Genomic DNA, 60,332 nt, shown 5'->3' on the forward strand with positions numbered 1-60,332 from the left:
AAAACTTTGTCGGTAAGATTTATCCTGAAAACAATGAAGTGATAAACAAACAGCGAACGTCTCCAAACAGAAAGCATAATCTGAAAGTCATTTATTTTCTTTTAATCAAAAGGGAATATAAGTCAAATTTTAAACAGGGTTTTGGTAAGTCAGCAACATGCTATAAAGCAAAATATAATGCAAAAAAAAATATTGACGAGAACATTATAGGTAATATTGTTCCTTTCCTATCGGTACCATGCCCGCAACTCAGCTCCAAATGGGTACCCCAGTCGCCGACCCAGCTAGAAATGGCTACCTGGAGAAATCTGGGGGGGAAATACAGGAAAGGTTGGATCAATCGGTACTTGCGCTACGCGGACCATTTGTCTGTACGTGGAATAGTTTTTTCTTTTAACTTGCCTGACATACTTTTCAGAAAGTTTTGGATAATATTTTGCAATAAGGGCTGCTCTTTCTCTTACGAAGGCATGTAAAGAAGGTGACTTTATGCTCACCTCCATGATTATGATCAACCACACTTCGGTCACAAGACTGTGCATCAGACACTGCTGAAGTTGCCTCTAGGATCTACCATCATATTCCCTTTTCTGAATGCCTTCATGCCCAAATAAATGAGGCAGCACGTTGCAAAAACCTGTCTTTGAATGGAACGGCAAGATTTCTTATGAAAAGCATCTTAGGGAAATAGAAATTTCATGGGAGAGAGTAAGAGTGAAATTCAGAATAGATTGAGGGGGAGGAGGAAGTGCGCGCCTCTATTGGGCTAGGGCGTCTTGGTGCTGTGATGAGTTATCAGCACTAGCAGTAGTTATTTTTTTTTTTGCATATCAAATGGAAATCCGGACGCGTCAATTTCGAGTCATTAACTCGTGAGTGTACAGCTATTTCTTTCTTTATTCTAAGAGAATTAATATATTGGATATCATATTTTGTTTCATGAAAGTTTCAATACCGTCCGAAGAAAAGATTCGATTCGATATTCAGAAGCCGATTAATGATTTTTTCGCTGGTAAAGATTTCCAGATTTAAAACCAAAATATCCGAACTATATTCCTATTATTTGTTCATAAACAAGATTTTAAGGTTTAACCGTTTTTACAGCTTACTAGCAGCAAAGCCCACCGGAAGAAATGCATACAGAAGAAAATACGTAGTGGATACAATTTTTTGAGAATCAGAAATCTTTTTGATCCCACCTTCAGAGACGCGAAAGTCAAGGTGGCCCGTCCCCCCCCCCTCGAACAGTACTTTCCCAGAAATTTTCAGCTCGATTCCCCAATAATGAGACAAAACAGCATAGGCTTACCAAAATTATAACTTTGGAAACATCCATTTACAAAAAAAAGTCCCTTCCCCCTCCTCTCGAACACTTTAACCATATACATTGAAAAAGCAGTTGAATATCGACACTTTTCTCTACAATTGCAAGTTTTTTCCCGGGATGAATGTATTCTCAATATTTTGTTTTTTACTGACAAAAAAAACCCCATAACGTTGAAATTAGCAGCAAGATGTTCTTAGTTTCAAAGCTATCCGAGCTTGTCGATAGCTCTAATTTTCACATTTCATAATGTGAAATTTTCACATTTTCACAAATAATTTTCACATTATTTATTTATTATTATTTATTATTTATATATATTATTTATTTATATATTATTTACATATTTATAAATTTACATGATTAATTAATAAGTAATAATATATTACTTAATAGATAATTAATAGTTAATTAATTAATTAATAATTAATTAATAATAATTAATTAATAATTTACATAATTAATTACATAATTAATTAATTAATATTGTAATTAATTAATAAATAATTTACATTATTTATATATTTATTATTTATTACAATAAATTTCATAATACGCAATTTTCAGTACATGCAAGCTTCTCTGTGGTCCATTAAAAAATTCAACTTCGAACGGTCTATTAGAAACGCTTAATTTTTGACCCAATAACAGTTCAATTTTGTTCAAGCGATACTTGCCAAGTCTGAAGATTATAATAAAAATTATAAAAAAATCATGTCTAAAATTATAAGTGTTCTTATACTTTAAATTAAAAAATAAATATTTTATATATTTATATAAAAATGTAAATCGCTGAAAATATAAGCGAAAAAATAAAAAAACATAAGCGAAAATCTGTTTTCAGATTTTCATGTCCGTAAATTAGTTTTCCCTGTCGAAAGTTATCTTTTTGATAAACAAAAAAAAAGATAATAAAAAAAGGATAAAATATGTTGAAAAAAAATAGCAACATAGTTATTTCATTGAACATGGTTAAATCAAACATTTCAAGCTCTTTCAACTTTCTTGTGATATTCCTATTGTGGTCCATCTATCCTTACTCACCAGTTGATACAGACATTATCACTTTAACGGATTCAGTTATTTTCGTCTGAAAATGTAGATACTACATGTTCTGGAACTGAAAAATAACACTGAAGAGCCCAATTAAAATTCGCTAAAACCATCGAACAGATTTTCGGCCTCTTGAATTTACGATGTAAATTTTGGTGTTTGCTTCTTGGGACTAATTCCGAACGATTTTTTCTTGAATTTTGAGCCTCAAGAGTATTTGTAAGGGCAAGAATTACCAGGAAAGTCTAAACTTTGAAATGAAAATGAAATAAAAAAAATAATTAAAACTGCTTATACCCTGCCTAAAAAGTTAAATTTACTTTCCATTGCCATCTTTTTTTTTTTTTTTTTTAAATAGACCAAAGCTTTGCAATTTCGTCAAATAGCTTACATAAGAACAAATATTCAGCTCTTTTTTCTGTCACTCCTCTGTTAGAGGCAAGAGACTGGCATTGGTAAGTAAGGCCCTGACCAAAGTGACACCCACAGGATTTTGCTTTTTTTGGGGGGGGGGAGAACAAGGAGCAACAACTAAAAAAAAATCACTCGAAAAATATCTTATGTTTTTTCAATGTTACAAAATTTGACTCTTTCTTGTATTCCTAACTTCACAGGCGGATGCTCGTTGCCCCCCTGCCCTTCCAAGGAGTGGTCTTCAAAGGCAGTGATCTAAGAAATTCAGCCCAAAAATAGTCACAAAATCTTAAGCAAATATATGTTGTATATCAGCAAAAATGTTTTATATAGGTTTCCAAAGGACTAAAATTTCTTCTTCTTTTTAGAACAATGAAAGCTGAATACTACTGCCCTAAGCTTTGGTTCTGTCTTCTTGCACTGGTTTACTTGGTCATCTTTATATTTAGCTTAATTACCAATATATTTTTCCTCGCCAAATTCAGCTGCATCAGATACAACTCAACAATAGTTAACCGTATTATGCACGCACAAGTGATCATCAGTTTAATAAGCACAATCATAATTCTCCCATCGATGATAGCCTGGCTAATCCTAGACCAAGATCACTACTCTGTGTATTATGGTGTAACAATCGAATGGGCTCCAAGGATTTACAACGGAGTCACTATATTCCTTTCATTCGCAATGGCGGTATACCGCTTCATGTATATCTGCCATTACCGATGGTTGCAAGGGTGTAACGAAGAGCTTGTTGGATATTTCACAAGTTGTTTTCTTCTAATTATTTCGACCCTTGTAACTGCTCACCTTTACATACCCCAACCGAAGTCAACGATATATAGACTTGTTCGCCGGGTTAAACTTATAGAATATACCGGATTGTCACAAATTATTATTTTATTATATGGTTTTACATACATGTCAGCCATAGTTTTACTTAATGCTATTGCATTATATAAAGTAAAGAAAACTCCTAAAGCAAAGCGCCTTAGCTATAATATCATAAGTCAATGTTCCTTTGACCCAAGACACCCGATACCACGTCTTGTTGCCGCAAAAGAAAATGTCGTCTCTTCAATCATTATATTTATGTATATTCTTTGTAGCAGATTCCTGCTAAGAGCTCTTAGTTTGCAATTTTTAAACGTTTATGGACTTATTTTACTAAGTACAATGCAACTTGTGTTGGGTATAATGTTATTTGCACCTTGTTTTGTCTATATACTATATAATGTGAGACTATGGGAGGATTATTCGAAATATTTGAAAACCATACTTGAGTATCCTTTTCAAAACTGTCCCATTTCGAGAAGGTCTAGAGCTACTAGAAATTTAGCTCAAATTATATAAATAAAAATTATTCAATAGACTACTATGAACTTTTCCCATTATTAAATAAAAAAAAACAAGTTTTTTTTAAATGTAAGTAAGGAGCGGCATTAAAACTTAAAACGAATAGAAATTACTCCGTATATGAAAGGGTTTTCCCCTCCGCAGCGCCTCGCTCTTTACGTTAGAGTGTGACTCTTTGTCACAACTCTACTTTTAAAACAATAAAAAAAACTTTAGCGTAAAGAGCGAGGCGTTGTGGGGGAGACAACCCCTTCATATACAGAGTAATTTCTGTTCGTTTTAAGTTTTAATGTCGCTCCTTACCTGCAGTCAAAAAAACTTGTTTTTTATTTAATTTCTGAACGTTTTTGAATTAATGCATGTTTTGATTTTGGCTTACCGTACATGAATAATTAAAATGAAATTTACATATTGATTTTTTTTTTTTTTTTTTGCTAAACGGCTTCTCATAGTTTTGATCGGATGATTTTGATAAAAAAGGGATGGGGGAGGAGGCCTAGTTGCCCTGCAATTTTTTATTACTTAAAAATGCAACTAGACTTTATTTTTTGTACGAACGTTTTTGTTAGTAATAAACATACGTACCTTACGAATTAACTTACGTAATGAACTTCTATATTTGTGTATTTTTATTACGTATATGAGGGGAGTTTGCCCCGTCGTCAATACCTCGCTCTTTACACTAAAGGTTGAATTTTATCCCAAATCTTTAAGAATGAACCCTGAATCACAAAGGCCGTAGAATAAATGGTTGAAATTACTGAAAATACTTTAGCGCAAAGAGTAAGGTATAGTGGAGGAGACGAACCCCTTCATATATATATAATATTTTATGTTCGTTTAAAATTTTAATGCTACTCCTTACTTCAAGGTGAACAAAAAATTTATTTATTTTCTCATTGTTTTCTTAAATAATGCTAGAAAATCCTGCCCCCCCCCTTCATTGAAACTCTTTTCCCTCATGATAAATTCCTCCATGGAAAGATCCTCCCCCGACCCACTCCCACCCCATCACGAAAGTCCTCCTGAAAACGTCTGTGCACTTCATAATAACCATTACTATATGTAGACAATTATCAAAGTTTGTAAATTGCAGCCCCTCCCCCAGGGACTGTGGGGGATTAAGTCGTCCCCAAAGATATAGTTATTAAGTCTTGGACTAAGCAGAACAGAATGGCTGTCACAAAATTTTGATCCGGTGATTTTTTTTTTGGGGGGGGATGTGTGGGAGGGGGCCTAGGTGTCCTCCAATTTTTTTGATCACTTAAAAAGGGCACTAGAACTTTCAATTTCAGTTAGAATTAACCCTCTCGCACATTCTAGGACCACTGGCTCGATACAATCACCCCTGGGAAAAAAAATAATAAAAATAAACGCGCATCCGTGATCTGTCTTCTGGCAAAAAATAAAAAATTCCACATTTTTCGAGATAGGAGCTTGAAACTTTTACAGAAGGGTTCTCTGATACGTTAAATCTAATGGTGGGATTTTCGTAAGGATTCTGTGGCTTTTATGAGGTGTTTTCCCATATTTTCTAAAATAAGGCAAATTTTCTCAGGCTCGTAACTTTTGATTAAACTTATATATTTAATATCAGCATTAGAATGTGATTCTTTTGATGTAACAATTGGTATTAAAATTCCGTTTTTTAGAGTTTCTGTTCCTATTGAGCCGGGTCGCTCTTTACTACAGCGCGTTACCGCGAACTGTTTGAAAGGTCTTAGAATAAATTGTCGTAGTTGAAAAGAATAAGTTCCACGAGCCACAGGTATCTCTTGAGCAATAGCGTGCATGAACTAAACATTCAGCAAAAAGAACGAGCTCTTTGAACTTTAAGGAGATAGTGAATTTTCCCCTTTTAAGCAGGAGCTTCAAAGGGAAGCTTGACTCCTTAGCTTTCCAACATAATTTCAGTTATGCTTCCGACATAATTGAAAATCTGACAGAGGCCTATTTTTATACTGCCAAACATAGACAAAATTTAGTTTAACGCTATGGTCTGAAACAGCTTTCAAAATGCTTACAAAACCATTCATTTTCACCCATGCTTTTCTCTTCATCTGATCAAATCATTTCAACGAAAAGATTAATAGATATGGCAAAAATTCCTTTTGGCGCCTAAATACCTTGATTACAACCACGGGTATTCATAGGAATTCTATCTGATTGGTTCTCCTGTGTAAAATTTTAAGCCGATAAAACGAACGAAAAGATTTTTAATCACTGAATTTTTTATAAGTAGTTCCTGTTTTTTCTGTTGTAACGTTAGAACAGATGTTTCTTTCTAGAAACATGAAGCTATTAACCACGAAGCTTTTGAGATGAGAAAGGGTAAAAAAAAAAAAAATCCCTCAATATTAATTAGCCTGGCCATTATCGGGCTAAAATTGCGTCCTACGTGAGCTCGAACATGCTGCTTACATAACATGTTGCTGGACCCCTGGTCCTAGTTATCAGATAAATGTCCTCTTTTTCTCCTGAATATAAATTGTGTTCACTCGACTTGAAAGGCACTGATATTCTTTTGAATCTAATGGTAAAAATAACTCAACTTTGCATTAATCATTCTACGAGACCAGAGCGTGATTCTTAAGGCTAGTGAATTGATAATAAGTGTAATATTGGCCCATTCAATCCCTTGACTCTGGTTGGTCGGCCTCCCACTAGCCCGTGAAAGCGGTGACTGCACTTGTTTTGCTTATATATATATATAAGCTTATATATTTGCTTATATATATATCTTGTTTGCTTATATATATATATATATATATATATATATATATATATATATATATATATATATATATATATATATATATATATATATATATATATATATATATATATATATATATATATATATATATATATATTTCCCAGCAGTTTAAGTTGATAATGAGTTAACGATAAGTATTAGTTAGTGTTGACTTAAGTTTTTTTTTTTGGTCTGGCAAATCTGGCGAATAAAAGTGAGTTATATTTTCCCACTTTTGGTTAACCCCTAAGCCGTTTAGGATGGCGAAGGTGAGTTCTTAGCATATGTCGAGCTGTGGCAACTATTTCTACCAATTCTGGTTGAAATCCTCACCATCCCCTTTAATACACATTACTCAATTTTACACAAACATTAGATAATACAAACTCTAATAAATCAGGCAGTATAAGCAACAATAACATCTTGGCCTTGCATTTTTTGTCAAATTATCCACCAAGCAGCCTTTTTACAAACATTAGTTTAAAAAAAAATTCAGAACACAGAAAAGAATTTTTTAAACAAAATTTTAGCTTTACAAAAATTTACTTTATCAGATTAAAAATTACCTTTCTTATGTGAAATATGATTTAAAATTCAAAATGAGAACTAACTATTGATGACCTTCAAAATTTACTGAATATCTACCACTGAAATTACCCACGAATATAACCAAGAGACCCACCCGCTTCGGCACACGCCTCCACAAAGACCCCCAACCCGCCAGACTTGTCTGCTCAAATAGTGGATATTCTCTTAAATACTCTTATATCATTTTTCTAAACAGTATACCTATAAACTGATCACTGACTCCTCTAACATCATCGGCGATGTCATGATTTCTGTTTGAAGAACAAAAAGTGACGATAAAAAGTCTTGTTAACCGACAAAATTACATTAGTATGTTTTGAGAGGCAAAATCACAACATCAAGTTTGACAGAGAGAACGGGAACAGAGCTAAGCAGTTGAAGCGTGCTGAATAAAAGGCCACCCATAGAGCCCATCATACTTCCATAAAAGACAGATGCAAACAGTGTCAGCACGATTTTAAGAAAGGTGACTCTCACTGTGTACAAGAGAGTTCACGAGCTAGCAAGCAAGAAAAGTCTCAGTTTTTACACACTGCTAGATAAAACGGCACCTTGATACAAAGTATAGAAGGTATCTGTTTGAGATGGATAGAGCATTTCAAAGGAAACTTAATCCTGATATCCTTCCAACCCCTGTCATCCTTGACTTTTTTTCCGGTTACTGTCTCAGACCCCATCATCCGGGCGCTGAAGGCAGATGAGACCCCTGGACCAGACGGAATACAAGCAGAACAAGTGAAGGTCCAGTGTGAACCACTTGTAGAACGTTTCCACAAGATCACATCCGCAGCCTGGTAAGAAGAACATTTCTCGACTTCTTGGTGTGAGACACAATTACTACACTACATAGGAAGAGGTCAAAGGCAAAACGTGATAAATATCGTCCTATTAGCATAATAAGTCAAACTGCCAAAATTCTCGACCGTATTATACTTCAACGGATCAAAGCCGTGACTCCCTCCAGTCATCCAAGAATACCAAGCCGCTTTCCACCCTAGGAGGCCGACTGTTGACCAAATTTTCGCTGTACGCCAGATTTTAGAGAAACATCTTGAATACGGTCATGACTTACACCAGCTATTCATCGACTGTAAAAGCATTTGACCTAACTTGGAAAAAGGTCTTTAGCATATCCTCCTCCCTTACGAAATTCTGCCGAAGTTGGCAGACCTTATCAAAGATACGCATTCTAAATTTAGGAGCCGTGTCATGACTAGTGAAGGTCTCACTGACAGCCACCAAACGTCCGCAGGAGTCCTTCAAGGATGTATCCTGTCCCCAGAACTGTTTAACTTCTTCTTCGCAGCAGTTTTATCCCTGATGGAAAGAACTTGCAGCGCACATACAAGGGGTTTCCTGACAAACCTGCCAGCTTATGCCGACAACGTCGACGAAATGGCTGAAACACTTGAGGACCTACAAGCCATGGCTAAAGAAGTCCTCGAAGCGACCAGCTCTTTTGGAATTTTCATAAATGCATCCAAAACCAAGGCTGTGCTACATAGGACACAATTAAGACAGACCTGAACCTTAACTGAGAGTGTATTCAGTAAGTTGAAGAGTTCCCTTACCTTGGTGATCAACTAGCCAGCGACAACAACCACTCAAAAGATATAAAAAGGCGACTCGCTCTTGCGAGTTGCAGTTTCAAAGCCCTTATGCCCATTTGACAAGCAAGGATTTGTCTCTACGGCTTAAGACAGGATGTTGAAGATAGATGACGAGTGTCAAATCGCAGCATTTGAAACTAAATTTCTCCACCCCATAGCTAGGATTACATCCTTTATCGAATGTCAAACGTCAAACTCTTTGAACGCCTTAAAATCAAATCAACAATTCTCACCAAGATCCAACTCCAGCAGCTTCGGTGACTCAGTCACGGTGGCTCACCTTTAGCCGGGTCTCAGGCCAACTAGATGATACGTGATTGTTACAATTTAGACCGCCGACTGGTAGCCAAAAGATTCTATTCCTCCAATTAAACCTTGAAGCTTAAACAAAACTTGGCAAAGTTCGAGAATACCTGCACCAAATTATTCTTATCTAGTAGATAAGCATTTATTAAGAGAATTTTACCAAGTCTTACAGCTTCAATTCTCAGATGAATGGCAAGAAACAGCGGATTGACCTGGAAGGGCCAATCTAATATAACACACGAGGTCATTAAACTCATTGTGATTCCTATTCCTTCTAAAATAACTCATGCTATAGGTAGGAAGCAAGTGTTCCTGCAGGAAGAGGCCTTTGTCTTTAATTCTGTGAATATTAGACAATTAAATCGAAATCTTGCGATAGTTCATTTGAGAGGGCACCCTGGAAAGGTCTTCACAAGAACCTAGAGAAAATAAAAACCGAAAACTCAATGGCACATAAGCCACGTCCTCAATTTGTGCATTTTACCTGCCCCGTAAAAGGGGTTTAATGTTAATGAACAAGAGACGAAAGTAAATCACAGAAAATTTAAAGCCAAATTAAATCAGATCTAATTATATTAGCATGCAAAGAGTTAGAATCTTGCAGTTGATTAGAATTTGAAGTAGCGACATTAAAAGAATTCACATTCTGAGTTGAAACAACACTAAAACTAAACAACAAAATGCGACTAATTAGTCAAACTCCAGCATAGATTGAACTAAAATTAGTTAAATTCACAGCTGGCCTAATCGCAACAGGTTGATCTACTTTAAACAAGCGCGTCCTTGGCACTTCCCAAAATAAAACATTCGATTGACAAAAAAAAAACAAACACTTTTTCTGACAAAAGAAACGCCAAACCAAGGTTGTATCCAGGATTTTTTTCGGGGAGTGGGAGTGCCATAGAATGACGCAAAACCGAACCGGCACAAAACTTAACGAGGCAAACTTAAACAAATAAATCCCCCCCTCCCCCCACAAAACTTAACTCAAGCAAAAATTAACCCAGCAAACAGAGGCTGAGAGGCAGAGGAGTTTTTCAGTACCATAATTCAAAAAAAAAATCTAACAACACACATAAGATGGGCTTCACACAGCATTGGTACAAGATGTGTAACTTAGCATTTGACTCTGGTTGATTTCAAGTACATGATAGACGGGAAAATTATTTTTTTTAATATTGAGCCAAGGACCTCTTATAGAGATTTGAGCTTTAATTGAAAGGCTCAATAAATGCTCTTGACATTTCCGGAAGATCCATTCCCCCCACAAAGAAAACCTGAGACTTTGGGCTCTAAACCATGCAAAACCAAGTCTAAGATGATTATTACAAGAGAGCCGACCAAACCTCGAAAACATACAATACTATGTGAATTTATCCAGGTTCCAGAAAAGGGTTGGATCGCTCCAAATCTCCCCTGAGTGCAAGTTTGATTCAAAATAGGCAGGAATCAAACAGATTGCTATGCGTCTTTCGTCGTTTGCGAGATTAGGAGGGAGGCGGAAGATACCTTAAACAAGGCATCACAAAAATAATCTCATAGTTTAATGGTTGATTTTCTTCTGATAAATAATAACAATTAATTTGAACTCTCTATACATACAAAATGCAATTAGAGGAGTATGGAAAAGAAATATACAAAATAAAAACACTTATCATTACAAACACTAAAAATACACTAACAATGACTCACAAAAAATTAATACACCCCAACGGCAAATCTACGACTGACTCAGATCTCTGTCTGAATCTGACATCTAAAACATCCATCTTATCACATATCTCAAAAACTCCCTAACGTTTGGAGGTATGACTGTTACGAGACCAAATAGGAACACGAAGAAAATACTTTCAAAATTTGAAAAAGACAAACCGAATTTGTTGACGTTCTGAGGAGGTAAAAAAACTTCCATAATGGCACCAGAAAAAATAAATGGGGAGCAAAAAACGAGTTATAAAGCCGACCAAGCACTTTTTTGTCAAATTGGCCTTTAACTCTAGACAAACATCCATAGGACTTTCTCAACTTCTCTCTCAGCATACTTACTGTTAGTGACCTTGTTGCTCGAATCGAGGTCCTGAATGCAAGTCCAAGGTACTTGAGAGACGCACTGGCAAAAATTGACATCAGGGCCAACCTGAATTTTTGGATCGGGCGGGTGATGACCACCAAAAACGAGAAATTCAGTTTTAGCAGAGGCGACTGACAGCCCGATGTCCGACAATCCGGCATAAAGGCTGTTCACAGCAGCCTGCAGTGATTGCAAATTATCAAACAGCAGAAGAATGCCATCTGCATACGAAAGATGACTTCCTTCAATAGATGGCTCGATAAGAAAATGCAGTATTCTGCGGGTTGCACAGCGGATGGCATTGTTAAATATTACAGGACTTTAACACTGAGCCCTGTCTTGCACCACGACGCACAGAAATTCGGCTGCTATAATTATTTTTGACGCAGACACGTATAGAAGAATTTTGGTACCATTGCCAGAGGGAGGCACAAATGAATGGGTTTACTCCATTCCTCAAAAGTGCTAAAACAGCTTGGGAGCGTAGGATCGAATCAAATGCTTTAAAAATATCTACTGCACAAACATATAAAGGTTTCTTCATTCTTTCATACCTCTCCAAAATAGACACGAAAACTGCAAGTGCATTCCCAACACCAAGACCCGCACGAAAACCAAAACTGATGATCTCCATGGTCACACCTATTCGAGATTTTTAAAAGAAGAATTTTTTCAAATAGTTTGCAATAACTGAACAATTTGTAACTGGACGATAAGAGTCACCAAAAAAAAGATTGGTTTTTCGTAAGTTAAACTTTTCGTGGATTGATCATTTTTCATTTCCGATTATCTATGGCTAAATTTGTTTTGGTTGAGTTTTATTTAATTCTCGATCGTTTTGAGGGGTGGAATTTTAATGCGTCAAGTTTTGCGAGAATAGAGTTTGACTAGACTGATTGAGAATAGGTTGCATTTTAACACAGATTTTTGTACGGGTTGAGACTTTGACCGTCGAGTCCTTAAATTTTAGCTTTTCTGTCTGTAGAGCTAACATTTTTTTTCGTTCATTCGCAGGATAAATAGTGTCTAAGATAAAACCTAGAGGTTCATAAAAGAAGTTACCTCAGCCAGCTCTTCAAAACAACTTCCTACAGTAAGAACTTGATCCTGTTCAGTTACTTCTAACGTATCTTCTAAGGAGCCTAACAAGGTCACAGTTAACTCGTAGATGTCTTCTATGTTACTAAAAATGAGGTCCAATTCCTATAAAAAGAAGAAATAAATAACTGATTTCAAGTACCCATTTTAGAGTAAACCATACCCGTTTTAAAGTAGACCATACCCGTATTAGAGTAAGTACCCATTCAATTTTTTTTTTCGATCAAACTGCCTTTCATTTACAAATCAAACGGAATGAAAAAATAGAAAATGGATATAATATTTCAAGTAAGACACTCAGAAAACAAAAAATATACTAGTAATAATGAAGTCAGGATATTCACCCTTACGTCCGGGAGCCTTTATGAAAAAAAAACTAAATTAGACAAAACATATGAAGAAAAGAAAACTCAAAAACAGAAATGATAAAAGAAAACTCACCTCCTAGTAAAGTTCAATTTGATAATATTCACAATGCAACAGTTAGATTTGTTTCCACTGCAGGGTGAACAATATATTATCGGCCATTATTAAGATGTGAGTTTTTATCATTTGCGTTTGTTTTTTTTTTTTTTTTTTTCACATGTTTTGCCAAATTTCGTCTGTTTATTTTTTTTTTTTCGCTGATAAAAGCTTCTGGACGTAAACCCGGAATATTCGAACTTTTATTATTATTAGTAAAAAAAAAACATTTTTTTTCACTGGATTTTTAAATATTATACCCATTTTTCAACATATTTTTATTTCATTTAAATAGTACCAATTCAAGTACCTATTTTACAGTAAATACCCATTTAAGAACTCGTTTAAGAGAAAACAGAAATTAATATTTGTCTAGTCTAATTCTTAACTTTTTCAGTGGACAAAACTACTGCATCATTGTTAGATTTTTATTCTGGTTTCATTTAAAAGTTTAAAAGTCATTTTTAATCATTAGACCCCTTTCGCAAGAAAGATGTAATAATATACACCTCTCCTCCCCCACTAAAGGTCTCAGTTGACTATTATCCTCGATAGATAATTAAGTTGAACTGAAGATCTGCTACCATTTAACAACAAAAGGCAGAACTACAGGCTTATCTATGGAAGATATTAATACATTTTTAACCAGAGAAGCAGAGGGAAGATGCAGAGGTGTTGGCCACTTTCAACCTAATTTTTAAAAATATGTATTTTACGGTATTTTAATATAGAAAATCCCCCCCCCCCAAATTTTGAAAAATACAGTTCTTTTTATCTATCCAAAAAGAAGAAAACCATCCTTACCATCCCCCTGCACTTTCGTCAATTGGTGCTCCTGAACAAGAGATGGCTAAGAGGAGGTTAAAGTATCCTTTACCCTCCATAGCAAGCGATATAATACTCCAAACCTCCAACCCTTAAAACTTACCAATCTTGACATCCATGGATGAATTATTGGACCATACATTCCTTGAAAAGAAGCCCAAAAGATAATCAAAATTTGAGTGAAGTTTGAGATAATTTAAAGAACAGTATACATCTAAATTACAATTTTTAATTGATTTACAGACTATTATCATTATTTTTCCAATAAAAAAGGTCTTCGTTTATTTTCTAGTTTGTCCCAGAGGAGGTAAAAATAGGGAATTGTTCGTGCATATTATTTTTTCTTATTTTGCTCCACTTTTTGTATTCTAATATCTATTTTCCCATTTCTAAACTTCGGCAGGTTTCCTTGATATAACGCTTATTAACTGTAGGCCCGTTCCCAGGACCAGCACCATTTTATGGCTCTTTGGAATGTTTTCCAAAACTTACCGATCTTGACATCCATTGATGAATTATTGGACCTTAAATTCCTTGAAAAGAAGCCCAAAAGATAATCAAAATATGAGTGAAGTTTGAGATAATTTAAAGAACAGTATACATCTAAATTACAGTTTTTAATTGATTTACAGATTATCATCGTTTAGATTTATTCTCTAATATCTATTTTCCCTTTTCTAAACTTCGGTAGGGTTTCCTTGATATAATGCTTACTAACTGTGGGCCCGTTCCCAGGACCACAACCACTTTATGGCTCTTTGGAATTTTTTTAGTACGTGTAATGACTGAATCTATTTTGATGTATTAGTTGCTACGTTTTGCATTTTCGTTTCTGAAGGAAATACTTCCAAACCATATTCCTATCTCCCTTAAGCTACGTCTCCGTATGCATCCACCCACTTTACTCACCACGTTGTCCACTCACCTAAGAGAAGAATAAGCCACTAATCCTAATACATCTTCACAAAAACGGTACAAAATATGCGCTACAGCAAGACATTTTTAAAGACAAGGCACTCAAAATTTTATTTAGTGAAAACTCTGTCCAACTTTTGAAACATCTAGGGGGGGGGGACACGTCAGGAGAAGATTGGAAGACCTCTGGAAAACATTAAATATTTATAATCTAAATGAAAAAAGAGCTAGATGGTTTTGGGAAAAATTTCATCAGAAGCTGGTTGTTTTTTTCCGAAAAAGATTTAAATGCATACAAAGTTTTATAGAAGCAATTTACAAAAAATAATTTCAGTAAGACTTACCTTTGTCTCAATATATTTAAAATTAGTAGCATTTTACGGTCACGCTTGCAATCTTCCAAGAAGAAATAAATGCTTATTAAAATAAATAACAGCAATTTATCGGAAAAGATTTCGGTAAGAATAACTTTTTGCTCAACATATCTAAATTTAATAATATTTTATGCTCACACTTACAGTTTTGAATTTAGGCAAGACTTTGATTGCAAATCAGTTGCACCAGATAAAAATTGTGGAACAGCCTTTTTTTTCAAAACTTTTGAAATATCTAGACAGAATGTCTCCCGGGTTGACTCTTGGGAATTGACTTATATGACAGCATTTATTTTTATTTGCTAACTGCTGCGTTTTGTATCTTCCTTTTTTAATGAGATACTTCCCATCCCCCTCAAGCTACGTCCCAGCATACATACATGTATACTCTACTCACCTTAGAGGAAGGGTTGACTAAACTAGCTATTTGCTCACGAAAAACTTTTATAATCATATGCAAGTCTCTGAGGTACTGTTTCTCTTCATGAATTAAATTTTTCACAACTTCATCGTAAGTTAAAGAAGATCCCGTCACAGGTTCATCTTCAAGCAGAACACTGCTGACATCTTCATCTTGGTGAAATAAGTCCATCAGAGCCTTATCAGCCCACATGGCTACTTCCACATCTTCCACCGTGATCTTTATATGCCTGATGTTTTTGACATAGCTTCCAGACAGCTGAAATAAAGATTCAATGCTGTTAAAAATTAAACCAATGTTTTCACAAAAGAGCAAAAGACATATGAATGCCATCTTCCTCTAGTAATTGTATAGGCAAGGGTGCACACAGAAGGCTCTATATAATAGTTTACAAGAATTCCTTGTGCTTCAAGGGTGTTTTTATTCAGCACTAATTCTTGTAGCGCATCCATTGAAAAGACAACTGTCTTTCGAACAGACACCAGATTAAATTCCAGGTAATAACTTGAGATATAAGGAAATCTCTATTTTAAGACACCTTGGCATACAAAATAATCAATATTTCTTGAGTCCTTGCCATAGGTAGGCATTTATGAATACTGAAGTTTTGATTCCGTAACATAGCAGCGTTACTTGAAACCGGAGGTTCTGGAAAGTCTCAAGTTCCTAACTGTTAAATTCAGAATTTAACATCGAGGACAATTAATGTATTTCGTTATTTATCATACAGCCACAGGGGGTGTAATAACTAGGAGCAGACTAGGATTCGTCTAAATACAGGAAGGGGACCTATTTCAGAAATCAACATAAATGAATGGGAAGGAAATTACAAAGGCAGGTCTCCCTCTGTCCCATCTCAATAGTTATATCTATTATACCACCTGGAAAGTTAATTTTTCTCTTCTTACTGTGTCTAAATAGTGTTAATAGATATTTCATTAGTTTGAATATTTCACCCAAATGTAATGATAACTATTTTAAATGTACATAGTTAATAGCAGAGGCCTAATTGCAATTGCAAATTGTTAACTCAAGTCTAACCTTGGAAAAAAGGCTACTACCAAATCTTGGACAAAGGATCTTAAAATTGAAGTACCTCAATCATGGACAGATTCAATAGCTAACATGTATTGATAAAAAGTGATAATTTTTAAATATGCTTGGCTATAAGATTGTAGTCAGCCAATCCCAACTATCTGCATCAGGTAAAAGATTAAGAACCTGCTGTCCTTGTTTAGGGAAGATACATTTTAGTCAAAACATTTGTCCAAAATCACACACTGTCCAAGTACTGGGGGTTTTTTACCCTAAATCTTTCTTCATATAGTAGATATGATCTAGCTGTTCCAGCCACCGTCACATATTACCTCTCTTACCACTCGTAGTCTTGATACTGAACTCTGCAATAGGTTCTACCTTCTCCCTGATTGCCATCATAGATGACTTTTAGAAAGTTGCCAACTGCAACCCGAATCAAACCTAAGTTCTCATTACTTTTTACTATCTTACCCAAGAGAACTATCTGAGCTGTCATCAACAGTCACTAGCTGAACCTTTTCAGTTTCATTTTCATCCTTAGTGCTGTCTTCTCACAAAATCTCTTCACAGCCAGAGTTCTTTGTTTTTCTTACTATTGTTGCATAAATTTCCTGTTTTCCACCTCTTCTTTGCCTTCCTTCTAGCAAAGGCAGCTTCAGTCTTGGCTTTCACTGGTGTATCTTGAAGTATTTTGTTTTCTTGGTGGTGCTGGGATGTGGTTGTACTTGTTCATGTGTGACTATCCTACTTCACAATGGCTCCAAAATCCCAGGGCTTGCTGAAAGCACTTGGTGAGAAGATGACAGTGCAGGTAGAGATGGGGTTGGAGTTAGAACCTCTGATGAGCTTGGCAATTTGCCAACAGCTTCATGGTCTAAAATAGCATTTGGTTGGTCTGTATTTAAGAGCACATACCTTCACTATGAAAAAAATCTGTATTGAAGGGGTAATGCCCTCCAAATCCCTTCTGGATGTTTGATGGCATGAAAACTAAGGGAAAAGATTTTCCTTCCAGCCCAGCTGGTCTGTAAATGGTGGTAATACTTCTCAAAGGTAACGGTTGCTCGATGAAAAGAAATACTACTAATTTTGATAATTAGTTCTGTTAGGAATACATAACTGTTATATATTTCAAATATTATGCAAGGGCTCTGAAATGCAACAACCATTTCGTTTCTACCAGATTTCTACTTCTCTTGATGAATAAAGAAGAACACCAGCGTCCAGCCAGCGACTCGCGAAGTGTCTAACGCCTGAATTAGGCCCAAATGTGGGCCAAATTAAAGCTGGGTTTTGACAATGACTGATGAAAACATAAATGTTTGCAGTCAACAATGAACGCGCCGGTGGCACACCTCTGGCATCTCAACTGCGGCAGCGCGAAAAAAATTCCGTTGCACGCCACCCCTGGTGCTTTTCCCCCGCCGCCGCCGGCATTCCCTTATCGGTGCGGCGCTGGGGTATATTAACAATTATAGAAAATTGTATTTTGATGGTTTAAATAGTCTTTTTGATATTTTACAGACAAAAATAAATGTAAGCTGTTTGTTAGTAATTTTAAAATAGTAAATTTTAAAACAGTAAAACAAAACAGTATGTGAAAATATTTATCTCCCCTCCTCAATCACAAGAATTCACTTCCGTTATCTCAAACGAGATTCCTGATGTATTCTTAATAGAGGTAGAGGTGATCGCAGATACAACCCTTGGATGGAGAAATTAGAGAATAATTTCCTGTGGTAGAGGTAAAGGGGATCAAACTTCAAAAAGTTTTTTTTTTATATATGTTTAACTTTTCCGGGAGGGAAATCTTTCGAACTAATTTCCGATAAAGGTTTAAGAGCTCCTCCTTGAAAAGAAGCACACAGTCTTGGAACTGACTTCAAGTTGACAATTCTTAAAAGATAAGACAGTACAAAAGTTAACAATACCATTCTAATAAACGAAAATTTTCAGTAATTTAGACCAGCTTGCGACTCACAGAGGAAAAGCAATACCAACTTAACTCCAGTTGGTCATCTGTCTGTATATGTTTGTCTTTTGTAGTGCTACTTAACGGCTGCCATGTCATACCCACTACCCGATGTGTATACCAAATGGCTTTCAATTTCAACAGAATAACTGAAGTTCCACACCTCACAAAAAAACATTTTTCGTTTTTATGGCTGTCCAGATTTCAGAGCTTCGAAAAAGAGATCAAGGATTTATAATTGTTCATGTAATCTAATTAATCACATTCCTTTCGTTTATGATAGGAATGTGAAATGACTTAAGTGATTCATGCTCAAATTGGCGTAACGTTCACAGACTCTCGAAATAGTATTAGGGCTTTATATTCGGGTGAAGCTTAATGAAATGAAAATATACGGGGTGTTTTATTATAACAGCAAAGAACTAGAAACGTTATTTTCTAGATATAACAGGGGGATGGGGGCCACTTGGAAGGTTTAAATAATTGAGAAACGTCAAATTTATCACTCTTTTTTTCTGACAATTCCAGGCAGAAAACCAATTGAAGCTAGTCTTAGATAATTTGAAAAAGTTTACAAAATTTTTCACAAATATATTAAACTATATCATATGGATACTCACATTTAATATGTCCGCACCAATACATTCTAAGACACCCATAATGTACAGGGAAACTTGGTAGTCTACCTTATTCATCAATATTTCCTGGAATTAAACCCAAGTTAATCTTCTAGAACAACTAAACTACTAAAGACAGAAAAAAAAGAAGAGAGATAATGTCTTTTTTTTCTCGCTCTATCACAAAAGATAGAGCGAGAGAGAAAGATAAGAGAGAGGAAAAAGAAGAGAGAATAGAGGGAAAGTAAGCGGGAGGGAGAGAGAGGATAGTTAGAGGGGCAGGGGGAAAGGAAAAGCGGTAAAAAGGGATTTGGCATCAAGACATTACATGTGAAATCACAAACGCATTATAAAGGCGGGTCAACACAGCACGATTACAGAGCATAATATGCTGTTAGTCTTGGCAAGCATCATATTAAAGTTAACCTACCATAGAAAATGTTTTAAACTCCTCAATTAAGAAAATCAAAAACGGTTTTCTCAGAATCAATTCTACTGGAAGCTTTGTTTTAATTGACAGTTGATTACTTTGTTAAGCTTTCTGACGGGTATTACTCCCTAGAAGTCTCCTGATGAAGATAATCATAGTGAGCAAGATTATGACGACCTACTATTCAGCTATTAGGTTTCAAAAGAAAAAAGATTGTTTCTAGATCTTGCTTTCTGGACTATTTACAACTTGGACGTTCAAATTCTTGCTTTTCTAGAGTCCTGCATGCAACTCTAAAAAAGATCTATCAATGAAGATGGATGAGGGGTAGTTCCAGGTCGTTAAAATAAAGGAATTGCCTTTCAAAAACATGATAAATTTCTACTTTTATTTAAAAATAATCCACCAAAGCCTTCTTCAGCTAAATCTCTGGATGTTGTAATATCCTATTTTAAACATTTCTATAGCTAAATAAATACCATAGTAATATTTTTTCAATAAAGAGGTTGGATTCGCATATTTGACCTTGCTCCAAGGGTAATCCTAATGTTTTGTGTTTAATTAGAAGGTCAATGTCTTTAATATACCACAATAGGAAGAGGCTCACAGCATTATAAATAGAAAAGAAGTAAGCGAACGCACAACTTGACGAATCTTTAAAGATAATAATAATTTTTTATTGCATTATCCTATTCACTAGTGAGCAAAGAATATGGGTTATTTCACTGAAATTGACATTGCTTCACAAACGAATTTAATAGGTTTCGTATCCATATTCTGTTTCTAAGTTTTACATATGATCACTCTCATGCAAGTAGATTATAAACGCTATTCAGTGAAAAAACTTGCAGCCAGCATCAACAAATGTCAAATATAGTGTTTGACGTAATCATTTAAACAACCACCTATGTCACTTTAGCTGCCAATGGCAGCATACTACACTGCATGAATAAATAAAACCTAAAAGGTGTAAAATTATAATGGATAATTTAATCAGACTTGAAACGAACACAAACTGCCATAAATAAGAGTGAATCTTTCACCACCTTATACCCTTGAAAGACTAACCTTTGGTTCCCCATTAACGCGATTTCTTTTAAACAGTTCGTGGTAACGAACTGTAGTAAGGAGCGACCCGGCTCAATAGTAACCGAAACTCTAAAAAACGGAATTTTGATATCAATAGTTACATCAAAAGAATCGCATTTTAATGCTGATTTTAAATATATAAGTTTCATTAAGTTTAGTCTTACCCATCAAAAGTTACAAGCCTGAGAAAATACGCCTTATTTTAGAAAATAGGTGGAAACACCCCTTAAAAGTGATAGAATCTTAACTAAAATCACACCATCAGATTCAGTGTATCAGAGAACCCCATAGTAGAAGTTTCAAGCTCCTATCTACAAAAATATAGAATTTTGTATTTTTTGCCACAAGACAGATTACGGATGCGTGTTTATTTGTTTGTTTGTTTTTGTTTTGTTTTTTCCCAGGGATGATCGTATCGACCCAGTGGTCCTAGAATGTCGCGAGAGGGCTCATTCTGACAAAAATTAACAGTTCTAGTGCCTTTTTTAATTAACCAGAAAAATTGCAGGGCACCTAGGCCCCCTCCCACGCTCATTTTTGTCACAAAGTCACCGGATCAAAATTCTGAGATAGCCCTTTTATTAAACATAGTTGAAAAACCTAATAACTATGTCTTTGGGGACGAGTTACTCCCCCACAGTCCCCATGGGAGGGGCTGCAAGTTACAAACTTTGACCATTGTTTACATATACTAATGGTTATTGGGAAGTGTATAGACGTTCTCAGGTGAATTTTTTGGTTGGGGGAGGGGGGATTGAGGGGAGGGGGTTATGTGGGGAAAACTTTCCATGGAGGAATTTGTCATGGGGGAAGAGTTTCCACGAAGGGGGCACAAAATTTTCCAGCATTTAAACAAAATGAAAAATAAATATGAAAAACTTTTTTCAACTGAAAGTAAGGAGCAGCATTAAAACTTAAAATGAACAGAAATTATACGCATGTGAGAGGTTCACTTCCTCCTAATACCTTGCTCTTTACGCTAAAGAATTTTTAGCAATTTCAATCATTTATTCTATGGTCTTTGTGATTCAGGGGCCATTCTTAAGGAATTGGGACAAAATTTAAGCTTTAGTGTGAAGAGCGAGGTATTCGCGAGGGGGCGAACCCCCTCATATAAGTAGTAAAAATATACGAATATGGAAGTTCGTTACGTAAGTTAATTCGAAAGTTATGTATATTTTTACTATTAAAAACGTTCGTAAAAAATTAAAAGTTCTAGTTGCCTATTTAAGCAGCCGAAAGATGGAGGGTAACTAGGCCTCCTCTCCTGCTCCTTTTTTTCTAAAAATTGTCCGATCAAAACTATTAGAAAGCCATTTAGCAAAAAAAAATAATATGCAAATTTCGTTTCAATTATTCCTGTGCGGAGAGCCAAAACCAAAAAATGCATTCAAAAACGTTCAGAAATTAAATAAAAAAAACGAGCTTTTTCAGCTGAAAGTAAGGAGCGACATAAAAGCTTAAAACGAACAGAAATTACTCCGTATATGAAAGGGGCTGTTCTCTCTTCAACACCCCGCTCTTTACGCTAAAGTTTTTTAATGTTTTAAAAACTAGAGTGGAGAGAAAGTCAAACTATAGCGTAAAGAGCGGGTTGTTGAAGAGAGAACAGCCGATTTCATATACGGAGTAATTTCTGTTCGTTTTAAGTTTTAATGTTGCTCCTTACTTTCAGTTAAAAAAAACTTGTTTTCTTTATTTAATTCTAACCAAGACCGAAGTTAGACCTTATTGCTGCCAGAACTGAAGTAAAGAACCATCCTGAGCTATTACAGCGATTAAAATTGGAGGAAGCAAAGAAAACATAGTTCTATATAGGGGTTGGGCTAAGGATTTATAGTGAGGGAATGATCAATCTTTGACATATAGTTTATAATATATATATATATATATATATATATATATATATATATATATATATATATATATATATATATATATATATATATATATACATATATATATATGTATATATATATATATATATATATATATATATATATATATATATATATATATATATATATATATATATATATATATATATATATATATATATATATATATATATATATATATACATATATATATATATATATATATATATATATATATATATATATATATATATATATATATATATATATATATATATATATATATATATATATATATATATATATATATATATTATACATTATATTTTATTTTACATATTTATATTTTAGTCGCCACCAAAATACCGACTAAAATTGACTTTGAACACTTCAGAATCCTAGAATTTATTTATCTCCCAAAACTTGCTTCAATTTTCACGAAATCGGCCACATGTCGACAAAGTGTAAAAATGACAAGATATGTGGCCATTGTGCTCAGAATTACCACGTTGCAACCAAATAAGTCTGTGTGAGAATCCGATTCACGGTTTGAACTGTCAAAGCACCAATATACATATATATATTTAAACTGACAAGCAATGAATGGAGATAGATAAAAAATAAACCTTTTGGAGTAGTGAGTGAACTTTTTCGGCAGGCAAAGTAACGGGGCATTTCTTCTTTCCTTTCTCAACAGCACTGTGCGCCTCTTTAATGGCCCATCTATCAATCGGATTAGGAAACATCTTTTGTATCCTCTCTTCAACATCCTACAAAACATTATGTAATGGTATTAATCTTAACTGTTACTTTACTGTTTACTTTTACTTTATTTACTTTACTTGTTTATTTTACTTTTTATCACTTTTACTGTTTACTTTATTAATCTGTTATTTTAAAACAAATATCTATAAAGAGAGGGGGGTGTTTTGGGTGCAAAGCTTATTATTCTTTCTCTCTTTCCAACAAAATATGTTAGAAATCTAGCAGAAATAAAGATACTTTCACGACTGCTTCAAGCTAAAAATGAAAAGTTTTAGTTAGTACATTCTTCTTTTTTCATGCAGCATTGGTTTGATGATAAAATAATAAGTATCATCTTAGTTGAGTCTTTACTCTGCTTGTACCAATATTCAGACAAGCTTGTTCTGGGTTACAAGGATATGAATGAAATATAAATAAAATATATAATGAGCAGAAATTAAGTCATATAATAAGTCACACTTAAAAACGATGAAAGTTTCTACGGTTGAATTAGTGGAGCCTCAAACTAGCACAAATTACAATGGATAACCACATCAAACTTAAAAATAGCATATACTACACTGCATGAATAAATAAAACCTAAAAGGTGTAAAATTATAATGGATAATTTAATCAGACTTGAAACGAACACAAACTGCCATAAATAAGAGTGAATCTTTTACCACCTTATACCCTTGAAAGACTAACCTTTGGTTCCCCATTGACGCGATTTCTTTTAAACAGTTCGTGGTAACGAACTGTAGTAAGGAGCGACCCGGCTCAATAGTAACCAAAACTCTAAAAAATGGAATTTTGATACCAATAGCTACATCAAAAGAATCGCATTTTAATGCTGATTTTAAATATATAAGTTTTATCAAGTTTAGTTTTACCCAAATTGGAGGGCACTTAGGCCCCCTCCCACGCTAATTATTTTCCCAAAGTCACAGGATCAAAATTCTGAGATAGCCATTTTATTCAGCGTAGTCAAAGAACCTTATAACTATGTCTTTGGGGATGACTTACTCCCCCGCAGTCACCGTGGGAGGGGCTACAAGTTAAAAACTTTGACCAGTGATTACATATAGTAATGGTTATGGGGAAGCGTACAGACGTTTTCAGGGGGATTATTTGGTTGAGGGGAGGGGTTGAGAAGAGGGGGATATATTGGGGGAACTTTCCATCGAGGAATTTGTCATTGGGGAAGAAAATTTCCATGAAGGGAGCATAGGATTTTCTAGTATTATTAAAAAAACAATGAAAAATAAATATGCAAAATTTTTTTCAACTGGAAGTAAGGAGTAGCATTAAAACCTAGAACGAACAGAAATTATTACGCATATGAGGGGCTCACCTCCTCCTAATACCTCGCTCTTTACGCTAAAGTATTTTTAGTAATGTCAACTATTTATTCTACGGCTTTTGTGATTCAGGGGTCATTCTTAAGGAATTGGGACAAAATTTAAGCTTTAGTGTAAAGAGCGAGGTATTGACGAGGGGAAGAACCCCCTCATATACGTAATAAAAACATGAGAATACAAATTTTCGTTACGTAAGCTAATTTGTAAGTTACGTATATCTTTTACTAATGAAAACATTCGTAAAAAATTAAAAGTTCTAGTTGCCTTTTCAAGTAACCAAGAAATCGGAGGGCAACTAGGCCTCCTCTCCCGCTCTGTTTTTTCTCAAAATCATTCGATCAAAACTATGAGAAAACCACTGAGTCAAAAAAATAAATATGCAAATTTCGTTTTAATTATTCATCTGCGGAGAGCCAAAATCAAAACATGCATTGTTTCAAAAACGTTCAGAAATTAAATAAAAAACAAGTTTTTTAACTGAAAGTAAGGAGCGACATTAAAACTTAAAACAAGCAGAAATTACTTCGTATATGAAAGGGGCTGCTTCCTCATCAACGTCCCGCTCTTTACGCTAAAATCTTTTACTGTTTTAAAAAGTAAAGTTGAGAGAAAGACTTGCACAAACTTGGGCAGTTATGAGCAGCCGAAAACGGAGGAAATTTGACAGATCACGCAAAACCAGCCGTTTTTGCGTAAAATCACATCAGTGGAACACACGAGTAAAGACTTAATTGTGCTTTAATGAAAGTGATTTATGTGTTCAAAAGTATACTTTTTATTTATCACAGAACCAAAAAGAAAATACAATGCTAATCAAAGCTTGCATATACGGTTAGGTGGGGCCACTGCCTTATCAAATCCTCTAAAAGGCTAGAGTGTCATTTACACTCTAATGAAAATATTATGCATTGTGAAGTATTTTTCATTTTCTTGAAATGGTTTAGAAGAGAAGCATCTAACAATAACTATAGCAATCTGTTCAGTTTGCGGAAGCAATATTTTGGGTAGGCAAATCGATAAATCAATCACCAATTGATTTTCAGCACATTTGATAGGAATAACACACAATTAAAAAGAAAGATAGTATTGGTGAAAATGCATCAACTATTGACTTGCTTATTAATTCTAACTTGTCTGTTCATTTCAGGCTTTATTCATTCATTCAAAATATTTTCTGTTTGATTTTAAGTTGGACTAATATTATGACTTTATTTCAGCTCGTTTTGTGTTTCGATCTTGACACTTCTCTGAGTTTCTTTTACTTATGCAGTGTTTATTCTTCTTTCCAGTTTTTCTGCTTAAGAGTTACAATATTACAATTTGTGGGAGATTTGAATAGTCAATCAAAATGTTCGATCGGACGTAATACTGTGCAATACTTTTTTAATAATAATTTTGGGATTGTTCGATTTCTGTTCATTTTCAGTTGAGCAAAGAATATGACTTTATTTCTACTCGTTTTACGTTTCAATTTCAATCTTAACTCTTCTTTGAATTTCTTTTGGAAACCATCCTTTTAAATTAATATCTGTTCACATTTTTTTTTTACTTATGCAGTGTAATTATGGTATAACTGTAGAAATCCTTTTAATATTTATTTTTATTTTTTCTGCTTAAAAGTAAAAGTATTAAACGGCAATCTAAATTTTTAAGCAAAATGTGAATAGTCAATCAAAATGTTGACTGACTTTCAAAACTTGTTAGGTGTTTGCCCGTGCCGTTTACACGTGCCATTTAACCAAACACTTGGACTATCTACCTTAGTTCTTCTGCCCTAGGAATGACGCATGGACGGGTAATATTTAAACTTATCTATTAACAAATAAACAATCCCAATAAAAGGTAAATGCCAAATTTACCTCTTACTTAATTGGATTATCTGTCTTGGCTTTTTCTAAAAATAGCCATGGCTTGATGACCACGACTGCTTGATTTTAATTCAGAATCAACGGAACTTAACAAAAATGTTAAGTTCAGGTCGGATTGGGAGCAGGATTTTAGCGATACGGATTGACAATCCGCACGATTTTTTGCCTTCGATGGAACTAATATATTCATCCTTTAGGCACTCTTGAATATAGAAGTACTTTATCCATTTACTCTCAATTTGCGTAATAAAAACGCAGTAGTACCCCCCACTTCCCTTGTTTGGCCCTTATGAAAAAACCCAATTGGTTTTCTTTCCCCATTGGAAGAATACAAATTCAATAGCATGGAGGAGAATAAACCAACTTTGAAGGCAAAAGGACCCAAACGAATGAGTCCAAGTGCTTCCTAACGAAGAAGAAGAATCACTTTCAAAATTCTTTTCATGTTTTGTTTTGTTGTAAGTGTTAGTTTGTTTAAACGAATACATATCTAAGTCGCTTACAATTTAGTTATGATTCGTTGTCTGAAAAAAGAACTGGGCCTCATATATAAAAAAAAAAAAAAAAAAAAAAAAAAAATGGTTTCTAAGATTTGTTGTCTTCATTAAGGTTTTATTTGCCCTGTCTACATACCCTGTAAGTTTCCGGCCGTTTAGCAAAATAAACTTAAATCATGGGATTATACAAACAAGTTTTTCTTGAAACATTTCTTTTTTTCGTCGTTGAGGTACCCTTGATTCAGTCTACATACACTGAAGATTTCCGCCCATTCAGAGAAAAACCATTTTGGTACATTGTATTGCGTTGCCAATCGATATAACTTTTTTTTTATCCTCTTAGGTCCGCTTTGCCTAATCTACGTGCCGGGTAACTTAAAGCTAATCCGAAGCAAAAGAAATATGGCTTATTTATGGCGTCACACTTTTTCTACACTTTGTGTCTTCGTTGAGATACACATATTCATTGGGGTTCCCTTAGTATTGGGACTAATATCTCAAGACTTCAAGCCATCCAAAAAATCCTTTTTGTTTTGGCCCCTATTTTAAGGCAGATGGATATCTCTTGCTTTTTTGTTGTTGTTGTTTGTTTTTTTGTTTGTTTTTTTTTGCATAAAGGTTCCTTTTGGCCTTACTGATGCAAGTTCCTAGCCAATTGAAAAAAAAAGTTTTTTGGCCCATTTCTCAGTCAATATTCGATTTCAGTTATATCTTATGTACTAGGATTCTCTTCGCCCAAAGGACTTAGAACAGAAGTTTTAAACAAATCGAAAATAAGCTATCAGCCCTTTTGGGATCCTTACCCCCAAGCTATTTTTCTAATAAGGGCCACCTTGGCAAGAGACCTACGGGTGAAAGTCTCAAAACGATCACAGTCAAAATTTTCTTTGTCCATTTTCAAGCTTAACAACCTCCGTCATCCGAACGAAAATTTAAGGTCCCATACTTTCAGGAAACACCCAAGATTCTAACGAGCCCGCCTTTATTTTCACTATAAAACATGTCACTAAATATTGGCAATCGGTATAATATAGTATCCTTGTTCCTGGGCTTTATTATTCATGTTGTCCTTGGATGCATACTTATTAGATCTTGGAACTACTCTGACCAAAAGAACAATCTGAAAATCTGGACCAATGCCATTAGATATATAGGGATTCCTGGGGGTGAAAAAGAAAAAAGAGGGTGGACTTGTTACCCTTCAAAACAACCAAAACTGAAAAAGGACACGAAAATTTTAACTTCTAATCAAATGAGACTCATCCAGAGTTTTAATGACTACCCGTTTGCTACAAAGGGAGAACAAACCTTATATATTAACCTTTGAAGAAAGAAGATTTGAGGAGACAGTAAAATCTTAATATAGCCATATCAACCAAGTATATTCTGCTAATATGAAATCTAGAACATAAGCTATAATATATATTATGTTATTGGACCTGAATTTGGAGTCTAGTAATTTAAGGTCTTTGATTTTAACTTGATTTTATATGTGCAGTATTATTGCCGTAACGTCAGTTTTAACTTATTTTGAGTTTAAAATTACATTCCATTTATGTGTATGAGAGAACCAGGCCAAAAACGTACTTAACGTTCGGTTAGAAGTGATAACAGATATTTGGTAAACGACAACCCATTGTTATAAGACAATAGTCATCCATTTGTTACCCAGTTTGATTAATAGGTTTTGTGAACTTACTGAATATTCACGTCTTCAGGGAGAGGATCCCACCTGAATAAATTCCAAAGATGAGTAAGATAAGATTTATTACTTAAAAACAGCTATTACAAGCCCAAATGGGCCAAATTTACACTTTAGCGTCAATAAACGAAAAAGAGCTGAAAACAAACAACAACGAATCAAATTATAAAAGAGTCAATGCCAAATCATTACAAATGTCAAAACAATGAAAACTCGTAAAATCAAAAAGGGAATAAAATAATTAAAACTAAAACACAATTTAGTTTTGCAACCAAGAAATAGAAAACTCAAAATTAGCAAAATGAACATTAAAATTTTAAGGTAAAAAGGGAGCGAGGAGAGGGGGGGGGTGAGAAGATTCACTGATTGAATATATCAACTATGTAACGGATGAAAGTTCTATATCCTTCAGTGGAAACCTTAATGGGCAAGAAGGGAAATTTTTGTTGAATTTTTTACTAGGAAAAATGGGAGTTGCCCAAGGATTGTGAAGGGCATTGTTAGCAAAACACACGGAAATTTTTGCTCTCCTTTCCTTAAGGGTGACTAAATTGGTTATCCTAAGAAGGGAAATATAAGGCACTTTATCCTCATTGAAGATAATTCTTAAGAAACGGCAGCGCAAGAAAGAAAAGCGTGTCGGAAGTGGGTGAGGGGGTAGCATACAGAGCAACAGTCATTGACCCCGTATCATACCTTTCCTTTAAAGGTAATAACTAATATTTCGGAACGCTACATCCAGCTCTACTAGAAATCTTCCAGTCTTCTAGAATAGCAACAAGCATTTTCGGAGCCCTATTATAAATTAGGGTACATGCAACCACATTCTGCGATATATTTAATTATGTAGGAAATGGTCAAGTTAAACGGAAAACCATTTTAAAGTAAAATACATATATATTTTTATTTATTTTCGAATATATTTAAATAAAAAAATAATAAATCTCCCCCAATAGCCAGTCTCAGCTGCAATATCTCATAATTTGTACGTTTTGTCCTTATTGTTAAATAATTTCTACTCAGTTTCCCAATTTTAACATGTCGTACGCTCTACTGGCTCCACAGTAACATTAGAAGGAGTTCTAAGATCATTTTACAAATAATAAAATCAAACCTGAATGGAATGTGGGGTTGGCTTCAAGCAAAGCATACTCAAAACCTTGAAAAGAAGCTTCTCCACGTATTCTAATGCGTCTAGTTGAGCTTCCAAAGTGGGGTGAACTTGCTGGAGAAGCTGTAAAATAAAGCGAAAAGAATATATAGACCATTAATTTTGGAAACAAGCATAAGAAAGCACCATCACTTTTCTAACTTTCATTTATAGCGCAAGTCTAAAGGCAAAATTTCAAACAAAGACAAGTTCAATACTCAGGGTGGGCAGGGTAAGACAAAAAAAGGCTGATTTTAGGTCGTAATTTTTCTTGGGGCGGAGTTCTTTCAGCAATTTATAAGCATAAAATATTGTTAGAGATCTCTCCAAGATGTCAATCTTCCTAAAGCTTCTTCTTCTTCTTCTTCTGTTTCAGTAAACGCGGGCTTTTCAGTCGAGACTATTCAGCTTTTTTTTTACCTTTGATTGGCTCTGTGAGATGAACAGAGCAACTGAATTGGTTGGTTCGTATTATCTTGAATCTGTTTAGATTTCTTTCAGTAAACCTTTTGATTCTAGGAGTTGGACTATAAGAGGACAAACATTAAGCTCTGTGTGCAGATTAAATAAAAAAAAAAAAATTTTTTAACTGAAAGTAAGGATCGACATTAAAACTTAAAACGAATAGGAATTATTCCTTATATGAAATGGGTTGTCCCCTCCGCAATCCCTCGCTCTTTACGCTAAAGCTTATAATTGTTTTAAAAAGTAGAATTGTGGCAAAGAGTCAAACTTTAGCGTAAAGAGCGAGGGATTGCGGAGGAACAACCCATTTCATATAAGGAGTAATTTCTGTTCGTTTTAAGTTTTAATGTCGATCCTTACTTTCAGTTAAAAAAACTAGTTTTTTTATTTAATTTCTGAACGTTTTTGAATTAATGCATTTTTGATTTTGGCTCTCCGCACATAAATTATTAAAATGAAATTTGCATATTAATTCTTTTTTCGCTAAATGGCTTTCTCTTAATTTTGATCAGACAATTTTGAGAAATAAGGGGTGGGGAAGGAGGCCTAGTTGCCCTCCAATTTTTCGGTTACTTAAAAAGGCAACTAGAACTTTTAATTTTTAACGAACGTTATTATTAGTAAAAAATATACGTAACTTAAGAATTAACTTACGTAACAAACTTTTAGATTCTTATGTTTTTATTATGTATATGAGGGGGTTTGTACCCTCGTTAATACCTTGCTCTTTACACTAAATCGTAAGTTTTGTCCCAATTCTTTAAGAATGACCCCTGAATCAGAAAGGCCGTAGAATAAATAGTTGAAATTACTAAAAATACTTTAGCATAAAGAGCGAGGTATTTATCTCCTCCTAAATACCTCGCTCTTTATGCTAAAGTATTTTTAGAACCCCTCATATGTGTAATAATCTCTGTTCTTTTTAAGTTTCAATGCTACTCCTTACTTTCAACTGAAAAAACGTTTTCATATTTATTTTTGCATTGATTTTTTTTAGTAATGCTAGAAAATCCTGCGCCCTTTTCATTGAATTTCTCTTCCCCATGACATATTCCTCCAAGGAAAGATCCTCCCACATAGCCCCCTCCCCTCAATCTCACCCCCCCCCAACCACAAAAATCCCCTTGAAAACGTCTGTACACTTCCCAATAACCATTACTGTATTTAAACACTGGTCAAAGGTTGTAACTTGCAGCCCCTCCCCCAGGGACCTTGGGGGAGTAAGTCATTCCCAAAGACATAGTTATTATGGTTTTCGACTATGCAGAACAAAATGGCTATCTCAAAATTTGGATCCGTTGAAATTGGGAAAAAATGAGCGTGGGAGGGGGCCTAGGTGCCCTCCAATTTTTTGGTCACTTAAAAAGGGCACTAGAACTTTTCATTTCCGTTAGAATGAGCCCTCTTGTGACATTCTAGGACCACTTGGTCGATACGATGACCCCTGCAAAAAAAAATAAAAAAACAATTAACACGCACCCGTGATTTGTATTCTGGCAAAAAATACGAAATTCCACATTTTGTAGATAGGAGCTTGAAATTTCTGCTATAGGGTTCTCTGATACGCCGAATGCGACGCTAATTATTGGCTAATTATTGCTGAGACTGGCTTGCACTTTGAAACACTCTTCAGGGCTCAAATAGAACTTGCCATTTGGGAAAAAGCATTAAAAATAGCATTGAGTGGTGCGTTCATATTTTTGCTAGTAATTTAGTTAAAATTAATAACTTTAATAATAGTTTTAAATTAATATACTTGCAAAGAGAGGAAGAGAGAACTGAGCCACTTGAATTAGGGAACTGATATGGAAATGCCTGAAAATTTAGCCCATTTGAGCCAGACCAAATTCTATGATAAACTTTACAGGGTGCTTATAGGGGAAGGGAGATAAAATTGGATTATTCTTATTCAACAATACCTCTGATAATCTCCAGCAGTATATGTCTCTATTTGGGATTGGTCCCCCACTTGGCTGGTCAATATTTGAAGTTTTTTTGGTAATTTCATCCGCCTGGTGGGTACCAGTTATACCAGAGTGACTTGAAACATACAGAAGGTGATTTCTTATGCCTCTTGAAGCAAGATTATCAATAATGCTAAGACAATGCTATAGACCCATCTTATACTGAGAAGCTGCAGACATTTTTTTTATTTAGCAATCAATAAATTAGAAAATAGTTGTTTTATTTTCGGCAACATCTCTTCTTCTCCAGGAAAATAGCACTTCGAGTCTGAAAACAGTCTCCTTTCAGCTCCATGCAAAATATTTTCACTGATTATTTGCTTCAAATATTGTTCTTCTTCCTTCCCCTCCTCGTTGCAATTAACCAAACTGAAGCAGGTTTCAGGGTCAGGTCAGCCCTGCTAAACTGCATTATTGCATCCTAATAAACGAATAATCTTCCTATTGTTCTGTGTCCATTTCCTAGCAGCTTGATATTAAGCAGCTCACTTGTTCCAGATTTTATTTTTGTCTCGAAGAAGCATCTCTTGTTTTGTTTGCAGACTTTGCAATACTATTGCGGCTAAAGATGAAATTTTTTTAAGTCTCAGGGACTTGAAGAACTAAATCTACAATTTGGGTCCCCTCTTTTTTTCCAATCTTATTCTTGTTTCCTTAGTTTCAATAAATCACTTCGAATTCTGAAGTATAGGTCATTTTCTCAAATATCTAGAATCTTCATAGGCTATTTACTTGTGGAGGATAACAATAATCAGTCAATTCCCTCAAGTGAAGGTTCAGCACCATTAATTCTAAGTACCCAAAATTCTCTGACTACAATGGGAGATATAACCAGAAAAATAATCCACTTTCCTGAAAATCAAACCCAAAAAATTTTGTACCCAAAGGTACAAAATCAAATTTTATGAAATTCCTCGAAACTCGTGGGGTTGGTTCTGAAAATTGCCCCTTTTTTACAATTTGAAAAACTCCAGAGTAAATATTTGACAACATTGGCTGACAAAAATTTGACAACATACTTTTCTGGTTCTCATTTCTGATGTTATACTGAAAATTATCCACAAAGCATCACTGGGAAGAGGTCCTAACGTGATAGGGTTTTATAGGGTCAGAGAATAAGTTCACCAAAATATATAAGAAAGGAATAATATTTCTCTTGGTTCAATGATGAAATGTTCATGGAAGGGAACTTCTTGTTCTTCTGAAAAACAAGCACCTAAAGTACAAATTAGACCTTTTCTTTAGCTTCATAGAATTCTACCATTGGGCTTATAGGCTTCACAGTAAAAATAATTAGCCACCTTCTTATTTCTCTGTACTACCGGTTGCCCTGTATAATCGTAAATTTGCTTGATTTCAGGTACTTGTTGTATAACACAATGCTGTTGCCTACACAGCTGAAGATTAAGAACTACCCCAGACATTAGAAATAGGCAATTATGTAGATAACATTTTAGAATTGTCCATTACCTCCTCATAACAGAGACATAATTTTTAAATTAAACAAGTACTAAATGTCAGGTAATTTGGTAGCAGAAAAAATGCACCAAAACACTCTACATACTTGAAGTACGGTATGTAAGACATTTTACATACTGAAAGTATGGAAACAAGAAGACATTAAGCAATGTGTATAAACAGTAGAATGAGGAACATTACCAAATGTTAAAGAAAACAAAGCTCTTGGTAGCACTTGCCCCTATCATTGAAAATTCTCTGGCAGTGATTATTATGCCCAACCCCCTACCTCTCCATCTTTGTGCCAGTAGGTATGTGAACATAATCTTTTATTTTACCAAATATTGTCTGCAATAAAAGAGAAACCATCCCCTCCCCCTCCCAACCAATATTCCCCTACAGGGAGTAAACATAAAGACTATTGGCAAGTCATTTTGGATGAAATGGGCACATGAAGATCCTGCCAACAGGAGGGGAGGGGGTCAAGGTAGATAATTCCGGGGTAAATAAGTCTTAGTACTCAATCTTTGAACTTTGACAGGGAGCCCTTTTTTACTTACATTACAGAAAGGACATGACCCCTGGTACATGGGGATGGCCTAAGAAAGTATTATACTTGAGCAAATTTTTACATTATAACTGAAGCTCCCTTTATCCTTGATTTATTAGCAGGATTCATGGTACTAGCAGCAGGACAGAGTCCCAGGGTGAATCCTCACCCCAAATAATACAAATAAAGACCAAGAGACACCAGTTAGTTTTTAAGACCAAACATTTTTTTAAGAAACAAAACCCCACGGAAACCCATGAAAGGCAGTGGTGACTCCTCACCAACTCCAAAAATATATGTAATATGTTGGACCCATATCCTGAGTTAGGCCTTAGGACAAGTTTTCATGCTAATCTAAGTTACATGCATGAATGGGGTTGCCATGCACGGCTCTCGTTTCTGCCTTGTTGTAGAACAGTAAAACCAAAACCACACTTGAAACCAATCTCAGTATGCCTTTCAGATTTGGATCCATTATTGAAAGTTTTGTTAATGTGCCTAAGACATTTCAAAGTTAGCAACAAGCTCCAATACTGCCTTTTCACTAAAAAATTAATTCAACCCCCTAACATGGAAAATTTTATATATTTAGGCACGTGCTTGTAACACATTTCAGACCAATTGCTTACCTTTTCTAGAGAAGATTGAAAGATTCCTCTCCATTTAGCCAAATTTTCTCCATTATCAAAATCATAGCCACAATTGTCTTGCAAGACTTGCTGATTTGGGAACATCCTTATGCTTATTCTCCAGAAACATCTGGCTTACAGGTCAACCAGCCTGATAAAATGCCTATAAGAAAAACTTCATTTAAACTGATATTGGACTGACACACAGTTTAGGGAGTACAGAAAATGGGTCCCCTGTCATAGTTGCAGCCTGCAACCTAGTAAAGCACAAACCATAGCCCATAGCAGCAAGCTCTTTATTTAGAAAACGGGCTCTTAAAACATTGTCTAGTAAAAGATGTTTTGAATGTGACAATAGGCTATAAGAAAAGAGTAATTTTCATCCAGATCCATATCTAGAATAGTCTGAAATAGGAATATTCTTTTTTTTAGAATTTCAAAAAACCTGAAACTCATCAAAAATGAAATTAAACTCAAATAAAAAGTACATCATTTAAATGAAATTGTTAAAAACCCTGATCTGGATAACCACATATACATCACAAACTTTATTGATCATACACCAGTATCCATGTTCCTGTATATTTTAATATGTTGGTAGGTATTATAGGTACCATTTGGATTTTCATTATGCCATCATAAGTGTCTCTGATTTTGATATTAGTTATTTTTTTTCTATTACCTTATCTTAGGTTCATCTTGCCCAATGTCTCTTTTTCAGCAGAATTGATTATTATGTTGATTTTATTTTATTTTCTTTTTTTCTGCTCTATCGTTTGGTTTTGTATTACTATTTATACTACTACTACACTGACAACTCACTGCAGCGCCAAGCCACCTGCAGGCCGCACAACTACTCAAGCTTCTCCTCCATGCTAGTCTACTCGAAGCCTTGATTCATTAAAAAAGGAGGCACCTTTTGTAAGTTAGTTGATAAGTATGATGTAGATAATCTACAATAAGCAATATTAAGAATAATGTTGAATTAACTTTGAAGGATATTTGCAAAATAGATTGTGAAGACAGGAGTAAATGTCAAAAAAAGTGAAAAAACTAATTTAGAAGCATATTGACAAATACAGCATTTAAAACTATTTATTTTATGTTTTGGTAGTTTTTCAATAGCATTAATTTTTGGTATTATTTTATTTTGGTAATTTTCAATAATTACCAATGATATTGTGCTATGATGTGTAAAAACTGGTCTCCCATATATTTGATCATCTGGATTTCTGATTATCCAAATGCATACCAACAACAATTAGCTTGGTTTATCAAGTTTCTACTCTTGATAAATAAGTAGGCCACCTTCCATTGAAAAACCATTTTATAGACAGGTAACTGATATTAGAAAAAAAGAGCTCTGATGTTGATGACCTCTTCTGTGAAGGTTAATCAGTGACTATTTATCTTTTTAATGTTTTTTTTCTTTTTTCAAGGGGAAAAATTGTTGATTATGTGTATTGTTACCTTGTGCAGAAGAGAGCTAAAACAAGCAGGAAGAGCCGTGTTGGTACCAGCTGGCATGTAGGCCTTAAATTACTGGGATAAGGCAGCTCGAGTACTTGCACATCTCATGAGCCAATCAAAATAGGTATTATGTCATGAAATGTATTATGAATATTGTATTGTGTGCACAGTATTATGAATGTATTAAGGGTATTATGAATGTGAAAAATTGCAGTTGCAAGCCAAAAGGTACCCATTAGGATTCCACGTGCTTTTTTTACAAAAAAAAAAGAAGTAAAATATGTATTAAAGTCCTCGAACTTGAACAACACGGAATTTCATTTTTCGTATAGAGGCCTCCTGTGCTTCCTTTTTCAAACAGCTTGTGGTAACAAACTGCAAGCAAGGAGCAACATGGCTCAACAGTAAACAAAACTGTAAAAAATAGAATCCAATATAAATAAGTATATCAGAAGAATCAGCTTATTATGCTTATTCCAAATATATAAGATTCATTAAGCCTAGTGTAAAACATAAAAGTCTACAAGCCAGAAAAAAATCCAGATTTTTGAAAAAGGGAGAGAACACCCCCTAAAATTCGAAGAATCTCAATGAAAATTACACAATCAGATTCAGCATATCAGAGAACTATGCTGTAAAGGTTTCAAACTCCTATCTGCAATGGTTCTGAGGCATCAAGAGAGGGCTCATTTGAATAGAAACTAGGTTCTAGTGCCCTTTTTAAGTGGCCAAAAAGATTGGAGGCCACTAGCCCCTCCCCTTCTCCCATGCCCTTTTTTTCCCAATACCCTCCTATTTAAATTTTGAGATAGATATTTTGTTCAGTATAGTTGAAAAGTCTAAAAAAACTATGCTGTTTAAGATAACTTGACTCCCCCCTTGTCCCAACCCTTGAGAATAGATCCTTAAGCTATAAAATTGGCCCACTGTTTACATATAGTATTTGTTATTGGGAAGTATTTGGATATTTTTCAGGGATGATTTAGCGCTTGGGGTGGGTTACCACCAGGAAATTTTTCCGTATGGAAGGAATTTCCCATATGTGAATTTTCCAGGGGGAAATTTTACACAGGGGAAACTTCCAGGAAAAAACTTCGACAGAAGGGAGGTTTCTGGAATGATTGGGAAAACGATTAGAAACTTTTTTCAAATGAAAGTGTACTAAGAGGAATTTTTCTGGCTGAATCTTCTGCAAGAAATTTGATGGAGTGGAGATTTACAGCAAGGATGGAATTGTTCAGAAGGAATTTTATGGAGGGAGAGTGTATTTTATGTGGAAGGAACTTTCCAGAGAGGAGTTTCCCTTGAGGGGAAGGAATTTTTCATAGAAACTGAGTCAGATTCAACAGCATTACTTGAAAAAAGATCAGAAATTAAATAAATAAAACATTTTTTTTAATGAAAGTAAAGAGCAACACTAAAACTCAAAACGAACAGTACTAAAACTAATAACAACTCACCACAGCACCAAACCACCTGAGGCCAACACAGCTTTGCACACTATTCCTCCATCCCAATCTATTCTAAGACTCCTTCTTAACACCCTTCAGGAAGTTCCCATTTTCTTAAAATCTTTCTTTATGATGTCCTCCCATTTTAGACAAGGAAGACCTGCTGTCCGTTTAGCCATAGACGGTTGGCTGAAAAGGACAGTCTTTGGCAGTCATCCTTCGTCTGCATAATATACCCTAGCCACCATCTGCATTAACAATACTACCAAGGTAAGTGGAGCTGCCAACCTGATCAACCTTTTTGCTACCCAATGTCACTTTCTCATCTTCTCTTATTCCTCTCTTATCCTTAGTGACTTAGTCTTCTTAACATTAATTTTCAAACCTTTCTACCTCCCCGAACTTGCAAAATCTCTAAAATATCTTTCATTTTGCTCACACTTTCATCTAGGATGCTTAAATCATCAGCATAATCTACGTCCAGGAGAGTTTTTCATCCCCATTTGATTCCGTCATCTCCCATTGCCTTTTCTGTGCTCCTTAAGATAAAGTCAATCAAAATGATCCATATTAAGGGGGATAGAACACAGCCCTGCTTAACTGCTGATTTAACACAAAACCAGCTGCTAGCCTCATTTCCTACCTTAACCATAGCAGTGTTATTCTTGTACATAGGACTTATCACTTTGATGTATTTGTTTGGTATACCATACAAGGATAAGACTTTTGCTAAAGCTTTCCTATCAACAGAATTGAATGCTTGCTCATAATCTATGAAACTAAGGACCAAAGGTGTTTTGCAACTAAGGTTAACAAAAATCGATGTGTTTGACTTAACAGAAATGGAATAATTTCTGTTTGTTGTGATTTTTAATATTGCTCCCTACTTTTGGTTGAAAAAAACTTTTTTTTAAACTCGTATAAGACATATAACCCACAAAAATATATAGTTAGCTTTGATATTCCTGGCATTAGGGAGACTTAGAAAAACGTCAACGTTATTAAATGCTTTATTGTTGAGTATATTGTTGTATAGCTAAAAGAAAGAGGAATGATCTTAGATACTTGGTCTCCAATGAGCCATGTAGAGTTTAAAAGCTCACAATTACTAAAGTGGGACTTTTAATGTATTACATAACCTTTGGAAGCCTGGTACCCTATTCACTTTTCTGATTCAAATTTTGACGTTTTATTCTAGAATAAAACTTTTCAAGTTTTTTTTATTCAATATGATTACCTTAAAATATGTAGGCTACTTACCAAGCTATATTGGACACATGTTCATAGAACTGAAAGTATTATTAATCTAAATTACAGAAAAATTTGCTATTTTTTGTAAAGTTAGTGCATGGGAGTTGTTTGGCAACCAATCAAAATATTTCATTAATATACTTGCTGACACAATCAAGCAGCCAAATTTACCATCAATTCCAGGAATAGAAGAAAAGAAAGAAGTCACAAGAGAGGCAAGAATGAACAAATCAAAAGAAAACACAGAGTAGAAATGAAAAATCTGGTATCAAAAGGCAAAATTAGAACAGCAATGGCATGGAGTTGAGCAGAAATGTTCTTTGTGTGAGGGAAAATAAATAAATAAAAGCAAATTAGGCTATGCCTTAAACTTTGCTCTGATCATGCTTGTCAGAGCATTGCAGATACTATTCAAGAAAGTTATAGTGATTGCAAGAACATACCTTGTAAGCAAAAGATACTTCCCATGAATAAAAAGCACTATACAGTTAAATATTATGCCAGGGATGATAAACTTGGTTGTAACATAGGAAGGGTTCTATACTTTCTTGACATACAGAAATCTAAGTTTGTATTTTTTAATTATCTGATCCTGGTCACCTAATCATTCCATTGACCAAAGAAGGAGAAAATAATTTTCACAGGTTTTGTCATCAAATTGGAGCTATGCTGTTATTAATAAACACCTTAAATTAATCAGTTTATTGTGCTGTATAAGGGGATTACTAGCAAGCATCAGTAAATCTTTCTGTACTTAAACATATACCTCAGCTATGTTGTTTTTTCTTACCTGAAGTTAAACCTTATTTTGTGTAATATTTTGTTCTTTTTATTTTTTATGGCACTTGGTATTAACCAAGCAACATATAGCAATTGCAAATTCTGTCAGTCTGTCTGTCTGTCGGTCCTGATTTTTCTACTTTCAGCACTTCCAGGGGCCTAAGGATGATGAAATTTGGCAGGCGTATCAGAGACCAGACCAGATTAAATTAGAAATAGTCGTTTTCCCGAATTGACCATCTGGGGGAGAGTGGGGGCCTGTTAATTCGGAAAAAATAGAAAAACTGAAGTATTTTTAACTTACAAATGGTTGATCAGATCTTAATGAAATTTGATGTTTGGAAGGATATCGTGTCTCAGAGCTGTTATTTTAAATCCTGACCGGATCTGGTGACACTAGGGGGGAGTTGGGAGGGGGAAACCTAAAATCTTGGAAAACACTTAGAGTGGAAGGATCAGGATGAAACTTGGTGGGGAAAATAAGCACAAGTCCTATATATATATATATATATATATATATATATATATATAATATTATATATATATATATATATATATATATATATATATATATATATATATATATATATATATATATATATATATATATATATATGATTGACATAACCGGAACGGATCCGCTCTCTTTGGGGTAGTTGGGGGGAGGGGTTAATTCTGAAAAGTTAGAAAAAATGAAGTATTTTTAACTTACGAATGGGTGATCAGATCTCAATAAAATTTGATATTTAGAAGGATATTGTGTCTCAGAGCTCTTATTCTAAATCCTGACTGGATCTGATGACATTGGGGGGAGTTGGGAGGGGGAAACCTAAGATCTTGGAAAACACTTAAGAGTGGAGGGATTGAGATGAAGCTTGGTGGGAAAAATAAGACAAAGTCCTATTAACATAACTGGAACGGATCTGCTCTCTTTGGGGTAGTTGGGGGGGGGGGGTGGTTAATTCTGAAAAATTAGAAAAAATGAGGTATTTTTAACTTACAAATGGGTGATGGAATCTCAATGAAATTTGATATTTAGAAGGATATCATGTCTCAAAGCTCTTATTTTAAATCCCGACCGGATCTGGTGAAATTGGGGGAGTTTGGGGTGAGGAAATCTAACATCACGGAAAATGCTTAGATTGGAGGGATCGAGATGAAACTTAGTGCAAAAAATAAGCAGAAGTGTTAGACAAGTGATTTACATAATTGGAACGGGATTGGAACAAACTATTGGGGGAGGGGGTAGTTCTGAAACATTAGAAAAAATGACATATTTTTCACTTATGAAGGAGTGATCGGATCTTAATGAAACATCATATTTAAAAGGACCTCGTAACTCAGATCTCTTAATTTTAATCTCAACCGGATCCAGCGTCATTGGGTGGTGGAGGCAGTTGGGGGGGGGGGGGGCAGAAATCTTAGAAAATACTTAAAGCAGAGAGATCAGGATGAAACTGCATGGGAAGAATAAAAACCTGTCTAAGATACGTGACTGACATAACCGGACCGGATCTGCTCTCTTTGGTGGAGTTGGGGGAGGGGGTAATTTTGAAAATTGAGGTATTTGTAACTTACAAAAGGGTGACCAGATCTTAATGAAATTTGATACTTAGAAGGATCTTGTGCTTTGAAGCTCTAATTTAAAATTCCGAACAGATCCTGTGACATTGGGGGGAGTTGGAGGGGGAAACCAGAACTCTTGGAAAACATGAAAATTGGGGTATATTTATATTACAAATAGGTAATCGGATCTTAATGAAATCTGATATTTAGAAGGAACTCGTGTCTCAGAGCTCTTATTTCAAATCCCAACCAGAACTTTTGACATTGGGGGGAGTTGGAGGGGGTAATCTTGTAAAACACTTGGAGTGGAGGAATTGGGATGAAGCTTGGTGGATAGAATAAGCAAATGTCCTTGACACATGATTGACGTAACCGTACTGGATTTGCTCTCTTTGGGGGAGTTGGGGGGAGGGGTTTAGTGATTTGGCGAGTTTGGGGCTTCTGGACGTGCTAGGACAATGAAAATTGGTAGGTGTGTCAGGGAGCTGCACAAATTGACTTGATAAAGTCGTTTTCCAAGAGTCGACCATCTGGGGGGCTAAAGGGAGAGGAAAAATTAGAAAAAATTAGGTATTCATAACTTACAAGTGGGTGATTGGATTTAATGAATTTTGATATTTAGAAGGACATTGTGACTCAGAGCTCTTATTTTAAATCCTGACCAGCATTAAGCCTCTGATTTTCCTTTTAAAGCAATCTATTGATTCTTTGAATTTTGCTAGAGTTCATACCATATGAGCTCTTGGCTCTTCCAACTTTGTCACAAGTGCCATATGAGCTCTTAGCTCTTGTCTTGTTTTTCAATAAACCAATTTAACATATTCAACAATTTTTTAAACCTTGACCAAGATACTTGTAATGTTTGCCTATTGGGTATGTCTAATGCTGTCGGAGTTACACTATGATGGCAGAAAATAAGTGTGCCAGGTTCAAATTATTTCTTTATGGAAAAATAGTTTCCCAAAGATCTTTCTTAAGGTAAAGTTACATTTACCCCAAAGCTGGGGTAAGTCAAACGAACCAGACTGTTCCAAATTTGACCCAGCAATGGATTACAGGTAAAATAAATGCAAAATCAATCAAGGAATATGTGAGAGTACTGAAAAAGAAATTGAAAGAAAAGATGACATCAGTTACTGTTTAAACAATTTTTGAGATTTGACCTTACAGAAACAATGATTTATATTGTCAGATTTTCTAGTATCTAAAGTCAAAAACATGTCTTTTACAGCCAATTGATGCATTACATTATATCCAGGAATCAGGCAAGAGGAGAGGAGCTGATTCATAGTCAAACTCAAAGAAGTTCTTATAATTCAGCAAATATAGATTATGATGACAGAATAAAAAACTAGTTCACAAGAGGGTAGTGGTAAGACAATTGGCAGAGAGAACATTTAGAGGCAAATTGAGCAAATGTTAATCTTTCAGCTAAGCAAGCAAATTAATCTAATCTTCTACAAATTTTGGATCTTTTAGGCATAATGAAGGTCCTGAGAATCACTTGCTCAGGCGATCACTGAGCATCAATAGCAGTGTTATAATTTACATATAAATAACAAGTAATGATTCTTTTTATTTTTAAAAGTCCCTTAATGGCTCAAAATGAAATTTGCAAAGTAAGCAATCAGCATATTTGGCAGGTAAAAATGTGACATTTTTATTAGAAATTTTAATGCTTAGGAAAGTAAATATAGGAATAGATAATATCCTAGCATAGGTACATTTGGTGTAGGAAAAGATAACAATCAAGTTATACACAATACAGTAATTTGTCACAAAATAGCCCATAAGTTAACATGACATTCACATGATGGTAACACAGGTAACCTCATTGATTATGTTATTACAAACTAAAGACTGGCAGGATCAATACAAGATACTGGGGTATATAGGAGTAACTTTATTGATGTTTAAAGTAAAGATCACTATCTAGTAGTGTTTAGGTTAATTTAAAGCTGAAACTTCGGGAGAGTAACTACCTTCTAGGAAGTAACAATGCTGGTTGACTCCAGAATGAGAATTTGAGAGAAACTTTCCAGGAACATTTGGATACTAAACTGGGGATTTAAAAATCTGACAAAGTAGAAGATAGATGGAATAATTTTAGGAAAATAGTTTGTGAAGCTGCTGATGGTGTCTATGGGAACAAAGTTGGAAACACAGTTTCAAATATCAGTGAAAATGCCTTGAGTTTAGTAGAGAGGAGGGTGCTTATAAAAGAAATATTTGAGGGGTAGACATTTTGAAAATAACAGGAATGCAGGGAAAGTTTAGAAAGCATTAAAATACGAATTATAAAGGTGTGAAGTGGAGACTACAGATAAAAATGCTGAATCTCTGAAAAATATAGCCAGACAACATCATAGTAAAATGTTATACTGGCATGTTAAAAAATTGAGATCAAACAATCAATCTGGACTTATACTAGTTAAAGATAGGAATTGGGCCACAATTAGCAATAAAACAGGAGTTAAAGAGAGGAGGACAGAATATTTTGAGACTGTGCTAAACATGACAAAGTTACAGAAAATAGTATAGAAAAGAACAAAAAGGTTTGTGAGACTTTGGAAGGGAAGAAAGATTTATTTTGCAAATAAGTACTGGGGACAGTGCTAGAAAGATCAAAAATAATAAGTCCCAAGGTGCTGATAGTGTGGTAAATGAGTTTGTTTTTTTTTCCAAATATGGTGGTTATGAATTTAGAGGTTTAATTACAGAAGATTACAAATATGATCTTTGAAAAAGGAAATATCTAGCCCTTTTAGGAAAACTTCCATTAAGCCCCTCTATAAGAAAGGCAATAGAAGTGAGTGTGATAACTATAGAAAGCTTAACTTGGTATCTGTAGGAAGCAAATTATTTAGTAAAATGATACTTAAACACTGGCAGGCACTCCATAAGGAGCAATCCTTCCATGTCAGTATAATTCAATTCAATTTATTTATAACCCATCTACAAAAAGAGGGCGGAACGCCCTTAAGATGGAGTAATAAGAGAAAAAAAAGGTACAAATAAACACAAATCAACACAATCAAACAATTAAATAAGTAATGCTGACCATGGGTGAGACACTATCGACATAGAAGAACGAAAATCATGAAGCCTTTTATCAATAATAGATGTAGGAGAAACTAGGCGGAAACTAGTCCAAGGAGGGTAACTGAGAAGGAATTTAGCATAACGAAAATATACTCTACGAACAGATAGTTTCTGAGGTTCACTAAAAAACTGCCAAACCGGACAAAGAGAAAGGAGATGAGGTACAACTAGGCTATTATAAATTTTCGCAAGATTTAATTTATCAATATGTTTAATATTAGATGCAATTGAAGCATAAGCAATTCTCAGTTTTTTCTTCAAAAGTTCAAGGGATAAATTCACAGTTTCTTTCATATTTTTTCCAATAGGCATTCCAAGGTAAACTAATTTTTGAGAAAGGGGGACATGAACATTAGCTAAAGATAAAAAAATAGGGCCATTTGTCTCTTTAAAATTGAAAGCTACAACAGCAGTTTTATCAACATTGAAAGAAAGCCCAATATTTTTATATTCATTATAAAGCTGATTAAACGCGTTTTCACATCCACTAAAAGTACAGCTTAGATTCAAAACGTCATCTGCAAAAGTTATTAAAGACAAGTTAAATCCACAGTGAATACAACTAAAATTAACAGAATTTTGGGCATTTAAAACAGAGTTATTAAATAAAGAAGGTGAGGTAAGGCCACCTTGACGGACTCCTTTCAAAATATTAAAAAGGGAAGATCCCCCCTTTAACTTCGCCTTAAGGTGATGGTACATATACAGAAGGCACTTCACTATATAAAAATTTACCCCTCTTTTATATGCTTCAAATAAAACTTGGGAAAAAATACAAGAGTCGAAAGCACGAGCAACATCTAAAGCACAAAGGATAATATGGGATCTACTTCTTTCTGCATCAGCAAGAACATTCATTAAAGCAAAAAGGGCATGCTCCCAGCTGATACCTTTTTGGTAACCAAACTGGTGGGGTGGGACATAACATTTAGAAACAATTTCATCCAAAATAACTGACTCAAACAATTTAAAAATAGTACAAGAAACTGTTATAGGTCGGAACGAATCACACGAAGTAAAATCCTTTTTGCCTTTTTTCGGGATAGGGGTTATTTGACCAACTGTAAATTGATAAGGAACAACTCCGTTTTCAATAGACATTTGAAAAAGTAGAGATAAATGATTAAAAAGAAGAGCACTTGCATAATCAAAATGTCTGGCAGTAATTCCATCAACTCCTGCAGAATTTCTTTTCTTTAGTTTTTGACAATAAAACGATACATCACTTGGCTTAATAATAAATGTCGAGGGTTCGTGTTTCTTCAGACAAGCACTTAATTCTTTTTCAAATTTTGACTCAAGAGCAGGATCGGGAGAAGAAAACTCATGCTTATAATAATTTATCCACTCAGGCTCAGGAATATTATTTGCACTAATGTGTTCACAAGGGCGTTCAAATTTTTTCCAGAGCTTCGAAGGGTTCTCTGCAATTTTATGAGCGTTTTTCTCAATAAGATCAACCTTATGTTTTCTTAACACTTTAGCAAAAAAACGTTTAGAACGTAGCCACAGACCATTTATAGTCCCAGACTTAGGCCTGCCACAATCCCTCCAAATATTCAGCCAAATTTTAGAAGACTCGCACGCAGAAATAAGGGAAGGGTTTTTTGACCAACCCTGAACTTGAGAGCCTTTCCTAATACGCTTGCACGGGACAGCTGAAGCTTCAGCACACTTTAATGCATGGTTAATTTCAGCTAGATAGGTGGTAAGTCCGATGGCTATTTCTTTTTCACTAAGGCCAGAGCGCGTGCACAACAAATGAAAGGGCACCTTTATTTTATTTAATATTCTGTCACATTCAAAACGAAACATCTCGCGGTTAACTTCTTTCCAGTCTTTTATATAAAACCACTTTTTATCTGGCTGTTTAGGGGCATGAAATGAAGCATTTATTTTCAACTTTATTGGAAGGTGATCCAAATAAAAGCCATCACAAATTACCTCAACAGTTTCACAGGGGAAAGATGCAATAAAATGATCAAGGTTAGAAGTTGCTGACAGGACACCAATAAACGTGAAAGTTTCTGTTTTGTCAGCAACTGAGTAGGAAGGGGGGAGGGAATTCAGAAGGAGTTGGGTTCTAGGCGATGAACTGTCTGTTAAGTCACAATTGAAGTCTCCCGCAATCAAAACTTGAGCATTTGGATGCTTTGAAACTCCCTTCACAAAACTCGCTAGCTTTTTGCAAGCATTTATGAATTTATTCTCTGATTGCGAAGAGCAGTAATTAGTTGGCAGGTAAACGTTTATATAGATTAGGCCCGAAAATTCGGCAGCAATGAAATGGTCATTCAACTCAAGGAGATTGACGGGAAATTGTGAAATAATAGCTAATCCGCCTGAAGGTCGGCCATGGCTCTTATTCATTTTCGCTGGGTGAAATAAGAGATAAGAATTCTGTGAAATGCTGAGTAAATTTTTCCTTTCATGAGACAAAAAATGTTCTTGCAGAAAAATTATTTCATTTGTACTTAAAAGTTCAGAGAGGACTAGGCCTTTGTCAACCACTATGCCATTGATATTCCATGATAAGAGACTTAAGGCTCGAGCCATTATGCTGACTTAACTTTACTTAAAAGTCCTTGGGCGACTGGACATTTGAAGCTGTAACAGGGATGATCCTGTGATTTGCACAATGCACACTTCTTGGGCCTTTGACAAGGAGATGTTTTGGAGCTTGAATGACCATGGTCACTGCAGACTGCGCAAATAGCTTCATTTTTGCAGCTACTGGATATATGTCCGTAAGCTTGACACTTGAAACATCTTACCGGGAGGGAGAGATACTCAGCCACTTTGATCCTCTCATAATCTATATGGCATTCATAAGATCAACTTTGGTTTCAAATTTCAATCGAAACGAGTGGGTGTTGCCAATCTGTCTTGAACTGACACATTTAGGAATCAGTGCGCGAAGTTCATCGTCATTTGTATTGCTGGGGACAAATCGAGCAATACCGAGGTGAGAGGGGCTCCTGATTGTTGCAGAAAGAGATTTATCACCGTTCTGAAAGACCCCGACAAGAGTTTCTGCATCAGCCTTGCTAGCTGTAACAACTCGCCAATTATCTTTTCTGGGCTGAACTTCGACAATTTTAGAGCACTCTCTGCCACACATTTTTTGCAAAAAGTCTTTCCTCAAATCGGACTTCGTGAGGTCAGAGGGCAAATTCTTGAGTACCACTGCATATGAGGGCTTTGTTTCAGTAACTGTAGGAACAATCGAGGGGGCGGGAGGGTCCTTATTCATGAAATTGTCTAGCTTATTACAAACTTCTGTAACTTTTCTGGTGATTACTGCAGCTATCTCACCAGGACAGATAGGGACTTCGTCAGGTTCAACTATCACAAAGACTGGCAGCTCAACGTTACGTTGCTCACAAAGTTCAAGTACCTTTAACATTTCGTTAATATTGTCTTCGGCACTTTTTTTAATTGACACTCTATTGGTGTAGTGAGCCGAAGACCACAGTATCTCCTTAGCCTTGATTATATTGTCCTTTGTAAAAAACTCGCATGCTTTACGACTTATCTCATCACTCTTATTTCCAGCTTTTCGAGCACGATTTAAAAAGTTCAAAATCGCATTCCAAACTAATTTCTCCAACATGGCTATTGCAGATAATATGTCATTGAAATATATTCAAGTTCTTAAGTCCTTGTACGAAAATCTCTTTGCTTAATAAATCACTAAGTCCCAAGGGAATTTGCACTCAAATACCAAAACTATCAATAAGCCAACAAATGAAAATAATCTGATTATGAATGATGTTTTAATAAATGTCTATAGGGAAATCAGACCAGCTTGAGCTCACTGTATTAATAGGTTATATCCAAAATAAGGTGTTTACCAAGCGAACTCTCAAATAAGACTATAATTATCACTTTAACCTATGATTTAAGGTACAATCTATATTAATTGGTCTAAGAGTGAAAATTTGGCTGACACATCCTGTCCTCTTCCTAAAACCATACTGTTATTTTAACTAAAACTTAATGTACAGCATCTCTATGTCTAATAAGAGTTATCATAGATCACCTTAAATTATATTTGAATTTTCCATCCTTGTGATGCTCCAATGATGAAAAAAAATTTGTTTGGTGTAGATTGTGGCTGTTGATCTAGACTCTTGTGGAGGGCTCTACAGCTTCCCAATTGTAAAGAAACTCCTGCATGAGAATGTGTTGGTTGAAGTTGCAGAAACTGTTTCCTCAGACAGTTGATTCCACAGATTGATGAGTCTTTGGCTGGAGAAATGACTTCTATGTCTAGTCATGGAATGCTGCATGGGGAGCTTTCATTGAATGTCTTCTAGTACCAGAATGCAAGGGCTGTGTAAAGAGACTGTGAAGAGTATTCTTAGAAAGGATTTTCTTGGTTAAAACCATATCACCTCTTTTCCTTTGGTATGTCAGGATTAGCAGCTTCAAATGATGTAGTCTTTCTTTGTATAGAAATTTATTCATGCTGCTAATCATCTTAGTGGCACAATGCTGGACATCCTCAAGCAACTTCTTATCTTTTTGGAAAAAAGGGGCTGCCAATGACATTCTGACCTCAAGATGTGGTCATACAAGTGAATTATAAAACTTCATAAAAATTCTTGGGTGTCAGCTAGAGATGGTTCTTTTTATGAAACCGAGGGATTTATTTGCAGAAGATGAAACAGACTTAGCATGGCTTCTAAACTTTAATTGGTGATCAACAATAACCCTGAGATCTCTTTCATTAGAAACAGCAGAAAGGAAGTTGTCTTGAAGGAAATGCTTATGATGCTTGTTATGCTTGCCAAAATGGATGACCTGGCATTTGTCAACATTAAAAGTAAGGAACAACTTGTTAGCACATCTTCCTATACTGTCAAGATTTGTTTGAATTGATTGCTGGTCAGAGGGAGTAGCAGCTTTTCCAACTAGTTTTGAGTCATCAGCATAAAGGGTAATAAGATTTGAAAAAAGGGTGGGTAGATCATTGAGAAGTTGAAAAGTGTTGGTCCGAGAATAGTGCCCTGGGGTATACCACTTAATATAGTTGTGGGAGAAGAGAAATGAGGAGTTCCTTGTGAATCAAAAACTCTGACACTCTGTGATCTTTCAGAGAGGAAGCCTATAACCCACTGTACAACACCTTCATTAACACCTGCAGCCTTCAGTTTGATTACGAGAATTTCATGACAAACCTTATCAATGCTTTGGACAGTTAATAATTGAGAAGTGACTGAGTCATAAGGCTCTATAGTCCCTAGCTTTAGATTATGAGAAAGCATTTGATTTAGCTGACAAAAGAGCTGAATGTCTACCCTTGTATGGATGTGTATGAAAAATAATGTTGCTGCAATTAAGATAGGCAATATGGTTAGTAGCTGGTTTTGTATATAATCAGAAGTTCAGCAGTGTTGCATTCTGTCCTTATTTATATGGTTCATTTTGATGGACTTCATCATAAAGAACAGAGCAAAAGACCTAATCACTTGATATCTTTTTTAAGCTCTTTCTGAATGTAATAATCATTTTATTCACAAATTCAATTTGGTAAACTTATGACAGTTCATATAACTGACTTACCAATAAAGTGAATATACCGTTTGATGTCTTTTTTATGTTCATTACAAATATAATAATTGCTTCTACCATAAATTCAAATTTAAGCCCTTTTTAACCTAACCAACCTTATAGTAAATAATTTTAGCACTGAGAAAATGTAGTAGGCTATTATTTTGTGGAAAACAAGTGATAACCCATACTTTCATTGAACATTTGTCATTTCTAAGAGCTCAAAAGGTGCTTAAATTTGAATTTACAGTAGAAACAATTATTATATTTGTAATGAACATAAAAAAAGACATCAAATTGTATATTCACTTTATTGGTAAGTCAGTTATATGAACTGCCATAATTTTACCTTCAACTTTAACCTACTAACTTAGCCTTTCTAACCTTACCATATATTTAACAACAAATATATTGCTGTTTGTTTATTTTGGTTCTTTTTTTTATACTTAATTGGAAATTATGTCCATTTGGGCTTATGATAGCCATTTCTTAGAAATAAATCTGGTAAAATTCTAGTTTAGTGACTTTTGGCTATCTTGGAAAGGGGTTAGGTTAGGAAAATGAAACTTTCAGGGACGGTTCTACAGGCTAAAGTATAAGTACCCACCTCTACTCCTTCTACCTCTAGAGGGCCCACAAATTTGCCTATATGACAGGTCTATACCTATTAAAATTTTGATAAAACAAAGTTTTACCTTAATTTTCAGTTACCTGTTGCTTTTTCTCTGCCTTTAGTTCTGGGAATGCAATACCTGTTATTTGAATAGAATTCTGAGCCTTACCAATGTTTTTTTCCTTCCAAAATTTAGGAAATGTATTTGCATATCTTGAAAACCTTATAAGCCTAAATTTGGATTGAACTAAGTTGTAAAGCTGATAACAATTTTGTTGTGCTTTATTCAAGTAGAACATCTATTTTGCAAGGTTTCACTTTTATAACACATACTTTTAAAGGTTATCAAAGGTTAGGACCCTCTAGAGGGAGAGGAAGTAGAGATAGGTACTTCAAAACACCTTCCCAGGACACACTTTAGCCTTTAGACCCATCCCTTAAAGTTTTGTTTTCCTAACCTAACCACTTTCCTAGATAGGAAGAAGTCACTAAACTAAAATGTTACCATAAATCTTACCTTATAGGCTATAACCTAAATTGGTAAAATTCTGGTTAATTGAGTTCTTGCTATCTCGGATAGGGGTTAGGTTAGGAAAATGAAACTTTCAGAGATGAATCTACAGACTAAAGTATCTCCTGGGAAGGTATTTTGAAGCAACTACATCCACTCCTTCTACTTCTAGAGGGCCCTGACCTTTGATGACCTTTAAAAATATGTATGTTATAAAAGTGAAACCTTGCAAAATAGATTTTCTGCTTAATTGAAGTACAACAAAATTGTTTTCAGCTTCTTAACTTTGCTCAATTCCATTTTACAAGGTTTGAAAGATATTTATTTATTTATTTATTATTAAAAATTGTAGTAAGCATCAATACTTGTTGCAAAAACACAAAAACAAAAATCATAATACTGATCTAAAGTAAATTGGCAATGACAAACTAAACAGCAAAAACTTCTAAATAACACAACACTACACAACAAAAGCATCTAAATAAAAAGGTGTATTTACTAATGCACTCATAAAAATTTGAACACTCTCTGCCTCAACAACCTCCAAAGGCAAACCATTCCATGGTCTGGCAACTCTACTAACAAAAGATAATTTACCAATTTTTTTCAGTGGTTTTGGGGGATATAATTTATAATCATGCTGACGAGTAGAGTGATAATGGCTAAATTTAAAAAATAAATTTGGATCAACATCATCCACTCCTTTAATTATAGGAAACACATTTACAAGGTCATTGCAACATCTATGAAACTTTAATGATGGGAGTTGAAGCCTAGAAAGTCTCTGCAGATAGGAAAGGTGCTGAAGGTATGGGACCAATCTAGTGGCCCTTCTCTGAACCTTTTCTATCCTATGCTCATCTGTTAGACTTAATGGAAACCAAACAGAAGTATTACACTCAAGAAGAGGGCAGACCATTGATTTGTATAGTAGTAAGAAATTACAAAGGTTAAACCTACTAAAGCTTCTCCTTATAGACAATAAATGATAATTTGCATTCTTTACAATTTCTGAAACATGCTTGTCAAATTTCAATTGGGTATGCAAATACATTTCCTAAATTTTGAAAAAAAACATTGATATGGCTCAAAATTCTACTCAAATAACAGTAATTGTAATTTCAGAACTAAAGACCAAGAAAAAGTGACTAGTAACTAAATAAAGGTAAAAAAAGGTAAAGGATTAGACTTTACAGTCCTTACTGGCAGTGCTGGTCTCTGTTTCTTGGCCCTTCAGCCAGGAAGTGCAATGGGGGGTTGGGGGCCAGCCATCCTGTGCTTTCACACACCCTTCCTGTTTACCTTCCCAAGATTTCTCCAGGTACCCATTTAGAGCTGGGTTGACTCTGGCTAAGCTTACAGATTCATGCCAATGACCCCCATCCCAAACTGAAGAATTGGGTACACTGGGATTTGAACCCTTGTCCTCTCAGACAAGGGATCCCAAATCCAGCTTAACTGAATATTCAGGTAAAATGTTGTTTTTTCAAGATTTTAATAGGTAAAGACCTGTCATGTAGGCAAATTTCAGGGCCCTCTAAAGGGAGAAGGAGTGGAGATAGGTACTTTGAAATACCTTCCCAGAACATACTTTAGTCTGTAGATTCATCCCTGAAAGTTTCATTTTCCTAACCTAAACCCTTTCCAAGATAGGAAGAAGTCAATTAATTAGAGTTTTACCCCTAAATCATATAGGCAATCTCCCATATGTTTATTGATTCAAAATTTTGTCACTGTCAATTAAATTTATCAGCAAACCAGTTTTAACAAGGTTGATAACAGTAGAGGTATATATTTCTTATCTGAAATACCCTAAGAGAAAAAGGAATCATTTTTGGGAGTCCATAGGCTAATAAGTTTCAAATTCAATTAGCAAATAAATCAATTAGGCTATTATATTCAGAGAGAGCATGAAGACACTGGGCAATATGTTTATTTTATTAGTAGTTCAAAAATATAGACTGCTCCATATTTGCCATGAAGTAGCATATTTAGGTTAGGCCTAATTTAGAATGTCTTACAGTAGGCTAGACTTAGTTTTTAGAATTTTATAGCATTTCCTTCCATAAAGTAAAAATGCAGCAATATATTTGAGCAATATAAAAATGGAGTAAACATATATTTTTTTCAGAGAGTTCACACATGGATTTGAACAGTTAGTAAAAACCAGCCTGTGCCTAAAAAATACTTAGGCCTAATATTGAAGCTTTAAGTAGCCTGCATATGTACCTGACGCATACAACAAAATAGAATGAAACATAATGTCACTAACGTTCTCATGTGTAACAGATAAATATATTTTCCAGAGAATTCAAAACATCAATCATGGATGTAAGAAATTAGGAATTCATAGGTTTGCTTTAAATCTTCTTTTCTTCTTTATACTACATTATACAAATATAATTTGATAGATCATTTTAATGATAAGAAAGCAAGTATTTCTTCACAAAAAACTCAGCAAAATTTAAAAATAATCTAGAAAAATGTAATTTTCATAATTTAATTTAGACCATAACCAGAAAGTCATTTATGCTTTTTTTTATTTCGTACAGCACTACCAGTAATCACATTTTTGAACTTTTTAGTTTACATCGATTCGATCATCTTTGTACTTTCGGATGTACAACACGGAAAATCGCAATCTCCTTTGGGAAGTCTAATTATCCAAAAAATGTCGCACAAAAAGTGCGAAAGCTTTCTCTGTCTACTGGACTAACGATTTTAACGTTTGGAAAGCAAATATTTTAACAGCAACCGTTCTTCATTATATCTCTTGTTCTCAGGATAGAGCAGTACCTTTTTGTTGGTGCAGCATGGGATTTGATCAGAATGGTAAAAGAGCATGGAATGACTTGAAGTGCTAGCAAGCAAAGTGAACGACTGGAGAAAACAAAAACTACTTTCAGTTCATTCTTTTGATAGCGCAGCAGATTTTATTCGGTTTAATCTTATGTATTAGCTTGAAAGAGAGTAAGAACCTGGAAAAAAAAGAGAAAGGTTAGTAAAGTTATTTCTCACCGTCTAAATTTTAATAAACTGTAAGCTAAGCAGGTCCATATCGAATAGGTAAGGAGTCCAATCTCAATTTTTTTGCAGGACCCTCTCTATATATTGAATATTTTCATAAAATCAAGCTTTATATATATACATACATATCTAAATATATATATTTATGCAAAAATGTTTCTTCTTTATTTTAATTTTTGACATGTTATGGAATTCGTCGTATTTCACAAAAACCCGAGGTCACTTGTGGGACAGTTATTTTTGCGTCAGTATGGCATACGAAATGTCTGCTGAGAATGGAATACAGTGAATTTAAACAGAACTAGTATATTTCTCTCATAATTTAGAAATTTTATGTGCATATATAAGCAGCACCAACCCATTTTCTTTTCCTATTTTTATCAGTTTTACTCTGCAACGTTAGGAGACTGAGCTTTGCTTGCGAAGGGAATTATAGACAAAAAACGATACTAAGTGCAACCCCCCTACGGGAATATATACCCTGATTTACACAAAAAAAATTGTGTGTAATTTTTATATATTTCTTTTTTTAAAAGATACAAAGGGGAAGGTAATTTACAACCTCTAAGAGTCAATTAGATCTTACAGAGTCAAAATCCATTCAAAATTACGAGCAAATGAATAGCGCGATACCCAAGCTATTAGAATTGAACTTGGTTCATTTATGAGATTGAGCATCTGATGCTGGGTGTTGGGGCTGGGTAAAGTGGAGGGAGATATGCATTACCGCATTTAAGACGATTCTGGCTGAAAAAACTGAGTGTATTATGAATTCACCTTCACCCACCCGAAAGCTTATTTACGTTATACTACTACTGTCGGCTGCAGCTCACTACTGACAATTTTAGTACAGGTCAAGCACTATTACTTATATTTATGATTGATTAATATGTGTTTATAATGTATTGCGTCATACTTTTAAATTCACCAAGCACCGTGTTTGTTAAATAGTTACTCATTTCAATACTATTTGAATAGCATCTATTTCAATAGCATCTCCTCTTCCCCCTCCCAATAAAAAATAATGAAGCTATGGCCTTGTTTATAACTTTCGTTAGTTCTGTAAAAGTCTCAAGTTCCTCACTCATATTTTTTTAAGCGAGAGCTGCTCTATGGAGCTTTCAGTGTGTACAGAGAACAGAAGGTGTTCTCATTTTAATTAGTACTAGAAGGCAAATTTCATGCTCTACCATTGACTTTACATTTTCTCTACAAAGCCAAACGCAATTTCTCCACTAGATGGCTTTTTCATTGGAAAATATCAACTACATTAAACAATTCATTGGATTTGGCTTTGCCAAGATCGAGCCCAAAAAATATATTTCACACTTAAAAATAGATTTTTGGATCTGGTATCTTCTTTGACACATTGAAAACAACCAATCAAACAAGAAGTGGAAGCTACATCAATTGCTTCTTTTACTTACAAGGCGAATTTTGTAGTGCGTATCTTAGAAATTAATTGATCGCAAAAAACGTGTTTAGCGATTATCCCTGAACGGAGTATCCAGCAGCATTTTTAAGTATCTGGCTAGTTTTACCTTAAGATGAAGAATTTATATTTTGTTCAGCCTGGGACTCTACATCCCGTCAGTCACAAAAGGATTAAGATATTTCAAACAGTTCGTGGTAACGAACTGTAGTAAGGAGCGACCCGGCTCAATAGTAACCAAAACTCTAAAAAATTGAATTTTGATATCAATAGCTACATCAAAAGCATTGCATTTTAATGCTGATTTTAAATATATAAGTTTCATCAAGTTTCGTCTTACCCATCAAAAGTTACGAGCCTGAGAAAATTTGCCTTATTTAAGAAAATAGGGGAAAACACCCCCTAAAAGTTGTAGGATCTTAACGAAAATGACATCATCAGATTCAACGTATCTACAGCTATCTACAAGAATGTGGAATTTTGTATTTTTTGCCAGAAGACAAATCACGGGTGCGTGTTTCTTTGTTTGTTTTTTTGTTTTTTCTTCTTCCCAGGGGAAATCGTATCGACCAAGTGGTCCTAGAATGTCGCAAGAGGGCTCATTCTAACGGAAATGAAAAGTTCTATTGCCCTTTTTAAGTGACCAAAAAAATTGGAGGGCGTCTAGGCCCCCTCCCACGCTCATTTTTTTTCCCCAAGTCAACGGATCAAAATTTTGAGATGGCCATTTTGTTCAGCATAGTCGAAAACCATAATAACTATGTCTTTGGGGATGACTTACTCTCCCACAATCCCTGGGGGAGGGGCTGCAAGTTACAAGCTTTGACCAGTGTTTACATATAGTAATGGTTATTGGGAAGTGTACAGACGTTTTCAGGGGGATTTTATTTTGTTTGGGGGCGGGGCTGAGGAGAGGGGGTTATGTTGGAGGATCTTTCCTTGGAGGAATCTGTCATGGGGGAAGAAAAATTCAATGAAAAGGGCGCAGGATTTTCTAGCATTACTATAAGAAAACAATGAAAAATATACATGAAAACTTTTTTCAAATGAAAGGAAGGAGTAGCATTGAAACTTAAAACGAACAGATATTATTACGAAAATGGGGGGTTCTAATAATACTTTAGCATAAAGAGCGAGGTATTTAGGAGGAGATAAATACCTCGCTCTTTATGCTAAAGTATTTTTAGTAATTTCAACTATTTATTCTACGGCCTTTCTGATTCAGTGGTCATTCTTGAAGAATTGGGACAAAACTTACGATTTAGTGTAAAGAGCGAGGTATTAACGAAGGTACAAACCCCCTCGTATACATAATAAAAATATAAGGTTATGAAAGTTTGTTACTTAAGTTAATTCTTAAGTTACGTATATTTTTTACTAATAAAAACGTTCGTTAAAAATTAAAAGTTCTAGTTGCCTTTTTAAGTAACCGAAAAATTGGAGGGCAACTGGGCCTCCTTCTCCACCCCTTATTTCTCAAAATCGTCGGATCAAAACTAAGAGAAAGCCATTTAGCCAAAAAAGGATTAATATACAAATTTTATTTTAATAATTCATGTGCGGAGAGCCAAAACCAAACATGCATTTATTCAAAAACGTTCAGAAATTAAACAAAAAAACTAGTTTTTTCAGCTGAAAGTAAGGAGCGACATTAAAACTTAAAACGAACAGAAATTACTCCGTATATGAAATGGGTTGTCCCCTCTACAATCCCTCGCTCTTTACGCTAAAGTTCGACTCTTTGCCACAATTCTACTTTTTAAAACAATTAAAAGCTTTAGCGTAAAGAGCGAGGGATTGCGGGGGGGACTACCCATTTCATATACGGAGTAATTTCTGTTCGTTTTAAGTTTTAATGTCGCTCCTTACTTTCAGCTAAAAAAATTTTTTTTTTTTTATTTAATTGTATACTAGGGTCGCTTTAATCTCTTTTGATTTCTTGTCAATCCTGGTAAATATTCAAACCTCCCTCTCTAGGTAGTCGTACCTCCCAGTTTGGAAAAAATTGCTTTAAGAATACAGCCTTGTTTTCAGACCATCCACATCCAATACGGATTTCGACACGGGTTGTGCAGATTCTACTTTTGAGTGCCTTGATAAACACGGGTAAATGTCTTCTGAGAGCGCGTATTCAACCATGCTATTTTGGTGAGTTTCAGTTTTAAGAAACCATTGTCAAGCATGCTTGGAACCCGTAAGGTGAAAACGCTTTATAATTTTGTTGTGTTGAACACGATGACAGTGAAAACGATTTTTGTCGAACCCGCTGAAAACACGATTCAAACCCGGTGCCTGAAAACATAACTAAGAAAATCTTCAGTTGGCAACCCTGGTCAGAAAGAGCAACAGATAAAATGCTAAAAGAAAGGTTAAATAATTTTTTCTTAGGCTGTTTTAATGAAAAATGTTAGTCTAAACTAATTGCTTTGACAAGGGTAAAATTTGAACTGAATTAATTTGAATTCTTAAGATTATAGTTTAGCTATTTTTTGCTATCTTGGAAAGGGGTTAGGGTAGGAAGATGAAACTCTCAGGGATGGGTCTACAGACTTAAGTAGGCCTGTGTCATTGGAAGGTATTTTGAAGTACCTACGGTAAAATTCTAGTTAATTGACTTCTTGACATCTTGGAAAGGGTTTAGGTTAGGAAAACAAAACTTTCAGGGATGGGTCCACAGGCTTAAGTATGTCCCGGGAAGGTATTTTAAAGTACCCACCTCCACTCCTTCTCCCTCAAAAGGGCCCTGAAATTTGCCTACATGACAGGTCTATTACCTATTGAAATTTTGACAAAACAACATTTTACCTTAATTTTGAGTAACTAGTTGCCTTTTCTCTACCTTTAGCTCTGAAAATGCAATTCCTGTTATCTGAGTAGAATTTTGAGCCATATCAATGTTTTTTTTCAAAATTTAGGAAATGTATTTACATGTCTTTAAAACCTTATAAAATGGAATTGAGCAAAGTTATGGAGCTGAAAATAATTTTGTTGTACTTCAATTAAGCAGAAGATCTGTTTTGCAAGGTTTCACTTTTATAACACACATATTTTTAAAGGTCATCAAAGGTCAGGGCCCTCTAGAGGGAGAAGCACTGGAGGTAGTTGCCTCAAAATACCTTCCCAGGACATACTTTATTCAGTAGTTTCATCCCTGAAAGTTTCATTTTCCTTACCTAAACCCTTCCTGAGATAGCAAGAAGTCAATTAACTAGAATTTTACTGTACCTACTACCACTCTTTCTCCTTATAGAGGACAATTACCCTTAAAAACCCTTGTATTATAAAAATGAAACCTTGATATATGGGACCAAGAGATCAAACCCTACTGCAGCAACACACTGCAGGGCCAGCAAAGGGACCTTAGTTGTCAAGAATCCAGTGACTCAATACTTACTTACTGAAACCTTGTAAAATAGATCTTCTGCTTCAATAAAGTACAACAAAACTGTTTTCAGCTTCATAACTTTAGTTAATCCCAACTTGATGAGTTTCAAAGATCTACAAATAAATATCTTTGTTTTAGAAAAAAAAAACCATTGATATGGCTTAAAATTCTACTCAAACAACATGAAATGTTTTTTCAGAACTAGAACAAGAGAAAAAGGAAGTGATAACAGAAAGTTAAGGTTGAATGTCCTTGTCAAAATTCACAACATTGCTCAAACTTTGCTCAAATTCCTGTGCAGTAGGTAGATTTCTAAAACTTAGAAATCAGAAGAGTTTTAATACAGAAGCTTGATAATACATTTACAGAGTGTTTGTCCATAGATTCATTACTGAAAGTCTCATTTCCTAAACTAACCCCTTCCCAAGATACCAGAAAGTAGCTAAACTAGAATTTTACTGTTACATAAGCTAGCTTATAGACTGTCATATAAGCTAGTTAGTTAGCTAATAGACCTAAGTTAGTTAATCAACAATTGATGTGAGACATTCTTTCAACCCCTTTTTATACATATAAAAAGACTGCTTGAGTGGTAGGCTATGTCCTTCTTCTATTGTTTGGGTTGATTCATTGAATGTTCAATAATTGGTCTCTGCAGCTTTCTTGGGGAGAAAGCCATATTCATTTAGGTTCACTAAACTGTTGAAAAGGACATGATAGATAACTTGTATCTAGTTCAAGTTCAAAACTTGATTTTGAATCTTGAAAAGTGCATCATTTTTCAGTTTATGAGTTAATTAATGAAGTAAAGCACAGTAGATGACTATTTTCTACTTAGGCTTTTCTTCTTTTTTTATGAATTGGTACTACTGTTGCTTCTGATCATTGTTTTGGTAGTTCTCCTTCATGGCTAGAGGTTTGAAATATGTCTGGTTTTAGTCACTAAAGTCTGCATGTTCTTCATGCCAAATTGCTTCAATTTTATCCTCAAATTACCCTAAATTGCAGCTTGGAGTAATTGAAGGATTTTCCATTCTGTAGCATTGCTCAGCATTTCTTCAAAAATTGCCATGTGGATTGATTCAGAATTGTTTTGAATGTTGAGTTGGGTTTATGTTCTGGTCTGGGACTCCAAGGTGTCCCATTCCAGCCTCCAATCCTTATTGCTCCACTCCTTGTCAAGTGAGACTTTGAATTCTTTGATG

The 60,332-nt window shown here is 34.9% G+C and overlaps 2 protein-coding genes across 3 annotated transcripts in view; one reads left to right on the forward strand and one right to left on the reverse strand.

Moving 5' to 3' along the window:
- Positions 1–12,500: 12,500 nt before the first annotated feature.
- On the reverse strand, positions 12,501–53,702 carry LOC136026933 (protein son of sevenless-like). The gene is made up of 7 exons (XM_065703777.1): positions 53,556–53,702; positions 34,984–35,146; positions 29,882–30,001; positions 23,222–23,365; positions 19,203–19,286; positions 15,549–15,830; positions 12,501–12,680 (listed from the first exon to the last, which is right to left on the reverse strand). The coding sequence occupies exons 2-7, from the start codon at positions 35,086–35,088 to the stop codon at positions 12,516–12,518; spliced, it is 900 nt and encodes a 299-aa protein (XP_065559849.1). The 5' UTR covers positions 35,089–35,146; positions 53,556–53,702; the 3' UTR covers positions 12,501–12,515.
- Positions 53,703–58,029: 4,327 nt separating this feature from the next.
- The window catches only part of LOC136026936 (succinate dehydrogenase cytochrome b560 subunit, mitochondrial-like), a 26,748-nt gene continuing 24,445 nt past the window's right edge, over positions 58,030–60,332 (forward strand). Inside the window, exon 1 of one of the 2 annotated variants that reach the window (XM_065703782.1) lies at positions 58,030–58,110. In XM_065703782.1, the coding sequence (XP_065559854.1) occupies positions 58,097–58,110 (14 nt within the window). In that variant the 5' untranslated portion in view covers positions 58,030–58,096. The other variant, XM_065703783.1, reaches the window with a different exon arrangement.

Source organism: Artemia franciscana, chromosome 5 (genome assembly GCF_032884065.1).
Source record: "Artemia franciscana chromosome 5, ASM3288406v1, whole genome shotgun sequence".
In the NCBI taxonomy this organism is placed as follows: Eukaryota; Metazoa; Arthropoda; class Branchiopoda; order Anostraca; family Artemiidae; genus Artemia; species Artemia franciscana.

Bases quoted from the DNA above. Each gene is read 5' to 3' on its own strand.
- LOC136026933 (XM_065703777.1), bottom strand. From the start codon at position 35,088: ATGTTCCCAAATCAGCAAGTCTTGCAAGACAATTGTGGCTATGATTTT. The intron at 19,287-23,221 runs GTTTATTTTTTA...GTTTAATTCCAG, and splicing joins TTCACTCACTACTCCAAAAG to GAAATATTGATGAATAAGGT. The intron at 12,681-15,548 runs GTGAGTAGAGTA...TTCTTTTTATAG, and splicing joins TAGTCAACCCTTCCTCTAAG to GAATTGGACCTCATTTTTAG.